Source organism: Notamacropus eugenii, chromosome 5, assembly GCF_028372415.1.
Source record: "Notamacropus eugenii isolate mMacEug1 chromosome 5, mMacEug1.pri_v2, whole genome shotgun sequence".
Lineage (NCBI taxonomy): Eukaryota > Metazoa > Chordata > Mammalia > Diprotodontia > Macropodidae > Notamacropus > Notamacropus eugenii.
In genome coordinates, this window is record NC_092876.1 from 354,933,676 (window position 1) to 355,005,764 (window position 72,089).

The 72,089-nt window shown below is 38.2% G+C and overlaps 2 protein-coding genes across 2 annotated transcripts; both read left to right on the forward strand.

Annotated features, from left to right (window-relative positions):
- The first annotated feature begins 4,849 nt into the window (after positions 1-4,849).
- On the forward strand, positions 4,850-26,269 carry LOC140506639 (cell surface glycoprotein CD200 receptor 2-like). Its single transcript, XM_072614001.1, has 7 exons — positions 4,850-5,271; positions 14,765-14,863; positions 16,141-16,446; positions 17,607-17,858; positions 18,461-18,566; positions 19,896-19,941; positions 20,900-26,269. Exons 1-7 carry the CDS (start codon positions 5,199-5,201, stop codon positions 20,963-20,965), a joined length of 948 nt encoding a protein of 315 aa, XP_072470102.1. The 5' UTR covers positions 4,850-5,198; the 3' UTR covers positions 20,966-26,269.
- Positions 26,270-35,685: 9,416 nt separating this feature from the next.
- LOC140509262 (cell surface glycoprotein CD200 receptor 4-like) lies at positions 35,686-57,929 on the forward strand. Its single transcript, XM_072617032.1, has 6 exons — positions 35,686-35,966; positions 41,957-42,040; positions 42,777-43,094; positions 43,248-43,496; positions 55,733-55,844; positions 57,655-57,929. Exons 1-6 carry the CDS (start codon positions 35,885-35,887, stop codon positions 57,677-57,679), a joined length of 870 nt encoding a protein of 289 aa, XP_072473133.1. The 5' UTR covers positions 35,686-35,884; the 3' UTR covers positions 57,680-57,929.
- Positions 57,930-72,089: the final 14,160 nt, after the last annotated feature.

Here is a 72,089-nt window from a genome sequence, read left to right on the forward strand (position 1 = left end):
TACTCCATTAAGACATCCCTCTGGGCCTTTCCATTCACTCTTTACCTGAATAACTCTCCTTTAAGTGCTGTTTTCCCCAATTAGAGGGGAGGTCCTTGAGAGTAGAAGCTTTCTTCTATTTCTATTTGTATCGTCAGCACCTGGCGTATAGTAAATGCTCAACAATTTTCCCTTAAACTTTAAAGTGTTACAAAAATGCTAACTATAACAAAGACAACAATTAATATAGTAACTTGTTAGTTTTTAACAAATCCTTTTCATTCATTCATTCCTTCTAAACTGATATGAGAAGAAATAAGTATATTTTGAACAGGAGAGTGACGTGGTAAAAAGGGCATTTCAGAAAAATTAATTTTTAGAATTATAGATTCAACTTAAAATATCATGTTCTATATGTCTGTCCTTTTGAGGATCAAAGGAGATAACAATTGTGAGGTGCTTAGCAAATTTGAGCTCCAAATTCTTTCCTTTCCTCCCTCCCCACCTTCCTCATTGAGAAGGCAAGGAATTCTGTATAGGTTATACATGAGTAGTCATGCAAAACATATTTCCATATTAATCATGTTATGAAAGAAAACATATTACAAAGTTTTCCAGCCTTGGCCTTTAGTTCTTCTAGTTGGCTTGCTACAGAGTATTTCCTTACAAAGTACTATATTCCTACCAGGGTAGTTGAAATCTTCTATGTGCCACTTGTTTGCGGCAAATACATTATTGTTTGTTCATAATATTGTCTGGAGAAATAATGAACAGATTAATGGAAATTAATTTGACTGTTCACCTACCTGAAGTTCTGCAGTTCACATAGGAAATACACACACACATACACACACACACACACTCATATATATCACAGGATCAAAGGAAAGTATTTTATGTGAAGTCCTTCATTAGATAGAAATAGAATTAAGAGAATGAAGCAGAATAAAGTTGGGCTTCTGAGCAAGAAACATCTGACATGAATTAAACAGAGAATTGCATAGTGATCTGTGTAATTGAATGTAACTTTTGTTTTTCCACATCAATACTGCCTGAGCAAGTTTGCTCTAAGAAGGAACTGTGTTTCACTCCTAGAAGAAGCCATCTCTACTCATTGGTTTCACTTCCTCAATCCCTATTTACTTTTTACCTCCTTGAAATCTGTCTTGCAACCCTAAGTCTTGCCTAAAACTGTTCTCTCCAAGATTGCCAATGATGTTTTAATTGCTAAAAATGGTGACCTTTCCTTAGTCCTCATTATTCCTGACCTATTTGCAGTTTCCATACTGTGGATGAATATATTTTCCTATATATCCTCTCCGTCTGTGGCTTTTGTTACACTGCTCTTTCTTGATTTCCTTCCTCAGTTTCCATTACTGGACCTTTATCCAAGTCCTGTTCCCAACTGTGTCCCCAAGAACTCTTTCTGGGTACTCTCTATTCTCTCTCTCTTTCTCACCTCCTCTCTCAAATATAATTAGCATTCATGGATTAAATTATCATTCCTATTCAAAGACTTCTAAATCTATAAATCTAGACTTAATCTTTTTCTTGAGCTCTGGTCTCATTTTACCAGACTTCTTCCAGATATTTCCAATGAGAAGTTTTCTAAACTTCCCTCTTTCTGTTGAAGGCTTCATGTCTTTCCATTTAGCCCAGTTGGAAATATCCTTGACTCTTCCCTATTCCTTACTTTCTGTATCTAATTCATTTCCAAGTCTTATTGATTTCACTTTTATTATGTTTTGAGGTATTTCATTCCACTTTTGGATGACTCTAATTGTTTGAAAATTCTTCTTGATATTGAGTCTAAATGTGTCTCTTGCAACTTCTATCTATTGATATCTGAGGGAAAACAAAACAAATCTAATACTTTCTCCCCATAACAACCATTCTAATATTATAATCTAGCTATTTATATCCCTTTTTAAATCTTCTCCAGGCTAAATATGCCTGTATCCTCCAGTGAATCCTCATATGACATGAACTCAAGTCCTTTTACTATCCAATTTGCCTTCTTCTGAATACTCCACAGCTCAGTCATGTCCCTCTTAAATGGTGGCACGTAGAATTGGACACAATACTTCAGATGTGATCAGAACCAGGACAGAGCACAGTAGGACTAACACCTTTCTATTGCAGGCAGCTATGTCTTTTGTTGAAGACAGAGGTTGAATTAGTTTTCTTTGTTTATTTTTTAGCTTTCATGTTATTGATTCAAATGGAGTCTGCAATCCACTAAAACTCTCAGATCTTTTTAGAACAACAATAAAGATCTTACATTTGCAAAGTTGATTTTTTGTAAATCAATCAATCAATCAATCAATTTTTATCCAAGTATAAGATTTTATTTCATTTTAATAGATTCATCCCAGTGCTCTAGCCTGTCATAATCTCATTTGGATCCTGACTCTGTCTCTAGTGTTTAGCTCTCCCTTCCAGCTTTTGTCATCTGGAAATTTGATGAACTTGTCAAAGATATCTTTATCAAACTCGTTGATAAAAAAGTTGAACAGCACAGGGTCAAGTACATATCAATGAGGTATTCCAATGGAAACCACTTGCCTTCTTGACATTGGACCATTCACAACTACTATTTGAGTCCAGCCTTTTAACCTCTTTTGATTTCATCCAAATGTGTCACTGTCTAGTCCACACTTCTTCAATTAGTCTGGTGTGACTTTCTCTTAAGGAAGCCAGACTGACTCTTTGAAATCATCACTTCTTTTTCTAGATGTTGGCCAGCCATCTCTTTGAGGGCCCATTCAATAATTTCCCCAGGAATTGGCATCAAGTTCATTGACCCCTAGGTCCAGAGGGGGATTGCAGAGATCTCTTTGGTGGTGCTGAGGCAAGATTCTCTTGCTTTGCCTGGGCCTGGATCTAGGTTGCAGTCCTGGGGTGAGGAGGAGTGCTGGCAAGGCAGAGCTAGTGGTGGTGATGGAAAGGAAATGCTCCTCACAGTTCCAAGGCAGAAAAGAGTACTTGCAGTCACTCATAAACTAGATCATAGACTGGGAGAGGAGTAAATACCTCTCCTTTGAGCATATCACCTTGGAAGAAGTGGAAGCTTACAGATCCTTTAGAAATATCTCCGAAAACAGCTGCACAAAATCCCTGAAGCTTGGGGCAGTACACCCTTCACACTGGAAGCAGAGTTCTATCTTCACAAAGAACTAAATAGTCAAATAATTGTCTAGGAAAATGAGCAAAGAGTGGGAAAAAAATCAGTCTATACAATCTTATTTTGGTGACAAAGAAGTTACAAGCATACAACCAGAAGAAGACAACATAGTCAAAGCTCCTACATCCAAAACCTCCAAGAAAAATATGAATTGAATGCAGGTCATGGAAGAAGTTCAAAAAGGATTCTGAAAATCAAGTAAGAAAAATAGGGAAAAAATTGGGAAGATAAATGAGAGTGATGCAAGAAAATCATAAAAAATGAGTCAACAGCTTGGTAAAGGGGACAAAAAAATGTGCTGAAGAAAATAATACCTTAAAAATAGACTAACCCAAATGGCAAAATGCCATTTCTTTCTCCAGTTCATTTTACAGATGAGGAAACTGAGGCAAATAGGGTTAAGTGACTTGTCCAGGGTCACACAGCTAGTAAGAGTCTGAGGCCAGATTTGAATTTAGGAAGAGGAGACTTTCTGACTCTTGGCCTGGGGATCTACCCACTGGGCCACCTAGCTGTGTATCTTCTCTGTGCTAGAACCTGCCTTTATAATACTACTAGGACTACTAGTATCACAAACAGGATCTTTTCTTTTTTAACCCTTACTATGCTTCCCAAAGACATCAAAGAGTTACCATGGGTACTAGTGACCACAGATCAATTTCATATATGAACTGGATCAGCTTCCTCCTCTCTTCAACCAGGATGCTGTGAGACATGTGGAATTGCTTATGTAGCCCCACCAATCCCAGCCTAATTCAGAAACCTCTCCGTAGATCTAATAGGAAGAGGAGCTAATAAAAATTTGGGAGCTTGATGGCACCATCACAAGAGAAGCTCTGAATTCTACAAAGGATTCTACTCTAAGTGAAGGAGTTCTTTTCACTTTATTCCCAAGCATTAGGATGTCCCAATGAATTATGTCAATCAGAAATATTTCTGCAGAAATTGAGAAACTCGTTCAAGAAACAACTCAGGATATCTCTGACACCTCCACTGCTTTCTTCTCCCTCCAAATAGAAGTTAGTGCTGGTGTTGGATATTCTCATTGCCCCTCATGGAAGCGTCTGTCCTCTTATTAATCAAATCTGTTGTTCTTACATTAGTAGGTCAGGTGAAATTGTTACAAATATTTTTGAGCTCCAGTGAATCATGAATGAAACCCAGCAAATTGTAACAGAATCTGTAGTTCAGTCAACTCATGGTAGGATCTCTCTTCCTTGTTCTTTCCCCTGTTTTGCTGTTAAGGGGGAAAAGATTTACTAACTATGGTTACATCACAGCTTTCTCTGTGTTAGGCCTCAGTTGTTTTCTGGCTAGAAATTCTGTTTTATTAATTGTTGTACCACTTGCAGCACCAAGATTGTCTCAATTATTGATCATGAGTATTACTAATTAGCTTTGAGAGTATAGAAGAATATAATCACTTTGACAGCAGGGACTAACTATTGCTTAACATGGTGCTTCACATAGAGCAGGCCTTTAATATTATGTTTATTGAATTGAACAAATCAGTGTTATTGGTTGATAATCATAAAATCAATGGAAAGAAAACTGTTCACATAAAAAAGTCACATGAACAGACCAGTCTTACCTACTTAGAATATAAAAAAGTTTTGAAAATTCTGAAACTTTCTTTGTGGCTAAAATAACTCAAAAGTCTATGCTGAAAGCAGGTACATAATATTGCTTTAATGTGATTCTGGGTTAAATATTTTATATTTTTCATGTCTGAAATGGAAAGTGAGTGAATAGATAGAACATACTACCCAGGAAATCTACTCTGTCAACCAACACCCCAGACAAATTACACACAGGATATGTTTCATCTGAGGTTGCCTATAAGCAAAAAACACAAGAAGAGAGAAGACGAACAAAAGAATTCATCAATAATGATGGCTTGGTATGATCCAAGCTAGGGAAGATGGAGCAGAACAGGAAAGACGGTATCTACAATTAGGTACAGCTTGGTCTCAGTTAGGGTTAGGGTTAGGGTTAAAGTGAAAAAGACAGTAAGGGAAGAAGGAAGAGAAAAAATATGAAAGTGAGATCTCTTGGGAAGATGACTTCTACTTTGGGGCTGTGGATCATCGTTCTTCTTCTATTATTTGGTAAGTCTGACTTAAAAAAAAAGCAATTACCATTGGGCAATAAGAAAAGAGCAAGTTGGAATGTTCTGTGGGTTTTGGGTTTGCATTGTTCAGTGTGATCTTATCCTTCTATTTCTGACCCTAAATCTGTTTTACTTTTCCTGTTTATTCTGTTCTTATTATTTCACAGTTCAGTGTCAGTGGCAGATGTCAATAATGTGACTGTTTTCTTTCTTTATATCATAAAGATGAATAAAGTCAGCATTTACCTTCCCCTCATTATGATTTTAAAGCCAGTACTTAAGTCAGTTTGGCTATTTTCTGTCCTCGTCAATTTCAACCAATATGACAAATAAGGAGATATTTTATTATTTGAAACTGCTGATCTGAGTCTCAGGAGATAACTAAACACATTGAGAGGGAAGTCAAGAATTTGTCTAGACATAGGAATAACAATCTAGAAAGATCACTTTAACTTTCATTATCAATATGCTTCTGGAGAAAGTACTTTTTTGGCTCATGTTATATCCACATGTTTCAATTACCCGCTTCATATTATTCATGTAATCAAAGCCTAAATATAATTAAGGGAACAGAAAGTTCTCATGCATTAATGAAGAGTTTTTTGATAATTCAGAGAGGAAATACCTTTGTATTATTGTAGGGAAACATATAAAGGTTGATTAGCAGATTAAAGTGTGCAATGTCTTTACAAGTGACCTTGTTTTCTATTTAACAGGCCTAAGACTAATTGATGAAATTAAATCTCAGCCATATTAACCAATATTATTGTTGAAATGGATTAATGTTTTAAAATGCTTTAGAAGTCCCAATTACTATTAAAAAACCTATTTAGTAACATAGAACACAGACTAGTTTTATATCATTTCTATCTTACTACTTAAACAGGCATCTATTTGGTAGCATATTTCGTTTATGCTTTGTTGTTAGGCACTAACTTGTAAAATTTAATTAGGCTAAGTAAAATTTAATTCTTCAAACAGTATTCAATAATTCAAGTTGTTTAATATCAAAATGGCCTTCTAATTGTTTTGAATTATCAAGGTTATATTGCATTTTAAAATGCTTTTGAATCATTTTTACTAGCCTTTGCACCTGATCTTTCACACATATAGAGTTGTCTCAGGTGTGTATGTGTGTGTGTGTGTGTGTGTGTGTGTGTGTGTGTGTAGTGTTTTTGTTTTTTAAACATAAACAGTAGGGTTGCTCTGGAAGGACTGAGGAAATTTGGAGTATGAATTCTAACTCTATACTACTGACAGATTGGGTGACTCATTTTCTATTTCTCAGTTTCTTTTCCCATAAAATGGATCTGTGGCTTGATTGATCTTTCAGGGACATTTTTTATCTTTTATCTATCCTAAATGATGTTTGACTTATTGTAGGTGGCCTTAGGGAAAAGAATGAGTAGTCAGGGTGCATTTATATCACATCTACCTCACCATTTTACCTTTAATCATTCTTTCACTTGGGCACTGGATCTGACACAGGATCTTTTTGTAAACTCTGGCTTGTGTTACCAACAAGCACAACCCTGGATTCTTCAATATCTGGCTTTGTCCCCACCCAGATGGCATTTGAGAAGATCAGCAAATAACACTCCCTCAAAAAATGTGCCAAAGTTCTCCAGATAACCTTCAGTATAATATGTTATGGGGAGGGTATGCTGTGACCAGCAGTTGGCTCTATTCAGTAGCTGGAATCTTCAGTATTTGACTGTAGGCTTACTCTGTCCCTTCCATCATGTATATCAGTCCAGCATAATAGGAGAACTCTGGTGGAGGAGGAAGGAGGACTTGTCAAGTTCCAAGTGCCTTTCTGAGGTTCCCGTAGAAGTTGTTTCCCACTCCTATCCCTGCCTTGGCTAGACCCCTTTATCTGTGATCTCTATTTTCTCACCTGTTTCAGAAAATGGATTGGTGTTTCCATCTAGAGGATGAATAACTTGACCTCCATAGGAAAACTCTCCTTTATTTCCAATAACTACTTTTTTTCATTCAAAGTCATTTATAAGAGGCTGAGGATCAAAATACAAAGAATGAAACAATTCTTTTGATCCACCTTTCTTTCTTTGTCTTACATGACAAAGGTTGGTGTTTCATGACATAGTAAATCACAAATGTTTCTGGATTGTGTGTCACAGCACACTTACATTTTGCCTTAGAGCAAGGTTCCTAGGGGTTCTTAATTTGGGATCTATAAACCTAAAAAAATTTTATAACTACATTTCAAAATGTAAGATGTTTAAGATTTTTTTAAATTTAAGAAGTTTAAATAGATTACATATGGTCATATGGGTCTGCCTAGAAGTGGCTCACAGGGAAGCATGAATTTTAGAGTTTCCTGTACATATCCTTCTTCAAGGGAGACTTTGATTCTTACCATGAGGGGAAACAAGAGTGGTGCTGGAGGCTGGCAATCTGCTTTCCTCAGAGAAAGGGGGTATTGGGCTAGAATTATATCTCTCTGGCCCATCACATGTTGTTTTATTAACTCAGAGAAATGATTTTAAGTTTCAAGCTATGCTCCTGATCACTATCGTTTACTGGGGAAGGATTGTCCCAAGACTTGACTTCTTTCCTACCAAATGCCAGTAACACAAATACCACAGATAATAGAAAATAAACCCATTTATCCAAGGTGATAGTAAACAGAAAACAGAGAAGGTATACAGATGAGTATACACAAAGTGAATGAACTTTCTGGGAGTGAGTTATCTTAGTTCAAACAAGAGACTCCTAGATCTCGCCTAAGAGGAAATTCCCCACAGCCTCTGGTGTAGTAAGCTCAGGATAGGGACATGATTGAGGTTTTGGCTCCTCTACATGTTATCTTTTTCCCAGAGTCTTTCTCTCCCTTTAGAGTCTTTCCCTAAAGAAAATCTTTTCTCTCAAATCAAGAAGCCAGAAGACCAACCTCAGAACAGAATCTTATGCAAATAGACTCAGAGCCCCTGGTTACAAACAGAATTGTTTTCTTTTGTGATCCTATCTATTTTATGAACTTATAATAATTATTCTTAGGAGTCCATAGGCTTTACTAGACTATCAAGAGGGTCATTGAATTCAAAAAAGGTGAAGAACTTCTGTTTTGAAGCTAGTAGTTATGGAATCACAATTGGTAGGGTCCTCAAATGGCATCTAGCACAACCCATTCTTGAACAAGATTACTCTATAGAATAATGATATCAAATTCAAATAGAAAGGGGAGATGCTAGAAACTACTGCCAGTCTAAGTCGACTTAGAAAAATCACAGTTAATGTTGTCTATATTCTATAGTATTTTCATTTATTTTGTTAAATATTTCTCAATTTCATTTTAATGTGGTTACTGCCTTGCTGAAGCAATGGGTGAGTTGGACACCTTTGCTCTAAATAAAATATATTCAATAAGTTCTCGTATAGCCTTTGCTTGAAGACTTCAGTGAGAGAACCTCCTACCTCTAATTGATATCTGTTTTTGTGTTCTGTTTGAATGGTTACTGTAGGTAGTATGTAGAAAAAGTTTTTATCAGATTGCAACTATTCTAAACTACCTCTCATTGTGCTATAGATTGAATAACATGATTCAGCTACCTCCATCCTGCTGAGGCTAAATATACAACGACTCTTTACCTCTTCCTTCCCTCTCCCTGACCTCCCCACCCCAACCCACCCCCAACACCCTTGAGTTATTTTCAACCCACAAATGTTGCACTCAATATTCAGCATGAAACATTCCAGGCCAGCTTTCCTATATGGACAGACTATATGGCCATTCAAGTGGGACAGAATGCTGCTGATTGGCTATGAAATCTAAGTAGACCTGGAAAAATTGTCTAAGTTGTACCCTTGGAAGCTGAGGCTGCTACCAGCCTGAAAAAATCTTCCTTAGCATGCTAATAAAGATTTCTTTTTTCCATTTGGCCCCTCAAATTGTTTGATCAACAATCAAAAGTGATCCAGCTGGTGGGTGACATTTTCTCTAGGTTCTCCAACAACCCAGACTGAGAAAGTCCTACAAAAGTACCTTTTCCTTCTAGCTTGTATTCATATAGTTTGCAATCTCAAGGAATAGAAGCCCAGCTGTATCTTCCCTTAGTACCCTCCCTCTGTGATTATTCCCAATTTATGCAGTATATATGTATGTATATGTATATGTATATATATATATTATATATATATATATACACACACACACACACATATATGTTGTTTGTACCCTCCTATGGTTTCTCTCTCAATATACTGTGAGCTCCTTGAGATCAAAGACTTTTTATTTTGGGGAGGAGGACTTTCCAAGTGGTTAGCACAATGCCTAGCACCTAGTAGATACTTAATGTATGCTAGAGATACTTGACTGACTCTAAGCTAATAAGGCTTATTAATAGCATCCAAGCCACCAGTGGATATTAACTTGTACAAAAAGAATACAAGGGGACCTTTCATCTACCTGTGGGTCTCAGTGTTGGTCAGATTACAGGAAATGAGGCTTCACACCCAAGCATGACACAAGAAATTGTCAGTCCTTACCATTAACAATAGAGCCTGGCCCTCAACTATTAAAGTATTGTGTAGTTTTTTGCTGAAGTCGATAATAGTTTTTTTTAAAAAATGCTATTTTATCCTCCCCAACAATTACATGTAAAAACATTTTTTAACATCTATTTCTTAAAATTTTTAGTTCCAAATTCTCTCCCTCTTCTTTCCCTCCCTCCCCTTAACCTTCCCTAAGATGGTAAGCAGTCTGATATAGGTCATACATGTGCAATCATGTAAAACACTTCCATAGTGGTCTTTTTGTGGAAGAAAACTCAAACAAAAACAACATAAAGAATGAAAGTAAAAAATAGTATGATTTGGTCTGCATTCAGCGTCCATCAGTTCTTTCTCTGGAAGTGGATAGCATTTTTCATCATGAGTCCTTTAGAAATGTCTTAGATCATTGCATTGCTGAGAAGAGCTAAGTCATTCACAGTTGTTCATCATCCAGTATTACTGTTACTGTGTACCTGGTTCTGTTTTCTTCATTTTGCATCAGTTCATTTAAATTTTTTCAGGTTTTCCTGAAATCATCCTGGTCATAGTTTCTTAAAGCACAATAATATTCCATCACAATCATGTACCACAATTTGTTTAGCCCTTCCCCAACTGATGGATATCCCCTCAATTTCTTTTCCTTCTTCTCCTTCTCCTTCTTTCTCTTCTCCTCCTCCTCCTCCTCCTCCTCCTCCTCCTCCTTCTTCTTCTTCTTCTTCTTCTTCTTCTTCTTCTTCTTCTCCTTCTCCTTCTCCTTCTCCTCCTCCTCCTCCTCCTCCTCCTCCTCCTCCTCCTCCTCCTCCTCCTCCTCCTCCTCCTCCTGCTCTTCCTTCTTCTCTTCTTTCTCCTCCTGCTACTTCAGGGTTAAATGACTTGTCTGGGGTCACACAGCAAGTATCTCAGGCTAAATTTGAACTCAGGTCCTCCTGACTTCAGGGTTAGTACTCTATCCACCAACTGGTCCCTTGTGTCCCCTCAATTTCCAATTCTTTTCCACCACAAAAAGAGCTAATAAAAATATTTTTCTACAAATCAGTCCTTTTGATAAAAGTTTTCAGAGGCTTGTAGCACAATGCTTGGTACACAGAAGATGCTTAATAAATGTTAATGGAATTGAATTAGAGAAGAATACCACAAGTACTTCTGAATGCACTACCCATGGATAGGATAGGTAAGGATAAACATCAGGATGGCAAAGTTCCTTTTTTGTCAGGGTTTACACTCAAGTAGTCATCGATCATTCTAACTGATTCTGTGTAGTGTCCTCCTCCTTTTCCATCTAGGGCAGGAATTCTGAAGGGGTGTGTGTGTGTGTGTGTGTGTGTGTGTGTGTGTGTGTGTGTGTGTGTGTGTATGTATCAAACACCCCTTTGACAGTCTGGTGGAGACTCTGGGCCCCTTCTCACAAGAATATTTATAAATAATTGAAGGAAATATCAGTTAGAATAGTGAAAATAAATTAAATTACAGGTTAAGAACACCTGCTTTAGAGGAAGGGGTCTAGTTTCAACAACCTATATTTGAATTTTTGTTCCTTTCACCCATTTTCCCTTGTTCTTCCCTCTGGAGTGTACTAGAAACATAAATTTTCTTTCATATGAAAGCCTTTCAAATACTTGAAGACAGCTATCGTGCCTCCTTCTAAGTTTTCTCTTCTCTAAGCTAAACATCTTTAGCTCTTTCAAGAAACAACCTAGGAGGTCTAGGATTTGGAGCTGGAAGAGATCTAAGAGAATATCTAATCCCTCTCCAAGTTTTATAGTTAAGGAATCTGAGGTACAATCAGGTTAAATGATTGCTCAAGCTCATATAGCTAAACTAGGTTGCATGCATCCCATCACACTATGAATTTAATGGAGTAAATCCAGTTATTGAAACCCATATTATTTTCATGAGAATGTTTAGTTTCTAAACTGAACTATGTGATGAAAGATAATTTTGGTTTAAAGCCAAGGACAGAAACTGGAAGCTATGATTACCAAGTCTGATCACTAATTCCCTTGTCTATTTCTCTTTCTCCAATGAAAATTTCCTTTTTGGGTTTTGATGTTTTTAGCTTGTATTAGTATTTCCTGCAGGTGGAAGTGATATTCAGGGTTAGCGACTTTCTTTTTTTTTTTTTAGTTAATTTATTTAACTTTTAACATTCATTTTCACAAAATTTTGGGTTCCACATTTTCTCCCCTTTTGTCCCCTCCCTCCACCCCAAAACACCAAGCATTCTAATTGCCCCTATCACCAATCTGCTCTCTCTTCTATCATCCCTCTCTGCCCTTGTCTCCATCTTTTCTTTTGTCCCGTAGGGCCAGATAACTTTCTATACCCCTTTACCTGTATTTCTTATTTCCTAGTAGCAAGAACGGTACTCTACAGTTGTTCCTAAAACCCTGAGTTCCAATTTCTCTTCATCCCTCTCTCCCTACCCATTCCCTTTGGAAGGCAAGCAATTCAATATAGGCCATATCTGTGTAGTTTTGCAAATGACTTCCATAATAGTCATATTGTGTAAGACTAACTATATTTCCCTCCATCCTATCCTGACCCCCATTGCTTCTATTCTCTCTTTTGATCCTGTCCCTCCCCAAGAGTGTTGACTTCAAATTGCTCCCTCCTCCCATTGCCCTCCCTTCCATCCTCCCCCCCCATCCTGCTTATCCCCTTCTCCCCCACTTTCCTGAATTGTAAGACAGGTTTTCATACCAAAATGAGTGTGCATTTTATTCCTTTCTTTAGTGGAATGTGATGAGAGTAAACTTCATGTTTTTCTCTCCCCTCCCCTCTTTTTCCCTCCACTAAAAAGTCTTTTGCTTGCTTCTTTTATGAGAGATAATTTGCCCCATTCTATTTCTCCCTTTCTCCTCCCAATATATTTCTCTCTCACTGCTTAATTTCATTTTTTAAAGATGTGATCCCATCCTATTCAATTCACTCTGTGCTGTGTGTGTGTGTGTGTGTGTGTGTTTAATCCCACCCACTACCCAGGTACTGAAAAGTTTCAAGTTACAAATATTTTCTTTCCATGTAGGAATGTAAACAGTTCAATTTTAGCAAGTCCCTTATGACTTCTCTTTGCTGTTTACCTTCTCATGCTTCTCTTCATTCTTGTGTTTGAAAGTCAAATTTTCTTTTCAGCTCTGGTCTTTTCATCAAGAATTCTTGAAAGTCCCAAATTCATTGAAAGACCATTTTTTCCCCTGAAGTATTATATTCAGTTTTGCTGGGTAGGTGATTCTTGGTTTTAGTCCTAGTTCCTTTGACTTCTGGAATATCCTATTCCATGCCCTTCGATCCCTTAATGTAGAAACTGCTAGATCTTGTGTTATCCTGATTGCATTTCCACAATACTTGAATTGTTTCTTTCTAACTGCTTGCAATATTTTCTCCTTGACCTGAGAACTCTGTAATTTGGCCACAATGTTCCTAGGAGTTTCTCTTTTTGGATCTCTTTCAGGCAGTGATTGGTGGATTCTTTCAATATTTATTTTGCCCTCTGTTTCTAGAATATCAGGGCAGTTTTCCTTGATAATTCCATAGAAGATCATATCTAGGCTCTTTTTTTGATCATGACTTTCAGGTAGTCCCATAATTTTTAAATTGTCTCTCCTGGATCTATTTTCCAGGTCAGTTGTTTTTCCAATGAGATATTTCACATTGTCTTCCATTTTTTCATTCTTTTGGTTTTGTTTTGTGATTTCTTTGCTTCTCCTAAAGTCATTAGCCTCCATCTGTTCTATTCTAATTTTGAAAGAACTATTTTCTTCAGTGAGCTTTTGAACCTTCTTTTCTATTTGGTTAATTCTGCTTTTGAAAGCATTCTTCTCCTCATTGGCTTTTTGAACCTCTTTTGCCAATCGAGTTGAGTTACCCTATTTTTCAAGGTGTTATTTTCTTCAGCATTTTTTTAGGTCTCCTTTAGCAAGGTGTTGACCTGCTTTTCATGCTTTTCTTTCATCTCTTTCATTTCTCTTCCCAGTTTTTCCTCTACCTCTCTTACTTGATTTTCAAAATCCTTTTTGAGCTCTTCCATGGCCTGAGTGCACTGAATATTTATTTTGGATGTGTGGGATTCAGAAGCCTTGACTTCTATGTCTTTCCCTGATGGTAAGCATTGTTCTTCCTCATCAGAAAGGAAGGGAGGAATTATCTGTTCACCAAGAAAGTAACCTTCTATGGTCTTATTTTTCTTCCCTTTTCTGGGCATTTTCTCAGCCAGTTACTTGACTTCTGAGTTTCCTTTCCACACCCACCAGGCCTCCATATCTGCCCAGCCAGAGCTTGGGGTCTGAGATTCAAATGCTGCTTCCCAGCCTCAGGGCTTTGGGCAGGGGCGAGGCTGCTATTCAGTGTGAGATTAAGTTCAGGTGCTCAGGTGGGGGCAGGGCTGCCTCATGGGGCTCAGTTCCCTCAGGGGGTTTATGTGGAGACCTTCAACAATGGATCCAGGCTCCTGCCTGCTTGGGGAGCTCCTGTCTGCCCCCTCCCCCCCCCGCTGCTGCTGCCTCCAGAGGGGGCCTGAGTTATGGGGACACCCCACTCCCCTCTCGACCAGCCAAAGAGGCCCTCTCACCTGTGGGTGGAGGGACCTGCACAGCAGCTGGAGATTCTGTCCCTGAAGTCTGCTCAGATCTGCTCCTTTTGGTGCCTTGCGGCCAAGGAGGGCTGGGCTCTGCTCCAGGTCTCATGCGCAATGGACCTTTTGCCTCAGGTTTTCAGGTCTCTCTGGAACAGAAATCTCATGCGCTCTGTCGTTCTGTGGCTTCTGATGCTGCAGAATTTGTTGGGAGTTCTTCTTTACAGATGTTTTATGGGCTGTGGGTTTGGAGCTAGCGTATGTGTGTCTTTCTACTCTGCCATCTTGGCTCCTTGGTTAGTGACTTTCTTAAGAGAAACACATTTTTTATGTTCCCTGGTGGAAGCAGGTGTCTCCAGGTGCATTGATATATCACTTTTTCCCTCTATGCCTTCTTTACCTCTAGGATACACTGCTGAATCTTCAGCCCATGGACCTAGCAGTTCAGCTCTGGCCCAGGAGCAGGCACATCTGCACTCCCTTAACTTTAATGTTGCCACAAATGGTAAGGTATTTCCTGATATAGCAGCTAACACTGGAAGATGAAAGCATAAGGGTATTGGAACAAAAACTTGGCTGAACTCAATAAGTGAGACAGGTTGTTTAAGGCCTTCCAGAATGGAGTGTCATGTGTGTAACAGATGCAAATATCAAAACATCACTTTGTATGATGTTTTGTCTTACATGGGATCCATTCCCCATGTATTGCTTCACAAGAAAGGGTGAAGTTCACAACAGCAGTGGTTCCTTGTGAGTCAGGTGCATTTAGATGTTGAGGGGAGGGCAAGAGTTATTGGCCCATTAAGACGATTAGATCATGTAGGGTCAGCTTCTCCTCACATCCTTCTTACTCTAATGCTGGGATTTTTCACCTTTTTGGAGGGGTTATTAACCTTTTTGGCAGTCCAGGGAGAACTATGTATGTCTTAAAAATATTTTAAGAAGTGTGTCAAATAAAATACATAGAATTACAAAGGGAACTATTTATTCTGATCAGTCATCAAAATGGAAAAAAAAAATTCACAGACCTCCCAGGTTAAACACCTCATGAGAGTCTAAAGAGAAGGATGCTATAGTTAGACAGATTTTTCAATGGAAATACTCTTGTAGAAATTAAAGATACATCATTTTCTTTTTAAGTGAGGAGATAAGGAAGCCTAAAAACACCCTCCAAGGACCCAAACAAGGGTCCTGATTTAGATAACGTATGCCCTGCCTCTTGGACAGAAACCAACGTCACTTCCTCACGCTAGAGGCACTAGACTAGATAGTTAAGCTGATTTCTGAAGCTGGGTCGAATGATTTTAGTATGATGCATACCTTATACACGATTTTCTTTTATCACCAAATTAGGGATAGGGAACAGAGACTGGGTCTGTAATTTCATCAGTACATTCCAAGTGAGGGACCTCCCTTTACCCAAAGCAAGGTGCCATCTTCTTTGCAACCTACAATCTAAGAGAGATGCCCAGAGCACTGAGAGGTGAAGTGACCAGGATTACACAGACAGTATGTGCCTTGGGAAAAACTTGAACCCACATTTTCCTGGCTTTGAAACTGGTTCTTTCTATGCCAAAGTACACTGAGGTGGAACAGCTAATTCTGGGATTTAGTCCCATATTTATCTACCTCAGAATGTTAATGCTTTTTGTTACAAATGGGAAATATTGGAAATTATGAGTGATAATGATTAGAAATTACCTTAAAATAAGGAAATTGGATAAAATTGGTGCATGAATATTTTAAAAATGATTTCATTTTTATGTTTACTTGGCTCTTCAGTGTCTGTACAGGTAGATACCAAGATTGTTTTCTCCTGCTATACTTACTCAGTGAAGAACCTTTTAATGGCAGTATGGGAAATATTACACAGAGACAAAATTACCTGTGTCATGGCCTACAGATCAGATAAGAATGAAACGAAGGAAACAAACTGCTCTAATGAGAGGATAACCTGGGAATCTAGACCTGATTGGAATTTCACCCTTCAGATACACCATGTGACTATTGAAGATGATGGGTATTACACATGTGTTATTGCAACACCTGAAGGGAATTTCCAATATGTCCATCAGCTCAATGTATTAGGTAAGAAGCAGTTTCTGTTAGTCTGTTACTGATGAATAGATCCAGGACAAAAAGACAAGTAGTCATTTCAACTCTACCACCTCTCATTCTTTATTTTATATTAATTTTATTGGTTTTAAGTATTCTACAATCACTACCATATAACTTAGATTATTTTTTTCCTCCCTCCCCGAGACAACATACAATTTTAGATAGGTCCTATACATGCATTCCTATTAAACACATTTTCACTGTAGTCATGTTGTGTAAAAGAATTAAAATGAATGGGAGAAATCATATAACAAACCAAAATGTAATACAAAAGAAAATCATCTGCTACATTCTGCAATTGAATTCCAAAGTTCTTTCTCTGGGTATGGAGGGCATTTTGCCTTAAAAGATCATTGGGAATTTTTTTAAGTCCTTGCATTGCAATGAAGTTCCAAGTCTACCAGAAAAAACTCTCACATACTGTGGTCGTTGCTGTGCACAAAATTCTCCTGGTTCTGCTCCTTTCCCTCAGCATCAGATCATATAAGTCTTTCCAGATCTCTCTGAGGTCTTCCTGTTCATCATTTCTTATAGCGCAATAGTATTTCATTATATCCATATACCACAGCTTGTTCAGCCATATTCCAACTGATGAGCATCCCCTTGATTTCTAGTTTTTGGCCACCACAAAGAGGGCTGCTATAAATATTTTTATACATGTGGGACCCTTTCACAATTTTATGATCTCTTGGGGATACAGTCCTAGAAGTGATATTGCTGGGTCAAAGGATATGCATATTTTTGTAGCCCTTTGGGCATAATTCCAAATTGCTCTCCAGAATGGTTGGATCAGCTCACAGCTCCACTAACAATGAGTTAGTATTCCAGCTCTCCCACATCTTTTCCAACATCTATCATCTAACTGTTTTGTCATGTTAGTCAATTTGATAGGTGTGATGTGGCATCTCAGAGTTGTTTTGATTTGCATCTCTCTAATCATTAGTGATTTAGAGCATTTTTTCATATGGCTATAGATATCTTTAATTTCTTCCTCTGAAAACTGCCTGTTCATATCTTTTGACCATTTATCAATTCGGGAATGACTTGTATTCTTGTACATTTGACTCCGTTCTTTATATACCTACCTCTCATTCTAAGAAAAAAAATATATTCCATCTCATCTTCTGCAGTGCCTCCTGAGATAGCCTTGTTTACAGATGGCAATGGGACTGCTGTGTGTGAAGCATCTGTTGGGAAGCCAGCTGCCCAGATATCTTGGGTCCCAGAGGGATATTGCTTCAGTGTGAATGAAACTCATGGCAACAGGACAGTGACTGTGAAAAGTATATGTCACTGGAATGGACTCAATGAAACTAAGGTGACCTGCTTCATTTCCCATTTGACTGGGAACAAGAGCCTGTCCATAGAACTTCTACCCAGTTGTAAGTAGTTCTCTTTTATAGTTATTGCTTTGATCCTCAACAGTTTATCACAGAGAGAAGATAATAAGGAAAAGCCTCAGGCAGAACAGAGAATTCAAAAACTTCTCATTCCATGATTATCTTAAAACATATATAGGAAACTCTAATACATTTTGGCTATTTCTGAAATGATTCTTTTCCCTCTCTCCACCCCAGTCTGTTTTAAGAGTATGTATTGACTCCTCCACCCCACCACCAACCCTCATGGGGCACTGGTTAAATGTTATACATTTTCTGTCTTATTTTCACATTTTTTTCTTCATGGAAATATTTGTAATTGTGTTTTAGGAAAAAATTTACCATAAGAGCCTAAAAATTATAAATAATAATAATAACAGCACTCACTATAGGCCAGAAACTATGTGAAGCACTTTACAAATATTATCTCATTTGATTCTTACAACACCCCTGGAAGGTAGGTGTTTTCATCCTCTGATCTCCTGATATGCTTCTTAGAGTTCTTATATGAATGACATTAGTCTAAAAATAAGAAACATTCTTTATACTAGACTTATAAGTGCATCAGGAGACATCCTTAAAAACATTGTTGTGTTCGTTTCAAGGTCCCAACCATTCCACGTCATTGTCACTCAACATCGGCCTCTGTGTTGTTTTGAGTTTAATAACCGTCATGGGACTCATCCTGATTGGGAAGTCTATTTGCTACAGGTTGGTTGTTTAGTATGAATTGTGGGCCCCTAAATGATCTATTACTCTGAAAAACTAATAATTGTCAAGTCAGTCATGTAGAGGAGTTTAGCCCTGGTGACGTAGATCAACCAGAGAAACCCACCTGCCTGCTTTTCCAGACTGACCATATTGTTCCTGTTCGTTGTGAACTATGAATCAACTGGAATATAAATAGCTGAGTTTCTCAATTATCCCCTAATTTTGAGATTCCAATTCCAAAAAAATTCTTATTTCCTTTAGTTATAAAAAGGACACTTGGAGTTTTACAATAATTTTTGTTGTTCAGTCATTCAGTTTTTTCTGTATGATCCCACGGACTTGGGTGTTCCTGGTAAAGTTGCTGGACTGGTTTGTGCTTTGTTCTCCAGTGTTGTCCCCATTTTCCAGATGAGGAACTGAAGCAAATAGAGGTTAAGTAACTCACTCAGGGTCACACAGTTAGTAAGAGTCTGAGGCCAGATTTGAACTCAGAATTTCCTGACTCAAAGCCCTGTACTTTCTCCACTATTCCACCTAGCTGCCCTTTACAATAATATATCCTAACAAAATGAAGAATTTAATGTCATATGAACTGGTCCTGGACCTTACCAAAAAGAATTTCAGGACAATAGTGATCAGAAGGATCTTCTCTTAAAGATGATCTCATTAATAACAGAGTTCCATACCACTGGACCATGACATAAAGATTTTTTTCTAGCCTGACACTAATATACTTGTAGGAAATATCACAAAAAGATACTAGAGAATAAAGGAAAAAGAATAAGTATTTTCAAAGAAGTCATCAAATATCATTTTTATTGAGTAGAATATACCTTCAAGGATAGAAACACGTGATGAAATTAACTCTGAAGAAAAGTTGGCTTCCTGAGGGCTAATTTTTTCTTTCCAAGGTGTATGCTCTACTTTCTCTGAATGTATTAAATTCCTGTTAGAGTAGAAGATGGTTCACTAGATAGAGTTCAATTTGGAGTCAGGATCATCTGAGTTCAAATCCTGATTCAGGTACTTACTAGTTGTGGGGGCCTGGGCAAGTCACTTAACCTCTGTCTGCCTCAGTTTTCTCATCTACAAAGTGGGTATAACAATAGCACCTACCTCCCAGGGATGTTATAAGGATTAAATGAGACAGCATAAGCAAAGTGTTTTACAGACCTTGAAGCACCACATAAGCACCATTATCATTACTGAGTAGTACCTTAAAGTACTGCCCAATATGTGTAGTACTTTACATTAGTAGTACTAATGGAGAAAGGGGTTTTGTATTCTCCCCTCTTTCATTCACATTTTGGTGTTTTTCTTTTTTGGCAGGATCTGTAAGTCCCAAAAGCCAAGGTCTACTCCAAATATTAATATGGTAAGAAACAGAGAGGGATGACGATAGTCAAAATCAGAGTGTGCCTGCTAGGTTTTGTTACTTGGGACTGTGATTAAGTGTTTGTACAAATTGTTGCCCTGGCTGGCACTGCCTGAAGGCCAGTCTCTTCTACAGAGTTCTCCAGTACTTCCTTAAAGAGATTCAGGGATACTAGTCTTTGTTATTGGTTTCAGCAGATAGCATTCCCTCAATTTTAGAGGGTTCCTTTCTCCCCAGTTCAATTTATCTTTTCAACTAGGTGAAACAATGGATACAGTACTGGACCTGGGATCAGAAAGATCTGAATTTAAATCCAGTCTTACTTAACAGCTGTATGACATGGGGCAAGTCGTTAAAATTATTTGCCTTAATTTCCTCAACTGTTAAATGAAGATAATAAGTAAATGCTATATAAAAGCAAGATATTATTTAACCACTTAATATAAGTCTGATTAGTTCTTAAAGTAGAATATTTACTTCAATGGTATAATAAAAACAAATATACAACCATCCCTCACACACATGGGAGGCATAATTCCCTCCCTATACTACCTCAGTCTCTAGGGAGGGCAGGGGGTTAGGCTAATGTTCCTATGAACCTAATTTAGTTCCTATGTAGCATTGTCTCACCTAATTCCAAATGCAAAACCCTCCTTGGGTTTGAGTACTAGGATCTTTGGTTTCTCAGTGCTTTCTAGTGGGGCCGATAGCATCTAACTTCGAATCCTATTTCCAAGGTTGTCATGACTTGGATCCTAGATCTCCATATCCTAGCCCAGAAAAGGAGAAATACAAAAGACCGTACCAAAACCCCAAGCCCATTTCTCAAGGTCATAGGACTTTAAAGGGTAGAGGGAAAGGTGGGGGAAGTAGTCCTTCCTCTCACTCATTGGAAAGAGAGGCTTTCAACACTAGATATAATTTCTTGTTTTTCATGATTGTGTTTTTATCTAAACAGAAGGAAGAGGAACTCTATGTAAATTATATGAAGAGTGTACACTGTGAAAATGAAAGTAAAAATTGACGTTGAAGATACCACATGATGACCTGTATCCTCACCACTCTTTAATCCTATTAGCTAACAGGATTTGGGGGGAAAGAGTAGAATTGACAGTAACATTTCCAGCCTGTCCAGAATTCATCAGTTGGTGATGATTAACTGGCTTCTTCCTTGATTATCTGAAGTGCAATCCTTTAGTAGTGTTAATCAGTGTTTGTTGTGCATTTATGCATGTAACATTCTGCTTTTGCTCTGTCTAACCAATCTGTACAATGACTAACTTTTAATAACTCATATCTTGGAGTTGGAGAGTTATATTTTTTCTCTTCCCTATTTATTTATTCTACATATTTTTTAAGCTGAGACAATTAACTTTTTTATCCCATGTAGTTTCATTTATGATTTCTTGAAATATAACTCTGGAAAACCAGGCTTTGATAAAATCCATTGGCATTCAAATGGAATGACTTGGCCAAGCCTTGAACCCAAATCATTCTGACTCTCAGTGACTGGCCAATAATAGGTCCCAGTTCAAGTTTCATTTGACCATTGTTTGGGTTCTGATGGCTCAGAGTGAGTGTAAATAACAATTGTTTCTGTTCTGGCCAGAGACCTTGAGAATCTTCCCCTTCCAGTTTGATTTTTTTTCTTTGAGTAGGCAAACTAGACCATCTTTTGTCTCATTTTTTACCTAGCCTTAAGTCGCTGAATGGGTGTTACCTCAGACAAACTGAGGTGTGGGAAAAATCTTAGCTTAAAAATGTCAAGGGGGGCAAAACCAAGAGGGCAGAGTAGAAGGACAGACCTACTCAAGCTCTCCCCCTATGACCCATAAAATACCTGTAAAAAATGACTCTAAACAAATTCTAGAGCAGAAGAGGCCACAAATTGACAGAGTGAAACATATTTCCAGCCAAAGACAGCCTGGAAAGTTGACAAGAAAGGTCTATCTCACCTGGCTTGGAGCAGAGCACAGCCCAGCTTGAGCCACATAGCAGGGACAGGACTGTAGCAGATTTTAGGGCACAGAATCACAGGTAGCAGCTGTGGTTCCCAGATTTTTTTAACCCACAAATGCCAAAGACAGCTTCAAAGGTCAGTAAGAAAGCCTTTTCACCTGAGTGAGAGGGGAGTGAGGCCCCAGGGCAGTGGCAGTCACTGCGACAACAATGTCCACTTTTGGAGCCCTCAGCCTAAAGACCCTGGGGGAAATCAAGCAGCTGATCTGAGTCTCAGTCCTGAATGATGGTCCTGTGGTGAGGAGGAGCACTGGCATGGTGGACCTAGAAGTAGCTGTGGAGAGGGAACCCTACTTGAAATTCCAGGGCAGAAAAGAGTGCTTGTAGTTGCTCTCAGACTAGAGCACAGGCTAGTTTATTCCTCTCCCTTGATTGTGACACCTTGGAGGAACTGAGAATTTACAGGTCTCTAGACACACTTGACAAAGGACTAAAAAATCAAGTAACTGGCTGGGAAAATGCCCCCAAAAGGAAAAAAAAAATAAAACTATAGAAGGTTACTTTCTTGGCGAACAAGTATTTTCTTCCATCTTTTTAGATGAGGGAAAACAAAACATACCATCAAGGAAGATGTCAAAGTCAAGGCTTTTATATCCAAAACCTCCCAAAAAATATGCAATAGTCTCAGGTCATGGAAGAGCTCAAAAATCAAGTAAGAAAGGAAAAATTGGGAAGAGAAATGAGAGTGATGCAAGAAAATCATGAAAAGTGAGTCAACAGCTTGCTAAACGAGACCCCAAAAAGTGGTGAAGAAAATAGCACCTTTAAAAATAGACTAACCCAAATGGCAAAAGAGGTTCAAAAAAACCAATGAGGAGAATAATGCTTTAAAAAGCAGAACTGACCAAATGGAAAACGAGGTTCAAAAGTTCATTGAAGAAAGTAATTCTTTAAAAATTAGAATGGATCAGATGGAAGCTAATGACTTTCTGAAAAACTAAGAAATTATAAAACAAAACCAAAAGAAAGAAAAAATAGAAGACAATGTGAAATATCTCATCGGAAAAACAACTGACCTGGAAAATAGTTCCAGGAGAGATAATTTAAAAATTATTGGTCTACTTTAAAACCATGATAAAAAGAAGAACCTAGACATCATCTTTCATGAAATTATCAAGGAAAACTGCTCTGATATTCTAGACCCAGAGGGAAAATAGAAATAATTCACTGATCACCTCCTAAAAGAGATCTCAAAAGGAAAATTCCTAGGAATATTGTAGGCAAATTCCAGAGTTTCCATCCAGGTCACTGAGAAAATGCTACAAGCAGTCAGAAAGAAGCAATTCAATTATTGTGGAAATACAATCAGGATAACACAGGATTTAGCAGCTTCTACATTAAGGGATTGAAGGGTTTGGAATATGATATTCCAGATGTTAAAGGAGACAGGATTAAAATCAAGAATCACCTACCCAGCAAAACTGAGCATAATACTTCAGGGAAAAAATGGAATTTCAATGAAATAGAGGACTTCCAAGCATTCTTGTTGAAAATACCAGAGCTGAATAGAAAATTAGACTTTCAAATATAAGAATCAAGAGAAAAATGAAAAGGTAAACAGGAAAAAGCAGCCTTAAGGATCTAATTAAAGATGAACTGTTTACATTCTTACATGGAAAGATGTTATTTGTAGCTCATGAGACCTTTTTTTCAGTATTAGCGTAGTTGTGTGTGTTCATCCTTCATTCCTGAAGAAGACCATGCCATCAGAGAAATAATGACATGACTTGCACTTGACTTTGTTTTGAGTGAGGGAGGGCTGTGCAGATTACCAGCCTCACTTCTCCTCCAGAGCCATCTGAATCCAGTGACCAGACATTCATCAGGATGACTGGAGATGATACAGGATGAGGCAATTGGAATTAAGTGGCTTGCCCAAGGTCACACAGCTAGTGAGTGTCAAGTGTCTGAGGTGAGATTTGAACTCAGGTCCTCCTGCACTTGTGCTCTATCTACTGTACCACCTAGCTGCCCCAAGTATTCCAAGATAGACATGTCCTGAAGACTTTGTGAGTTCAGAAGATCTGGAGGTCCCCTTGTAGGCTGGAGCTGAATGGTGGTAGTAGCTGAAGTAGGGGAAGAATTAGGAGCAGAAACACACTAAGGATAGCTGAATGCAGAAAGAGGATCACCTGAGGAAATGAGCACCTTCAAGGAGTGGAACTTGCCATGGATTCAAGAAAGAAGGTATCTGGAAAGTCCCCATCCAGCAGAGGGCTACATCTAAGGGAGGCTGCCTGATTAGGGTGGTTAGAGGGAATATAAATATGTAGGTGTGTATGAGTATGCATGTATGTGTATATTATATATGTGTAGGTATGTATATGTACATGGGTGTATGTCTATATACATGTATGTATATATGTGTACATATATACATATACATACATATATACATAGAGGGTACAGGGTGAGTTGAATATTAAAGGAGAATACCTAAAACAATAACATTTACTATTGAATGGAATGTGCTGGGAGTAAGAGAAAAGGAGAGGTACAATGTAGCAAATCATCTCACATAAAAGAGGGAAGAAAGAGTTTTTACAATGGAGGGGAAGAGGGAGGAGAGGAAAGGAAATAATTGAGCCTTACTCTCATGGGATTTGACTTAAGGAGAGAATAACACATTCCATTGGATATATAAATCTATTTTATCCTGCAGGAAGGTAAGGGAGAAGGGGATAGGAGAGGAAAGATAATAGAAGGGACAGCAAATTGGGGAAAGGGATAATCAGAAGCAAACACTATTGTGGAAGGACAAGTCAAGGGAGAGAATAGAATAAATGAAGCACAAGATAGGACAGAGGGAAATGTGGTTATTTTTTTTACAACATAACTATTATTTTTTTTTTTTTTGCGTTGTGACACATGTGTGTTGCTTGTTTTCTCAATAAGGGTGGGTGGTGAGGGAGGGAGAGAATATGGAACTCAAACTTTAGGAATGAGTGCTAAAAATTGTTTCAGCATGCAACTGGAAATTAAGATATACAGGCAATAGAGTATAGAAATCTATTTTCCCCTACAGGAAAATGGAGGGGAAGGGGGATGAAGAAGGGTGGTATAATGGAAAGGGATTACATATACTGCCCCATACTTTCACTTTAAGTTCAGATCTTAAGATACAACGACAGGCACTAAAACAAGCTTAATAGGTAATTAAGTTTTATTGCTACAAATAGTGTTAAGTTAGCAAATGTATACATATAAACAATAGATAATAGTTAAGACAGAATAGAAAAAGAAAAATTATTAGTCACCAGGCAAGTCTGAGTTCCAACACTTTGGCACAACTGAGGAGGCTGAAAGGGGAGAGAAGTCAACAAAGGTCTTGGCTGGGAGAGCAGAAGCGGGCATTCCCACTTCTGCTGCAAAATACCTCCAAAGATTCCTCTCTCACTCAGTCCCTTTATACATGTAACTTCAGGGAAAAGAGAACAAAGAAGGAACTCCGACTAAAAGTTCCAGCTGTTGACTTTGATATATGTGCCCAAGGACTAACCAGGTCCTTGAACACAGACACCTCCTCCCTTAAGGAATTTTATGATTCTTAAGATAAGGGTCCCTTTGCCCTGTGTTCCAGCCTAATTGCCGTGGGCTGCCTGGGTCCTCTTACTGCTCTACAGATCTTAGGTGATCAGCCGAATAAACAAATGAAAGAAGAGACCTCCAGAGTCAAACAGGGGTATAGGCTTTATTCTGGATACAAGCTACATGTCAGCATGCAGGGCTAGTGCTCCCAGCGGGAGCCCCCTTCTCCCTTCCGAGGAGCAAGGAAGTACAACCAACCCCCTCAGGCTTTCCTGTCCCCATATAAGCTCTCCCAGCTGCATAGTTCACTCATGGCCTGCATGCTCTCAGTTCCTTCGACAATTAACAAAAGGTGTGCTCAGACCACGGATCAATCTCAAGGGTGGGATGCTCTCCCCAGCAAGTTTCCACTGAGAAGAGGTGGAAAACGAGATAACTCATGTCTCACTCCTCAATTCCCAGCTGTTCTCTGGGGGGCCTCGTGAGAGCTCGGCAGTTTCAAGAGCCCTCACCTTTACCTGACCTGAGGCTGTTCATGTGAGAACTGAGCTTACCTTAACAGCCCTGGCTGCATGCTTCATTAATTTTGCTGCTTCCCTTGTCACTCCCAGTTAAGTGTATCAACTTTAAGTTACATTCCTTATGTTAGGTCACATGACAGCCATGCAAGGGGCTAGGGAGAATCTTCCTCAGTTTCCCCACAGGTGGGTAATAGAAGGGAGGACAGACTGTGGGAAGAGGTGGATGGGGTGCATGCTGGAGTTGGGGAGTGGGGAGAGATGGGGAGAAAATTTTGAGTTCAGATTCTTGTGAAAGTGAATGTTGAGAACTGAAAAATAAATAAATTATATATATTAAAAAAAAATGTCAAGGTCTGCAACTGCATCTGGCATCATCTCCAGTTGTCCTTACCTATGTCTTGCAACTGAATCATGGAGGAGAAAGTGAGGCTGGTGACTTTGCATAGCTATGCCTCACTTAAATCCAATTCACTTGCAAATCATGACCTTATCTTCCTGATGTCATAACCCTCTTCAAGAAAGAAAGACAAATGACACCAACAATGACATTTATAATTATCTTTCCTTGTCTTGATACCTCTGGGCAGAAATACCTCAGAAAGCAATTTTATCAGTTTTTGAGGGTGGCCAAAACATTTTGTACTTTGAGATATATCAGAATACAAAAGTCACCTGGGACCATTCCCAAGTCTGCCTAAGGTACAAACAGCCATGAGGAATTTTTTGAGCATCTTTGTGGAGTGACATCAGAGAAATCTAGAACTATAGTCATGGGTCATGTGTGTTGTACATATTTCCCCCTTTTAGATTAAATTTATGTTTGAACTCTTCTACTGAAGAGTTCAAGGATTGTTGACCTTTTCTTTCTACGTCTAGTCCTATGTATATATATATATATATATATATATATGTATATTGTTCATTCTTTCTAGGGTTTTCATTACCTGCTATTCTTAGGAGTGTTTTTATTTTTCTCTTCAAAATGATCTTCCTGAGGATTCTGTAAAGTTTGGGTACAATATTATAGGTTTCTCCTGTGGGGATACCTTTTTACCTACATTTGGTTTTTTAGCTCTGAGCTATAACTATGCTGGAGTATCTGGGCACCAAATTTTAGAAGGTGCTGACATTTGTCCCTGTCAGTATATAGAAATGGCTTAGCTTAACATGTAGTAAATAAGCAAAATCATTTTAAAAAGGAAAGGAAGTAGATGGTAAGAGAATTTAAGGTTATGTAATTAATTATTAATTTGTAATCCACCCTTTTTCACCTATTTCTGTTAAGACCAACTCCTGAAAAGGTCAGTCAGTCTCTCTGAAAGGCATGGCTGAGTGATGAGATTACTTTTGTCTCATTCACCACCTACCCTGACCAAGGTACATACCAGTTAACTAGGTTGGGTAGGACTCCACCCGACTGGGAAACCTAATTTCTATCAACAGAATCCAGTCTGGCTGAACCTTTGCCTGGGAGAGAAACACACTGTCCTTGATCCCTTCCATTAGAGTTAAGGGCAACCCAGCTTGTGAAGGAGAGGTTTGGATGGAAATGGCTTCTCCTGCCCAGATGCCTTGAAGCTGCTGAGTCTCATGATCAAATCATGTTCTTAGCAGAAGGAGCTGAAGACTTTTAATCCATCTCCTCATTAAATGTTTACCAATCAAGGTTGAGTTTCACTTGTCAAGGGAGTTCCCCGTCAGAAGGTACAGACATGATTCAAGGTGATTGAGCTCCTCCCTTTGCACCTATGGTTACTGAGAAAAACCACTGACCATCAATTTATTGATTATTAGTTAGTCTAATTGATGTATTGATTATTAATTGCTCAGAAATTCTATTTCTTGGGGGTTTTCATTTATCAAAATGGCATACTGCTACATCCTTCTTAGCCTTGATGGGGTGATGGGACCTGGACCCCTAAAAGGAAAAAGACTGTGTCTTTGAATGCAATCCAGTACCTGAATTTTCCCATACATTTCAGCAGCCCAGACCACTGGGCCTCTCTCCAAGGCAGCTAGTCTGCCCCAGCCTATCTAGATCACCTAATTAGCCTACTTGATATTCCTTTCACTGTGGCACCTGGCCCTCCCCAGACTCCTTACTACTCCTTAATTACATCCAGATCTTTTTCACAGTTCTTTTTTTATATAAGCATCAGCCTCACTCCCATTAAGTTGCAGGTTCACTAGGAGCCCTGCCCACTTCTATTGGCACTGACGATAAACTTAGCCACTTGATTGAGAGAGGGCTTGAGTGTGTGAATTCATTCCAGACAACTCTGTCTCATACCCTGACATTTTGGGGTTCCCAGCAACTCCAGACTGAGCCAGCCTGTTCTACACTGCACCCTCCATCAGCAACAACCTCTCTAACAGCAGCCTTTAGCTTATCTCTGGGGTACCAGAGTCTTTTCTCCAATGGGATCTGTGTCCAAGGTGTCTCCTTTGATAGAATGTAAGCTTCCTGAGAGAAGGTATGGTGATTATTATTGCCCAATCTGCAAGAAAAACCACTGGGACAGAGGTAGGGGAATCCCCTTTTTTGCAAGTAAATACACATTCACTATAGTTACATAGTAAAAGTTTCCCCACTCCCACGCTATTTGAAAACAAGTTGCTTCCCCAAAATATCACCTCTAGGTTCCCCACATCCTTTCTGGGAAGAAGTTGTTCAAACTATTCTAGAAGAAATGAAGCCTGATAACTGAGGAGGAGTTCAATTAATCTCCTTTTCCAAGAGAAGGTACATCTCTGAAGGGGTAAGGATGTTGGGGTCAAGGCAAAACTGCATTGGGGAAAAAATAAGGAATGGCTGGAGAGAGTCCCCTGGGACTGTATTCAAAAGTAGTCCATTTTTGTCAAGTAATATTTGCTAGAGTTTGAACCCCAGAAGCCACTGGACTGAAAAACCTTCATTTTTCTAGAATGGTATTTCCTAGTGTAAATAAGGTGAATTTTCATGTGCATAAGGTGGATTTTTGTTATTCTCTTAGAATTTAGTTTCCCAGGATCCATGGCCATAACAATCTCTGTTTCTGAGGTTCATGACTTGTAAATATCTCTACTGCACTTGCACAGTGTTATATAATAAGCAATATAAACATTTTTGCTTAATATTGTATGTATTCACCATAACTGCTCAGTGAGATATAATGGTGATATCGTGTAAACTTCTGAGGCTGTGGTTGGTAAGATGCCTTCTTTGTTTTTTGCCCTATAAAGCAAGTGGACACTGGTCAGTAAGTGGGGAATTCTTAGGGTTGATTGCACAAGCTCAAATCTTGTGTATGTTTTGATTGGTCCCCATCAAGGCTTGGGGGGCATCTGTGTTTGTCTCAACCAACCCCCATTGAGGCTTGGGGGATTTAGGAGAGTACACAAGCTGTGCTTGTCTCAGTTGACCCAGTCGAAACACAGGAGTAGTTGCCCCCTCTTCACACTGGCCTCTATGAGAAGGGTGATTAGAGAATGCTGTAGGAGTTGCTGCTCCCATTATTATCAATCCTGTGTGAGAAGACTAGACTAGAATAAAACTTATTATTAACCCCTCCAAAGCTGTCTTCCTGTCCTTTCTGTCTAACCATATCAAAAGTAAGCCTGTGCTAGCAGCCCTCCTCTGTGTTTATCTGTCTTTTACTTAGAATGTTACAGACTTGACTTCTAGGAGGTTGACAATCTGAGTGGGTAGTCAGATGCATAATGATATTTCTGTTGACTAGTAGGAGGCAAACTTCTTGCTCTGAGAGGGGAAAATACCATTTTGCCTGTTGGGGCCAAATTTGAAGTCATTTGGGTTTGAAGGATACTTTGTAAAACACAAATGGTTCACTGGGGCAGGAATAGCTGCCTTAGCCTTATTTGGAGGAATTATACGATGTGAGACCTAGCACAAAATGTCATCACTGCCTCAATATTAGCACTGAACCCACTGCCCAACTTCTACCCTCTAATAATGACACAAACCTTGTGTAGTATATGGTGTATATAATAGGTGCTGACATTTCCTACAAACAAATATATGCAGTAGGAGGCATTGGCAAAATTTCTCCACTGGTCTTGACCCTGAAGAGGAAAGAAACTTTCATTATCCAGTCATGTGATCTCCAGAGATCAGTTGACCAGACCCATAGGAACTGCCCAAGAATTAGTATGGATGAACATCTTCTTTGATTTCAAGGATCATTTACTATAGTGTTCAGCTCACTGGAAGGGCTTGCCAGGACCCCCATTCTGTAGGGTTTTCTCTATTACCAGATTGGTGGCTACTAAAATCCAGTTGTGTATTCCTCTCTGAAAGGGAATAGAGCCATTGGTAAATCAGGCAAACTGGTGTTCATTAGGAGGCAGGTTGGTACAGGTGTGGGTTTCTTGGACCATCAGAAGAGGCAAAGTTCCAACGTCTGGACTAGAAGCCTCAGTTTCTGGCATGATTATCATCTGTTTAAGTAATTCAATTTTATTTTGTTTTTCAGGACCATATTCTCTACCTACTACCTCTTCCTCCCTCTCCCCCAAATGGAGAGAGCAAGAAAAACAAAACCCCTGTTACAAACATGTATAGTCAAGCAAAATAAATATTCATTTGACTACCTATCTGTATGAGGCACAGGAAAGACCTAAGAAAGTGTGATTTTGATGTACCATATCCATTTAGCAAAAAAGACCTCCTGTGTTCTACCTATCTTGCTAGAAGGACCAGCTTGTACCACCCAATTCAGACTAGATGGTTCTGGAGAAAAGGCAAATTTTTGACCCTGCATCATCTGTTCAGTAACTACTATGGTTCAATTACAGGCAGGCAACTGATTTTCAAAAGTTCCATAAGTAGCAGCTTTGGGGAACTTGTAGTTCCAGAAACTTGGTGGTTATTTATTCTGGTTACTTCATGGTACCCCCTAAAGGCTCCACTCAGCCTTGTCTTTATGGACACAGATTTTCAGAAATGTGGGTCTTTCAGGGTCGTAAAGGCTGTTGGACAGTCTGCTTTACATCTCCAGGTTTGTAGTCTGTTCTGGGTCTCATTTTAAAAGAGGCAGACAAAAGTGTGACTCAGAAAATGTGGCCCATCAGGACACCCAGACGGGGAATGTGGACTCTGTAAAATCTGCAACTCTACTTGATCTCAACTCCACGTATCAAGATGGCCCTCTCAGGATCAGCTTATTTCCAAAACAGCACCTTTCCAACTCTCTCAACCTCCTCTCCATTCTGATAGGAGGACTGGAGGGAAGAGAACTCAACTTCATCAAAAGCCTTCTTTAAAAGAGGGCAGAACTTGGACTTTGCAGCCCACTCCATTTCCCAACTCAACTGCTCTCAAATCCATGGAATGAGATGTCCTCGTGTTGGGTACTCCCTTCTATCTTTTTCCCTTTCTCTCCCTTTCCAGTTTCCTTTTGTGTATTGTTTTCTCTTAATGGAATGTAAACTCCTTGAGGATAGAGATTGTCTTTCTTTTTCTTATTTGCTTCCCCAGCATTTTGCTCAGTGCCTGGCATATAGTAGGCATTTAATAAATGTTAATAGTATTGTGTTGTATCATATTCTCTTGGGATCCTTCTTAGATTGTGAAGAAATTGATACTTATTGTATCTTATTCTGGACTATTCCTGAAATCTTCTAGCTCCAAATTTGACTGAGTCAGCTGGACACTGGATTTTCCTACAGCTAATTTCCAATCCCTTGTGTTTCACATAGGCATTCCTGTAGGCTTTGAGAGAAATGGTTATTTTTCCCTCTGATTAATAATCAATTACTTGATTAGGACAAGGATTTTTTTTCAGAATCCTGTAGGTTGTTTGGTCTCTGAATGACATTGCTGATATTGGGGCTGAATTAATTTTCTTAATACTCTGGGTCACCCCATCCAGGTGGGGGTAGTCCTTTGTGTTCTACTCAGGTGCAGGCCAAGGTAAATTCTTTGGTTAAATTGCCCAAGGCTGGGGGTGATTTGGAAGTAAATAACTAGTCCCTAGCCCCTCATTAGCATAGGCACACATCTCATCATAATATTCATTTTCTCATTAGTTGTTAACCAATCAGAGTTGATTGCAATCCTCAGGAACACCCACCCTTCCAAGGGCATAAAAGTGTTGAGTGGATTCCATGAAGGGTCTTTGGCATTTGAGACTGTCAATTACCCCTTTTTTAAATAATATGCTATGTGTGTGTGTGTGTAAAATATTATGCATAAATTATATGTATTATATATAAATATATAACATAAAATATATTAATAAAATGATTAATTACTCAGAAACTATACCTCTCAAACTTTTAAAATGTCACAGCTTCTACTGCTTTGACCTCATCTGGCCCAGTCAATATTATTTCATCAAAGTAGTGTACACTCAGTGTAGTGGTGAACATCAAAGTGCTCAGGAAGGAAGGCCTCTTTCAGGTCTTTGATCATTATGATGTGGCAGTTTGAGGGAGACCTTGTAGATCTGGGAGGAAGGACAGTAAGAAGTATAATGAACTCCTTCCCAGGTGAAAGCAAGCTACTTCTGACTAGTCTCATCCAATGCTCTTATCATTATATTAAACTTAGTGATTTGCCCAGGTTTAGACACATCTTCTCAGAAGCAAGATTCAAGCTCAGGTATTTCCTGACTCAAAGATGGGAACTTTTGGGGTCAAACTCATATAGAAATGGATCCCCTGTAGGCTGCATATTAACTTAGAAAACCACAAATTAAACATTACCTATGTTATATGTTTATTTATTTTTAAAAAAGCTTTTCCCAATCACATTTTAATTTGGTTACAAGCTGTGTGTTTGATACCTCTGCTCAACTGATTGGGATCCAAGATGGTAGAGTAAAGGCAGGGACTCACCTGAGCTCTTCCAAATTCCCCTTCAAACAACTTTAAAATGATGTCTCTAAACAAATTCTGGAGTGTCAGAATTGACAAAAGGATTGGATGAAACAATTTTCCAGCCCAAGACAACTTAGAATGTCAGAGGGAAAGTTGTGTCTCACTGAGGTAAGTGTGGAGCACAGTCTAGTATAGATTGCTTCAGTGTAGGTCATGCCCAAGCAAACAAGCAGCAGGTCTTGGGGAAAACCAAATTAGCTTCTGGAGCTTTCAGCCCACAGATGGCAAGGGGGTCACACAACTGAAGTGAAGGAGATTATAGGAGACCCTTTGCTGGGTTCAGAACTCTGTTGCATTGCCCATACATGGTTCCAGGTTGCAGTTGCAGGGTGAGGAGAAGCACTACTAGGAGCAGGGATCTTGGTCCTAGCTCCAGTGAACAGTGTAGAGGTTCCTCTAGATGACATCCATCATGAGATCACGTTAGCTTGAAAGAAATGAAAATTTACAGACTCCCCAGAACTAGCTCTGAAAAAAGTAGCTTGAAAAACCTAAAGATTGGTAGTGTACCCTCTATCAGGGGAACAGAACTCATTTTTAACATAAAGTTAATAGTCAAGAAATAGGCTGGGAAAATGAGCAAACAACAAAAAAAATAATCTAACCATAAGAAGTTATTATAGTGATAGGGAAGATCAAAACACAAACTCAGGAGAAGACAATGAAATCAAAGTACCTACATGCAAAGCCTCAAAGAAAAATATGAATTGGTCTTAGGTTGCAAAAATAATTCCTGGAAGAGCTTGAAAAGGATTTTAAAAACCAAACAAGAAAGGTAGACAAAAAATTAGGAAAGTAAATGAGAATGATTCAAGAAAATCATGAAAAAGGGAGTAAAGTCAAGATGGTGGAGTAAAAACAGGGACTTGTTTGAACTCTCCCCAAAACCCCACCAAATACCTGTAAAAAATAACTCTAAACAAATTCTGGAGGTGCAGAACCTACAAAATGATGGTGTGAAGCAAATCTCCAACCCAAGATAGCCTGGAAGATTCATGGGAAGTGTCTATCCTTCTGGGCTGGAAGTTGAGTGCAGTCCAGTGTGGGCCATGCTGGCACAGACCAGGCCTGAGCAGGCCTCCAGGGGACTGAATCACTGGCAAGTGTGGAGGTTTGGAGACTTCTTGACCCCAAAACTGCAAGCACAGCTTGGAAGGTCAGGGGAAAAAACCTGTCACACCTATGTGAGAGTAGTGCAGTCTGGCCCCAGTCTCAGCCCCAGGGTGGCAGAGGGGGCAGAGGAGCCCACAGCAGCAGCAGCAGCAGCAGTGCTAGTAGCTGTTTCTGGAGCTCTAGGCCCACAGATTGTGGGGAAATTGAGCAGCTGACAGTATATCCCCCACACCTCCACTCAAAGCAAAGAACTACCTTGACAAAGAACTCAAAAATCAAGTAATTGGCTGTTGAAATGAGCAAACAATGGGGGAAAAATCAGACTGTAGAATCTTACTTTGGTAACAAGGATGATCAAAACATGCAACTAGAAGACAAAAAAGTCAAAACTCCTACATCCAAAGCCTCCAAGAAAAATATGAATTGTTCTCAAGCCAGGGAAGAGCTCAGAAAGGATTTTGAAAATCAAGTAAGAGAAGTAGAGGGAAAATTGGGAAGAGAAATGACAGTGATGCAAGAAAATCATGAAAAATGAGTCAACTGCCTGCTAAAGGAGACCTAAAAAAGTGCTGAAGAATACAACACCTTAAAAATATACCAACCCAAATGGCAAAAGAGATCCATGAAAAATATGAAAAAAAATATACCTCTGCTGTACACAATACTGCCTCTCAGTACAGAGCATTTATTTTTGAGTTTCTAATTTATTTAGTTTGTGAGGCTATATAAGAAAGATAGTATGTTCTATCTAGTTTTCCTTCCCATCTGAATGAATGCATCTTTCCTGTACATTGTGAGATGAAGATATTAGGAGTCAGTTTGGTCCAATTAGTAGGAAACAACATCATTATCTGTATTTGATTATGTCAAACAACAACATGTGAAATAAAAATGTTCAAGTTATGACCAATTAAATTTTCTAAATGAATGATATAGTATAGTCAAATCAATTCATTAAATACTTATTAACATCTACTAATAGCAAGGTACTATACTAGGATAGAAAGACAAAAATGAAACATTTCTTGCTGACAAGAAGTTTATATTATATTGGTTGGATACAACGTATGAACAGAGAAATAAATACAAAGTAATTTTAGGAGAGTGAGAGAACATGAAAGATACTGTTTCAAAGTTACATTTGTTGCTATCCACATCCAGAGAAAGAATTACAGAGTCTGAATGCAGATTGAAACATTATTTTCACATTTTTTTTGTTTTTTCTTTCTCGTGGTTTTTTCCTTTTGTTCTGATTCTTCCTTCACAACATGATTAATGTGGAAATATGTTTAATATGATTGTACATTTATAGCCTATATTGGATTGCTTACTGTCTTAGGGAGGGAATTGGGGTGGGGAAGAGAGTGGGGAGTGAGTAAGAAAGGAAAAAATTTTGGAACTCAAAAATTTTATAAAAGTGCATGTTGAAAACTATATTTACATGCAATTGGAAAAATGAAATACTATTAAAGGGGGGAAAAGTTGCATCTGAAAACCTATCCAGACATCAGTTCATATCTTTATTACACAATTTAACTTGTCACAGCAGAACAGATGAAACAGGAAGTCAACAGGAAGCCTAAGCCAAACTCCTTTTATTTTCAGCACATGACAATCTACGACACCTAATGAGTCACTAAATGAAATCTCTATCCAACGTTGCACATCAGCCAGAAAACAAAGAGAGGGGAATCAAGAAGGATATATTGATCCAGAGGAAGAAAGTCTATAGAAATACAGAACTAAAATACAGAATTCTGAGAAGACTGGTCCTCTTTGTGAATAAAGGGTGAACAACGATCTGGGAAGATGAGATGATTGAGAAACTCATTTGACATGTAACTAACTAAACTTAGAGAGAAATATAGGTGTGGATAGCTTGGATGAGAAAGACAATCCAAATGACTTCTTTTGGAAAGGCTTCTATTTTTAGGCTACTGACCATCATCATCATCATAGAAGCTGGTAAGTTCAATGTAAGGGAGAAAGTCCTGATATTCATTATAATATCAATTTTTCTTTGTATATGAAATTGATACCACTTAACCCTCTCCAAATATACTTGGAATTGTAATCCTAATACTAGTGATGGACCTGAGCCAATGTTTTCACTGGTTTCAATCTCTCTTGGTCTACCTTTTGACAAATGGCACTCCTTAATAAAACTTGTCAAGATGAAGGGTACAGTCTGCAGAAAAGAGCAAAATGATGTAGCCCTCTATTGTTCCCATTATTAAGATGTGTAAACTTTGATGCACTAATACTGAAGTGGCAAAAGAGATAAAAATGCTCCACCCACCCCAAAAATTCTTAGTTTATGTTTTTCAGCATTGTTTTATGCTTGGGTACATTTGAGCTGGGTACACCATGACCCCGCGTAGAACAGAGAGGCCTCAGGGACTTTGTTATTTACCAGAATGGCCTTTGGTTTTCCTTCATCCACTTCTCTCTCCTCCTCTCCCTTCCTTTCCCCTCCCCTCCCCTCCCCACCCCTTCTCCTTGTCCTTGCCCTTGTCCTTGTCCTTCTCCTTTGTAGTATCCATAAAATTCTCAGGGAAGGCTTAAACAACTGTCAACAGTCATTGCATTTTCACTATGAGAAATGATGACACCTGCTTCCTTCATGCCCATGCAATCCAGGTGTGTTGCATTTTCCAAATGATTTTCTCATTTGTTTCAGCCTTTGGCTTTTGATGTTTTACAGACCCTGAGGATGGAACCTGGCCTCATTTTTTAATTTACGCTTGCTCTTCCTCCAACTTGGACCCCACCTTCTCTGACCTACAGAATTAATTGATCATGTGGTGGTTCTGTCTCAGTTGGGATGCAATAGTGTGCAAAAGTAGAGTGGAGTTTGGGGAGTATAAGGTGCAATAGGTAGAGATGTTGACTTTTCCTTCTCCCTCAATCTTTTTTTCTCTTTGCTTTCATTATCTTCTCCCCTCTTTTACTTCAACTATTTGAAAGTAAGAGATAGCCATAAATAAGGCATTCATCTCTCAAGAAGAGCTTGTCATCTGTCTCTAATCTGTCTACTTAATTCTAGTTCCACATTTTTAACTATTTCCTACATATTTTCACTCAGTTGTACCACCCTTAACTTCAAAGTCAGCATGCCTAGAAATGGACTCATCACTTTCCACCCCAAACACACTTTCCTTCCTCACTTTTCTGTTTTTGTAAATAATTCTATTAGTCACTCAGGCTTAAAACTTTTAGTAATCTCTCTAGCCCTCTATATCCAGTCTGTTATCAGTTAATTTTTTAAAAAATAAGGTTTTTAAAATAAATTTTAGTTGATACCTTCTGTGTTTTATATCATAATAGTTATCCCTAGTATCCTTTCTCCTGCCCCACTCAAAGAGTCGTTCCAAGCAACAAATATTATTTTTAAGAGCAAATAAATCAGCACCAGCACAATTGATCAATACATTGAAAAAGTCCAAAAACATGTGTAATATGTAAGACTTTTGAATTTTTTATCTTTAGGAAGGAGTGGATTGGGGTGTCCTTTCATATTGTTTCATTTAAGTCTTACTTGATCTTTATAATTTTATAATTTTGTTACATTTATTTTTGATTTTTTGAAGTGTAGGTATTCTTTTCATCAACATTAGTAATTGTGTATATTGTTTCCTTGATTCTACTTACTTCATTCTATATTACTTATAGATCTTTCCACATTTTCTGAATTTTTACATAAATAATTTTTTTTTTTACAGCACAGGGACATTTCAATTATGTTCATATACCACAATTTGTTTAGCCATTCCCCAATTGATGGGTATCTGTTTTGTTTCTAATTCTAAGTTATCACAGAAAGTGCTGCTATAAATATTTTGGAGCATATAGAGACTTTTTCTTATGAATAATTTACTTGAGTGCTAAGCCCAACAAATGAGTCTTTGGTCCAAAGGGTATGTACATTTTGGTCACTTTATTTACATAATTCCAAATTGTTCTCCAAAATGGTTCTACCATTTCACAGCTCCACTACCACAGCCCCTCTAGCAATTACTATTCATGATTTTTTTTGCCCAATTTGCAGGATGCCAGGCAAAACTTCAGGGTCGTTTTGATTTGCATTTCTTTTATTATTTATAATCTGGAACATTCTTTCATATGTCTATGAATATTTTGCAATGCATTTCCTTTGAAAACTTGTCTATTGGAGAATGACTAATGGTTATTGGTATGTATACATATATATATGTATACACACAGATATAGAAATTGTTTATATATCTTGAATATATAAACTTTATCAGAGAAATTTGATGCAAAATATTTTTCCATTTTGACCTCTTCCCTTCTGATTCTAAGTTCATTAATTTTATCTCTGCAAAAGCTTTCAGTTTCATGTAATCGAAGTTATCTATTTTATCTTTTGTAATTGTCTCTAAAAGTCTATTAAAACTCTTATCTCCTGCATTTCTTGCTCAAAGATCAAGCCTCAAATCCAGTTCGCTCTGAAGTTCATAGACTGGACAACAAGTTACCACCCACTTAGCACAGAGTGGATTTAAATACTAAATTGTAATTGTTTCTCTTTTACCCAGGAACCCTGAGCATCCTCTCTTCCCAATGTGATTTTTTTTTTATTAAAAGGGCTATCCCTTGAGCAACTACTTAAAGAAGCCTGTTCTCGAAGTGAGAATACTATCAGACCTTAGCCTGAAAGGGCCAGGGTCTCCCAGTGCATCCTGGGCCATCTCCAGCTGTCCTGATGAATATCTGGTCACTGGATCCACATGGCTCAGGAGGAGAAAGTGAGGTTGGTGACTTTGCACAGCCCTCCCTCACTCAAATCAAAGTCAACAGCAAGTCATGTCATCTTCTTGATGTCATGGTCCTCTTTGAGAATGAAGGACAAACACAACAACAACAATGACTCTATCTCCTACCCTATGAGAATTACATAATCTCATGGGTGCAGAATAGTCCTATGTTGTTTTTTGTTTGTTTAACAGTCTTTTAAAATTATTTGTTTTATTTTTAATTTATGGAATAAAACAAGCATTTCCATAACATAGTATAATAAAAAACATTTCACATGAAACTGCAAAATCTATTATGTATGATTTGCTAATGCTTTTAAATATATAATAAAGTTATTGTGTAAATTTCTTTTTTTTTCTTCCCTCCTCCTTGAGGGAATGGGGGGGCTTACCATTAGACACAAATACATATATATGTATGTATTTATGTATGCATGTGTGTATATATAATGTATGTGTGTGTATATGTGTGTGTGTTTACTTGTTGGTCAGCTGTTGTCCTTTGTTCTCAAGGAGGACCAAAATGGCATCACTAGGATAAAGTCAAGTTTCAGTGTGACTGACTGTGACTGATCAGACTAATATGAGCTCATAATACTTTACCACAGGTTGGGCCCAGATAGTCCACGTGAACATTTGGAGTGGATACTCTAAATCTGCACATCCTACATTTCCTTTGAACTGTTTCAATATTGCTTTGCGCATAGAACACAGCACCTTTTCTGATGTGGCATGCCATGCTTAGCGGTCCTGTGCCAGTGTCTCCCATGTCCCACAACCAATTCCAAAGTTCTTAAGAGAGACCTTGAGAGTGTCCTTGTATTGCTTCTTTTGACCACCATGTGAACACGTGCCCTGTGTGAATTCTCCATAAAATAGTCTTTTTGGCAAACGTACATTTACCATGGCCAGTCAATTGAAGTTACACTCTCTGAAGCATAATTTGAATACTTGGCAGTTTAGTGTGAGTAAGGACCTCAGTGTCTGGGACCTTATCCTGCCAGGTGATCTTCAGAATCTTCCTAAGACAGTTCAAATGAAAGTGTTTCCTGGCATGGTGCTGGTAGACTGTCCATATTTCACAGGCATACAGCAATGAGGTCAGCACATTAGCTCTGTAGACCTTCAGTCTGGTAGTCAGTCTAATACCTTTTTTCTCCCAAGCTTTTCTTCGGAGCATTCCAAATGCTGAGCTAGCTCTGGCAATGCATGCATCAACCTCATTGTCAATGTGTACATCCCTGGAAAGTACACTACCAAGGTAAGTGAACTTATCCACAGCATTCAAAACTTCTTCAATTGTTGTAACCGATGATTCCACATGTGGATGGTGTTGTGGTGGCTGATGGAGCATCTGTGTTTTCTTGGTGTTAATTATTAGGCCAAAATTAGCACAGGCAGCAGAAAATTGATCCATACTTTGTTGCATCTCAGCTTCAGAGGCTGCATTGAGTGCACAATCATCTGCAAACAGAAAATCATGCACCAACAGTCCCTTCACTTTGGTGTGGGCTTGTGGCCTTTTCAAATTGAAGAATTTACCATCAGAACAGTAGCTACAGTTGACAACATGGCTGAAAACCTCATGCTAAAAAACATGGGAGCAAGCATACAACCCTGTTTCACTTCATTGGTGACTGGGAAGGCACTAAAGCATTGTTAACTATCCAAAACCTAGGCAAACATGCCATCTTGAAGATGGCCCAGGATGGAATGTGGGAGCTTGGCCATTTTAGGCTAAGTTCTTATCAGATTCTCACTTTGAGTGAGATACACTTATTCAATGAATAGGCCTCTTTAAATAGTTCTTCAAGGGATGACCCCTTTTAATAAAAGAAAAAAATAACAAAAAATAATCAAACTGGAAGGGAAAGACCCTCAGACTTCCTGGGTAAAAGAGAAATAGTTACTATTTAGTAATTATATTCATTCTGTGCTAGGGGTCTATGAGCTCCAGAGTGAATTGGGATTAAGGCTTGTTCTTTGATGAAGAAATGTGGCCAGTAAACCCAAAAGATAAAAGGCAGCTTTTGACCATGGAAGTGTACCTTTCTCTGCGTAGAGAACCCCAGGCAAGAGAAGGGAGCAGAGGAGCTGCTACTCACTCACAGGTTGTGTTTGTCTATTATTCTGGAAGAAGACCATGACATCAAGATGATGACACGACTTGCAGTTGACTTTGATTTGAGTGAGGGAGGGCTGTGTAAGGTCACCAGCCTCACTTTCTCCTCCAGAGTCATCTGGGTCCAGTGGCCTGATATTCATCAGGATGACTGGTGATGACCCAAGCCATTTTAGGCTAAGGTCTTATCAGATTCTCACTTTGAATGATATATATCCATTCAATGAATAGGCCTCTTTAAGTAGTTACTCAAGGGATGGCCCCTTTTAATAAAAGAAAAAATAACAAGAAAATTATCAAACTGTGAAGGGAAGACCCTCAGGGTTCCTGGGTAAAAGAGAAACAATTATTATTTAGCAATTACAGAATGATTAAGGCATAGAGGTGTCTGTTTGTACTTTGTTTGTACGTTTGTACTTCAACACATAATAGCTTTTCTGTTACGGGAAAATCATTTGATAGGGTATCAACTTCCCCTCCCCCACATCTCATTTCGAGATTTACATTAAGTGATCATTTCATGAATATTTAAGTTCACAGAGCTGGGAGGTATATGGAAACAAAGTATTGTTGTCTTGGCTCAGCCTTGAACTGACAGAAGCCTTGTTTTTCTCACTAGATTTTTTTTTTTTAAGTTTATATAAATGAATTGAATTTCATAGTAAAGACAGAGAGATGATGACAGGACAGGGTACATTTTGTAGACTTTGAGATATTTCTTAAGTAAATTTTTCTTGTTTTCATGAGAGTATTTGAAGTTATATTTCAAAAATACTCTAAACATTATGAAACTGTTATTTATTTTTACTCAAGGATGATGTGTATTTTCTGCCATTCTTTTGGTCACTGTAGTTTTAAAATACATTTGTTGGAATGAATTGAATTTAAAAGCAAAAGGGTACATTTAGTGGGTTCTGAGATGTTTCTTAGGGTTGTATCTCTTGTTTCCATTACCTCGTTGGCAACTACATTCCAAAAATAGTCTGAAGATAATGAAATAAAAGTGTTTTTTAAATTGTATAAGATGTGTCAATATGTATTTCCCCACCTTTCAGAATATAAAAAAACACAAGCAGTGACTCAAGTTCCACCAAGCAACATGTCAATGGGACAGGTGTCACACCAAAGCCTCATCAATGGTAATGTTCTTCCCTCAGTAGTTATGGTTGTGAGGTGTACACATGGGGAGTGCAGGCCTCCAACACTGCAGGGCCCTGTGTCCTTTCTCTTTTCAAGGAGTCTGCATGCTGCTGCTCTCCTGGGCCCAGTGTCTCTGTTGGAGGACGGGGCACTCACTTTGTCTTCCTGAGTCTATTCATCTTCACAGCTCAACTCTCAGCTACCCGGGCCACTTTTCCTTGAAGGTGCTTCCTGCCCTTCTTTTCCTTGCCTGTGTCTACTAGATATGGTGTCTCCTATTGGACAGTTAGCTCTGATGTAAGACTCCATGGCCTGGGAGGTTGGATTGGGAGGGGAAATTTCTCTCTGCTCCAATTCCTTCCTCCTTCTTCTACCCTCTTCTTTCCCCTGGCATGGCCAATCTTCATCTAGCTAATGGACAACTGCCTTTCTCACTCTATCAGGGAGAACTTCTAAAGGAAGGTTAATAGTACCTGGACATGTCTTTGCACTTCCTTTAATGCCTGCACACCTCATCACCTGATTCATCAACTATGCTGGGGGGAAAATCATTTTGTAGGGTCCCAACTCCTCCCTCTCCACAGCTCACTGTGGGAATTTTAAGTGTTCATTCTATGAATTGTATAAGTTCACAGAGCTGGGAGTCAGGTCAGGAGCAAGCACCTCCTCAAATGGGATGCTGTGGGAGGAGCTGCTCCAGAAAAGTCTTTATGAATCTCTTGTTTTTATGTTCAGCTTCCAACTCAGTGTCTGTTCAGGTGAATACCGAGATTACCCTCTCCTGCTTTCCTCACCCAATAAAGGATCTTTTAATGACAACATGGAAAATACTCCTCAGAGACAAAGCTCCCTGTATCATAGCTTACAGAGAAGACAAGAAGGAAACCAAGGAAGCAAACTGCTCTGGTGAAGGAGTAAACTGGGAATCTAGACCTGGATGGAATCACATGCTTCAGATAAGCCCAGTGACTATTGATAACGATGGATACTATACGTGTACTTTTGTAAGACATTCTGGGAATTTCCAAACTGTCCATCACCTCACTGTGTTAGGTAAGGAACAGCTTTTGTCAGGTTATTATGGGTAACCAGATCCAGTACTGGATAATAACTCTCTCTCTCTCTCTCTCTCTCTCTCTCTCTCTCTCTCTCTCTCTCTCTCTCTCTCTCTCTCTCTCTCTCTCTCTCTCTCTCCATCTTCTGTAGTGCCTCCTGTAGTAACCCTGTCTGAGGAGGGACTTGGGACTGTTATATGCAAAGCTGTTGCTGGGAAGCCAGCTGCCCAGATCTCCTGGGTCCCAAAGGGAGACTGCTTCACTGTGAATGACACTCATGATAATGGGACAGTGACTGTGGAAAGCACTTGTAAATGGAATGTTTCCAATGAGTCTGTCACCTGCTTCATTTCCCATTTGACTGGGAACAAGAGTCTGTCCATAGAACATCAATCCCAGAGTAAGTAGCATTTCTCTCTTATACTGTGTTTGATTCACTATTCACTCTTCCAGAGAAGTCATATTATGAGAGAAAAGTGGTATTCTAAGAGGCATAAGAATTTTACATTTATAACTGTTTCAAAATCAAAGAAGAAATGACTGAATATAGAACAAAGATAGTGTTGTACATATTTTGGAATGGATCTTTTCTTCTTTTTTTCATTCCTCTGCCAATGATGGTTGGTTTTATCCTGTATTCATCCTCCTTTGACAGGTAATTTGAAAGAAACTCATTTAACCAGGGTGAGAGAAAAATATCTGTTTGATTTGACTAAGGGAGTATTAAACTGAAAATTGAAGGTGACATGTAGAACTGCCCACTTAAAACTACTAGGCTAGAGAACAAGATGTGACAAGGAGAACAGCAGATGGGATGATGAATAACTCACAGGAAACAATAACCAGGGAAATGGACAAAATTTTTGTAATTGTATAGAAGATGGATAGGAGCGATGGACTCCTAATAAAGCTGCCTCCACCCCCAAAATTCTTACTTCCTTATGGGCCCTATTGAACAGCAGACATGTCCTGATTTAACCACACAATCTGGCTTTAACTACACCACAGGCCCTCAGACTCAAGATAGCCACTGCTCCCTCACCCCCTTTCCCTGCCTCAATATCGTAATTTCTTTATATATGCCTCATTGCTCACTGGAACAACAGGTGTATCCAGGAACTCATATTTCTCACAGAGCAGCCAGCATATCCATGTGATGGGATCCCAGCCACTTACTTTAGTTAGCCCTTGCCCCCAGACCCATTCCTCATATTTCCCACAGAAATAGCAGTTGTGTCCATTCACTTAATGACAATCACATCCATCTAGTCTCAGTCAGGAGCCACAATAGCCAGCCAATCAGAAAGCAGCACCACCAAGATGCCTGAGCAGGATGTGGACCCCAAAACAAAAGAAGGGACTTTCCCTAAGTAAGCACCTGTACAGTAATAGCAAAAACTGTTCTTTAGGTGAACTTGTGACATAGAAAGGCTTATTATAATATCACTGTCATACATACACCCCCCCCCATGGATTTTTCTGTATGTATTGTGGGTAATCACATGTGAAACTGTGACTGAGACCCCTTCCCTATTACCTAATCGCTTAATAACTCCTCCTGCCTTTTTAGTATTCATATTTTCTAGTATGTAATTGCATCCTTCCCCTATAAAAATCCATCTTGCTTTCTCTGAAGTTGCTTGTTTGTCTTGGAACTTAGCCCTGTTCTTGAGAGGTGTCAATCTCAACAAATGCCTATATTTGGATTAGAGGTGGTCTGACTCTGAATTCTGTGAGATGGTTCTACCAGAGCACTTTTATGAAACTGCAACAGGAGTAGGGAGAGGCTTGAGTCAGTGAGACCAACAAAGAGACTATTTCAATATACCAAGTAAGAGGTTACAATGGTCTGAACTAGGGTGCTGGCTATGTGAGTGGAGAGAAGCATGCCACAGAAGTTATGTAGATAGGAACAAGATTTTACAGTGGACTGCCTATGTGGAGTGAATAAGAGTGAGCATTTGAAGATGACAGATTAGATGGAAGACACAGAAGTATTGCATTCTCAATTAAGAAAATATCCATCTCTGTGGAAAACAGTATTTGGGTGAAGATCCACAGGGAGGAATAAACAAAATTAGTATCATAGAAGGAATGTACTACAGGCCACCTAGTCAGATATAGGAAATGACTGATCATTTCCTTTTGTAGGTCACTGTCACAGAGACAATATAGCCAGAGTCTTCCATATATGTAGACATTTTATGGAATTCCTTTCTTGTTTAAAACAAAGCATCCAGTAGATGCTTAAATTGTTCTGCTAACAGTTTTATCTTTCAAAAGTTAGAGAGATCAACAAAGGAAACAATTATCTAGTTCAGACCAATGTGGAAGAAGTGTTTGATATGGTAGAAATGCCAGAAACTAAGGGTCATTCAGTTTGTCTCCTGGAGTCTCCTCTCCGAAGTTCACCATTCAATTACTTAGGTTACTTGTCCTTGAAAGTGCTTCCTGTCTCTCTTCTTTCTGTCTACTGGGCGTGGTACCGTCTAGTGATAGCTTTGTAGCAAAACTCCATAGCTTTGAATGTAGGGATGAGAGAAGGAATTTCTCCTTCCTCCTTCTTCCACCCCTTCTTCCTCTCTCCCTCTCCTGACATACCTAATTTTCATCTAGCAAATGACCACCTGCCCTTCTAATTCTACCAGGAAAAACCTTTACAGGAAAGTTAATAGTATATGCACATGTCTTTGCACTTCCTTTAATGCCTTAATACCTCATTACCTGGCTTATCAGCTGCTGGGGGAAGAATCATTTGGTAGGGTACCCACTCCTCCTTCTCTCACTGATACACTTTGGGATTTTTTTAAGAAATGAATGTGTAAGTTCACAAAGCTGGGAGTGTTTCTCATTTGGTTTTATATCTAATTATCAACAGTGTGTGTACAGGTAGATACCAAGACTGTCCTCTCCTGCCTTATTCACCCAATAAAGGATCTTGTAATGGCAACATGAAGCACACTCCTCAGAGACAAAACTCTCAACATCTTTTCTCAGAAAGGAATTATTGATGAAAGCCAAAAAGTAAAATAAGCAATGTAGAAATCATAATTTGAAGATATTCTAAAGGATGAGAAGTGGGAATAGAAATTGCAATATTTTGTAGATTTTCTCCAAATCCATCCAGAATACCTAGCTAATCATATTATTTCATCCTATGATATTATTATCTCTTTTAAAAAAATCATATTGAAGGAAAAAATAAAGCCACGATAGTAGAGTAGAGGCAGCAAACCAGTCAAACTCTCCCAATATTCCCCTCCAAACAACTCTGAAAGAATGTATCAAATACAATTCTAGAGCAGTAAACTCAACAAAATGTCAAGGTGAGACATTATTTTCAGCTCAAGACAACTTCGGATGTCTGAAGGAGAGGTCTATGACACCATGGTAGGGGCTGACCTTAAGGCACACACAACAGCAACACTACTGATATTTCTTTTTTTAAAAAAATTTATTTATTTAACTTTTAACATTCATTTTCACAAAATTTTGGGTTCCAAATTTTTTTCCCCATTTTTCCCTCCGCCCACCCCAAAATGCCGAACATTCTAATTGCCTCTGTCACAGATCTGCCCTCTCTTCTAACATCCCTCCCTTCCCTTCTCCCTATCTTCTCTTTTGACCTGTAGGGCCAGATAACTTTCTATACTCCATTACCTGTTATTTTTTATTTACTAGTAGTGAGAACAATACTCAACAGTTGTTCCTAAAACTTTGACTTCCAACTTCTCTTCATCCCTTGCTCCGCACCCATTCCCTTTGGGAAGCAAACAATTCAATATAGGTCATATCTGTGTAGTCAAGTGGAAAAAAGAGGTACAAAAACACACTGAAAAAACTAATTCCTAAACAAAATTAGAATTGGGCAAGTGAAAGTCTTCATGAAACATCAAGAAACAATAAAAGTGGATAGTTATTCCTAACTTGAGTCTAAAGAATTAAAAAAAATATAGAACATGTGGAATATCTCATCAGAAAAATAAGTGATTTGGAAAAAAGATTGAGGAGAGATAATTTTAACAATTATTGAACTACCTGAAAGCTTCATTAAAAAGAGCCTAGATATCATATATCTTTTAAAAATGTTTATTTAATTTTTAATTTATGTCACAAAGCAAGTATTTGTACAACAAAATACAATTAAAAAAATGACCACACATGAAACTGCAAATCTATTATGGTCAACTTGCTCTTCCTTTTAAATACATAATAAAATTATCATGTAATTTTTCCCCTTTTTTTCTCTCCCCCCTCTGAGATGGCAACAATTAGAAGCAAATGTGTTTGTGTGTCCTTCATATGTTCTTTGTAGTTAATTTGGGTATTTGTAAATAGTAAAAATAACTTATTTGTCCAAAGCTGTTTTTAAAACAATATTGCTGTTACTGTATACAACCTTCCCTTGGTTCTGCTTATTTTGCTCTCCATCATTTCATGCAAGTCTATCCATGTTTTTCTAAGATCATTGAGCTCATAATTTCTTAGAGCAAAGTAGTATTCCATCACAATCGTATACTACAACTTGTTTAGCCAATCCCCGATTGATGGGCATCCCCTCAATTTCCAATTCTTTGCCACAACTAAAAGAGTTGCTACAAATATTTTAGAATATGTAGGTTCTTTTGCTTTTACACTAATCATCTTTAGAAATAGACCTACCATTTGCTGGGTCAAAGGATATAGGCCAGGAATGGGGAATCTATGGCCTTGAGGCCACATGTGACCTTCTAGGTCCTTAAGTGGTGTCCTTTGCCTGAATTCAAGCTACACAGAACAAATCTCCTTAATAAAAAGATTTGTACTATAAAACTTGAACTCAGTTAAAAGGCTACACCCACGGACCTAGAAGGCCACATGTGGTTCCCCACCACTGGTATAGGGAGTTTAATAACTCTTTGGGCACCAGATTGCTCTCCAGAATGGTTGGATGATTTCACAATTCCACCAACAATGAATTAGTGTCCCAATTTTTCCCACATTCCCTCCTAAATTTGTTGTTTTTCCTTTCAAACATTTTAGCCAATCTGATAGGTATAAAATGGTATCTCAAGTTTGTTTTAATTTACATTTCTCTAATCAATAATTATTTACAGCATTTTTTCATGTGACTATATATTTTTAAAATTTCCTCATTGGAAAACTGCCTGTTCACATCCTTTGTCCATTAATTAACTGGGGGAATGACATATTCTTAGCAATTTTACAAAGTTCTTTATATATTTGAGACATGAAACTTTTATGTGAGAAACTGTCTATAAAATTTCTCCCTCCCGATTTTCTTTTTGTCTTCTGATTTCAGCTACATTTGTTTTATTTGTACAAAACTCTTTTAATTTAATGTAATTGAAATTGTCCATTTTATCCCTAAGTTTGCTCTCTACCTCTTGTTTATTCATAAATTTTTTACTTATCCATAAATCTGATAAGTAACATGTTCCATGCTCTTCAAATTTTCTTGTAATATCTCTCTCTTTGTGTCTAGGTTACATATCCCTTTTGTCCTTATCTTGATTAATGGTGTAAGATACTGATCTAGACATCACATTTTTTAAAAAATTCAAGGAGAACTACCCCAATATCTTAGAACCAGAGAGTAAAATAGACATTGAGAGAATCCACTGATCACCCTCTGAAAGAGATCACCAAATGAAAACTCCCAGTAACATTATAGCCAATTCCAGAATTTGTGGGTCAAAGAGAAAATATGTCAGGCAACTGGAAAGAAATCATTTAAATATAGAGACAGAGTCAAGATTACACAAGATTTAGCAGCTTCCACATTAAAAAAGATGAGGGCTTAGAATAAGATACTTTGGAAGGCAAAGGAGCTATGGTTACAACCAAGAATAAACTACTCAGCAAAATTGAATTTAGTCCTTCAGAAGAAAAAAAATTCATGTTTAATGAAATAGATGAAGCAACTAGTTAGGTGCAGTAGATAGAGTGTCAGACCTGGAGTCAGAAAGATGTGAATTCAAATCCAGCCTCAGACACTGACTAGTTGTGTGACCCTGAGTAAGTCACTTAGCCCTGTTTGCCTCAGTTTCCTCATCTGTAAAATGACCTGGAGAAGGAAATGACACACTGTTCCAGTGTCTTTGCCAAGAAAGTCCCAAATGGGTTCATGATGAGTCAGACACAACTAAAAAATGACTGAACCAATGAACTAGAGGGATTTTTAGCATTGCCAATGAAAAGACCAGAGAAGAATAGAAAATCTGACATTCAAATACAAAACTCAAGAGAAGCATAAAAAGGTATTCATGAAAAAGAAATCATAAAAGACTTAATAAATTAAATGGTTTACATTCCTATATGGGAACATAATACATATAACACCTAAAAACTTTATCATTATTGGGCACCTAGAGGGAGTCTACACAGATAGAAGGTAAAGGTGTGAGTTAATTATGTTGGGATGATGTCAAAAAATAAATAAAGAAATGAGAAAGAGGGATGCACTGAAAAAAGGGGGGAGGGAGAAAAGAATAAGGAAAATTACCTTACATAAAAGAGGTGCCCAAGGAACAGCATTTGCAGTGGAAGGGAAAATGAGAGTGGTGTTAGTCAGTGCTTGAAGCTCACTGTCATTTGAATTGATTCAGAGAGGGAAGAATACACACACACACACACACACACACACACTCACATATTCAATTGGGTATCAAAAAATCTCTCTTTCCTGACAGGCAAGTAGGAGAGTAAGGGGATATGAGTAAGAAGAGAGGTGATTAGAGGGAGGGTGAATTAAAAGAGGAAGTGGTCAGAAGCACCATAGACTTCTGTGGAGGGACAGGATTCTATCTATTGCACATAGTAACAACAATATTGTAATAAAGATCAACTGCAGAATTTAGCTACTCTGATCAGTGCAACGATCCAATGCTATTTTGAAGGACTCATGATAGAAAATGTTATCCATTTCCAGAGAAACTCTGCAACTCTGAGCACAAATTGAAGTGTAATTTTTTCACCTTCCCAATTTTTTGAATTTTTTTAACATGGCAAATTTGGAAATATGTTTTGCACAATTTCACAAGTATAATTAATATCATATTGTTTGCCTTCTTGAGGGGTTGGAAAGGGACTGGAGGCATAGAGAGAATTTAGAATTCAACAATTTTTAAAAAATGAATGTTAAAATAAATATTTTTTCTCTTTTTAAAAAATGTTTATTTAGTTATTTTTAGTTTTCAACATTTATTTTCCACAAAATTTTAAGTTCCAAATTTTTGCTCCATCTCTCCCCTTGACACCCCCAAATGCCATGCATTCTGATTATCCTTTTCCCTAATCTGCCCTCCCATCTATCACACCGCTCCCTTCCCTTATCCCCATCTTCTCTCTTGTCTTGTAGGGCAAGATAAATTTCTATACTCCATTACTTGTATTTCTTATTTCCAAAGTGTATGCAAAAGCAATTCTCAAAGTTAGTTCTTAAAACTTTGATTTCAAACTTCTCTCTCTTCCTGCCTCCCCATTCATCCCCACTGAGAAGGCAAGCATTTCAATATAGGCCATATCTGTGTAGTTTTGCAAAAGACTTCCATAATAGTCATGTTGTGTAAGACCAACTATATTTCCCTCCATCGTATCCTGCCCCTCATTTATTCTATTCTCTCTTTTGACCTTGTCCCTCCCCAAAACTGTTTACTTCTAATTGCTCCCTCCTCCCATTTACCCTCCTTTCCATCATCCATTCCACCCCTCCTATCACTTTCTCCCCTACTTCCCTGTAGTGTAAGATAGATTTTCATACCAAATTGAATGTGCATGTTATTCCTTCCTTAAGTCAAATGTGATGAGAGTAAGCTTCACTTTTTCTTTCCTCCCTCCCCCCTTTTCCCCTCCATTGAAAAAGCTTTTCCTTGCCTCTTTTATGAGAGATAATTTGCCCCATTTCATTTCTCCCTTTCTTCTCTCAATATATTCCTCTCTCACCCCTTAATTTCATTTTTTTAGATACCATCCCTTCCTATTCAATACACCCTGTACTCTCTGCATATATATACATATATGTGTGTGTGTGTATGTGTGTTCATGTGTGTATAAAATCCCTCCAACTACTCAAACACTGAAAAAAGTCTCAAGAGTTACAAATATTATCTTTCCATATAGGAATGTAAACAGTTCAACTTTAGAAAGCCCTTTATGATTTCTCTTCCCTGTTTACCTTTTCATGCTTCTCTTGATTCTTGTGTTTGAAAGTCAAATTTTCTATTCAGCTCCAGTCTTTTCATCAAGAATGCTTGAAAGTCCTCTGTTTCATTGAATGACTATTTGTTTCCCCTGAAGTATTATACTCAGTTTTGCTGGGTAGGTGATTCTTGGTTTTAATCCTAGTTCCTTTGACTTCTGGAATATCATATTCCAGATCCCTTAAGGTAGAAGGTGATAAATATTGTTTGTCCTGATTGCATTTCCACAGTCTTCAAATTGTTTCTTTCTGACTGATTGAAATATTTTCTCCTTGACCTGGAAACTCTGGAATTTGGCTACAATATTCCAAGGAGTTTCTCTTTTAGGATGTCTTTCATGAGGTGACTGGTGGATTCTTTCAATATTTGTTTTACCTTCTGGTTCTAGAATATCAGAGCAGTTTTCCTTGATAGTTTCATGAAAGATGATATCTAGGCTCTTTTTTTTGATCATGGCTTTCAGGTAGTCCCATAATTTTTAAATTGTCTCTCCTGGATTTGTTTTCCAGGTCCGTTGTTTTTCCAATGAGACATTTCACATTGTCTTCCATTTTTTCATTCTTTTGGTTTTGTTTTATAATTTCTTGGTTTCTCATAAAGTCATTAGCTTCCATCTGCTGCATTCTAGTTTTTAAGGAACTATTTTCTTCAGTTAGCTTTTGAACTTCCTTTTCCATTTTATGAATTCTGCTTTTTAAAGCATTCTTCTCCTTGTTGGCTTTTTGGACCTCTTTTGTCAATTGAGTTAGCCTATTTTTAAAGATGTTATTTTCTTCAGCATTTTTTTGGGTCTCCTTTAGCAAGCTGTTGACTTGCTTTTCCTGATTTTCTTGGATGGCTCTCATTTCTCTTCCCAATTTTTCCTCCACGTCTCTTACTTGATTTTCAAAATCCTTTTGGAGCTCTTCCATGACCTGAGACCATTGCATATTTATTTTAGAGGTTTTGGATGCAGAATTCTTGACTTTTTTGTCTTTCTATGATGGTAAGCATTGTTCTTCCTCATCTGAAAGGATGGAAGAAAATACCTGTTAACTAAGAAAGTAACCTTCTATAGTCTTATTTTTTCCCCTTTTTTGGGCACTTTCCCAGTCAGTTACTTGTCTTTTGAGTCCTTTGTCAAGAGAGGGAGGGAGTATACTCTGGGGACCTGTAATTCCTCAGTTCCTCCAAGGTGGCACAATCAAGGGAAAGGAATTTACTCTTCTCCTGATCTGTGCTCTGGTCTGGGAGCTATGAAAGCTTTTCTGCCCAGTACCTGCAAATAAAATTCCCTTTCCAGAGCCTCCACCAGCTCCATGATGCCAGCCAGCTGTCTTCCTCACCCCAGGACCACCACTCAGGGTTGAGACTCAGATCAGCTACTCAGTTCCCCCAGGGGCTTTAGGCTGAGGGCTCCAACAATGGACAATGCTGCTGCCACTGTTGCCTAGGGCTGGGGCTAGGGGAGGACCCTGCTCCCTTCTCACCCAGGTGACAAACTTTTCTCATGGACCTTTGAAGTTTTCTTTGGCGGTTGTGGGTTGAGAGATCTGAGAACCACAACTGCTGTGAGGAAATCCGCCCCTGAGACCTGTTCTGGTTCTTTTTCTGCCAGTGCTGCATGACAAAGACTGGGGTGCACTCTGTGTGCTGTGCTCTGTGCCCCATGCAATAAACCTTTCTTGTTGGCCTTCCAGGCTACCTTGGACTGGAAATCTCTTTCACTCTGTGGTTTTGTGGCTTCTACTGCTCTAGAATTTTAGAGTCATTTTTTTTTACAGATATTTTATGGGCTGTGGGGTGCTAGAGTAAGTGCATCTTTTTACTCCACCATCTTGGCTCCATAACTCATAAATAATGATCTTGAAAAAGAAAAATCACATTTTTAGAGCTGGGTGGTACCTTGTAACCTCATCTGTAGGAGACTAAAAACATCTTTTTTTAAAATTTTATTTTGAACTTGACAAATACCAAATAAAATGAATACTTCCTTATACACAGAACAGAAAAAGAATATACATGAAACTGTGGATCCCTATTTTAAATAGGTCACTTTTCATTTAAAGTATATGATAATTTCAACCTGTAGCTTTCAAAACTTTCCTGTTTGTCTGTGATTCTTTTGAGCCTTCCTTTTGTTCTCTTCTCAGCATTAAAACAAATAAACAAAAATGATATCTCTGATCTTTTATTTTTTTCTCCTTACTTTATCCTTTTATTCTTTTGTGCTCCCACCCTCCTCCACTGAGAAAAAAAAGAAAAGGAAAAACCTTTTACTGCATACACATAGTCAAACAATTAGATTCTTACCCTATCTAAAAATGTACATTTTATTCTGTATCTTTAGTCTGTCATCTTTCAGAAAGTTATGCAGCATGCTTTATTATCAGTCTAGAGTCATAGTTGATCATTGAATTAATCAGAGTCCTCAGGTCTTTCAGAAATATTTTTTTTTAAAACATTATTATTGTATACATTGTTCTACTGGTTCTGTTCATTGCTGTGTATCAGTTCAAACAGATCTTCCCAGATTTCTCAGAAATTATTCATTTCCTCATTTCTTATGCAGTAATAATATTCCATTATAGTAGCATGAAGTAATTTTTTTCAGCCATTTCCCAAGAAACAAGTGGTCCCTTAGTTTCTTTTTGTACTACAAAAATAATATGCATATTTTTGTAAATATGGGTCCTTTTCCTCTTTGCTCTTTTTGGTGTATAATTTTAGTAATAGTAATAAATATAAAATCATCTGGCATTTGAATCACTTCATAACCTTCCCCTGCCAATACCTTTCTAGTCTCTTTATACCTTGTATTGCCACCCTTCTCTCATCAAGTACTCTGCAGTCTGGTCCCACTCTTATCTTATCTGTGTTCCTTGTATAACACACTCCCTATCTCAGTTCTGGGCATTTTTTACTTTGTCCCCTTGCCTGGAATTCTCTCCCTCCTCAACTTTTCCATCTAGATTCCCTGATTTCCTTCAATTTCCAGATTAAGCCTCACCTTCCACAAGAAGCTTTTTCTAATCCCATTTAATTCTAGTGCCTTCCCTCTAGGAATATGTCCAATTAATTCTGTCAGTGAATTGTTTGTATGTAGTAATCTGCATTCTGTCTCTCCCATTAAATTATATGCTCTTTGAGAGCAAGGATTGCCTTACCTTTCTTTGTATCTCCAGCACTTGATGTGGTAACTTACTTAAAGATATATACAAAGATTTATCTTTGCATAAGCTCAGCTCAGACACCAGGTTTTCCATAAAACTTCCCATTCCTCTTGACTAGAGCTAATCTCTCCTCTCCTTACTGATCTCTTCTGTGCATTTAATGTGGGTGGCTAGGTGGCACAGTGGATAGAGCACTGGACTTGCAATCAGGAAGATTGTCTTCATGAGTTCAAATCTTGCTTCAGACACTGGTAAAGTCATTTAACCCTGTTTGCCTCAGTTTCCTCATCTGTGAAGTGCTCTAGAGAAGGAAATGGCAAACTGCTCCAGTATTTTTGCCCAGAAAACCCCAAATGGGTGTCATAAAGAGTTGGACATGACTCAAAAGAGGGAACAACAATACATTTAATCATAGCTTAATTTGTGTTATGCTTCTTAAAAAAGTTTTCTGTGGCTGTATCATTTTACATATTAGACTGTAAGCTCATTGAGTTCAAGAAATTTGTTCTTTTCCCCTTTTTGCTCCTCCAGCAACTATCTCAATGCATTTCATTTGTCAGGTGCTTAATAAATGTTTATTTTATTGAATTGAAATTAGAAAAGTCACAGGATAATGGAGTCAAGAATAACAGACTTGTAGCTAGAAGAAATCTTAAAGGCCAATGAGTCCAACCTTCTATTTTTACAGAAAAGGAAACTGAAGTAGAGAGAAGTTAAGTGATTTGTCTAGGGTCACAGAACTATTAAATCTGAGGCAGAATTTGAACCCGGCCTTCATGATTCCAAGCTTACTGCATTATCCATTCTACTACACTACCTCTGTAGTTGTTAATAGCTTCATTTCATCTTTATGCCACAAGAATCTTTCAAACTTCTCACTCCCACATTTACAACTATATTGGAGAAAAGTTATGCCTTCATATGCATTCATATAGAAACCAAGACATAAAGAAATCAAACAATATGCCCAAGGTAGTGACAGAACTAAATTATTTACTTTTCAGGGAATGAAAAGAGATGCTATTCTTTTTATTAAGGGTAATAAATATCCCTCAACAAGCTGTGATAGATGACATTGTTCACCTTTTCTGGATGCAAATGGGAGGGCCTGGAGGCTTCCCAATGTTATTGCAGGAAAATAGCAGCAACACCAGTGAGACAGAAAAGTCATTTAGATTTTAATAATTCTTTTATAAATCGGTGAAAATTATCAAAAAGTTACATGCTGAAATTTGTTAACTTGGTGATGATACACTTAAATATGCCCTTTTCTGTGTTCAAAGGTGTGAGGCAGCCACTATTTTCATTGTTCCTTGGGATTGTGAAATTTTCCATTTTGGGTGGCATTCTGAGCTTTGGAGCATGTCTTGTCTTTAGGAAGACCAATGGTGGCAGGTAATAATTCATTGATTAAAATTTATGGGGTTCTCATAAAGCTCAAGGCACTTTTATAACACACACAAAATCCTCTTAAAATATTTAAACTTATTACATAGTAGAAGAGATTGTCAAAATATTCTTCATCTTTATTCAGCTTTATTGAAAACTAAAGGAGAGACCCTGAGGTGGGCAGGTTGTAGATGGTATCTGTCACTCAGAGTCTGTTTCCTAAAGCAGATGTATTATAATAGAACTCTGAATAAAGGAATAGGGATAGAAAAGCAGGTATGAAGTAGAACGTTTTATTATTATTATGGTTAATGATAGCTAACATTTATATAGTGTTTACTCTGTTCCTAGCACTATGCTAAGCACTTTACAATTATTATCTCATTTTATCCTCCCAGTTACCCTGTTATAATCATCCCCATTTTACAGATGAGGAAACAGAGGCAAGCAGAGATTAAGTGATTTGCTCAGGGTCACGTAGTAAGAGTTTGAGGCTGTATTTGAACTTGTCTTCCTGACCTGGGGGCAGGTAGGTGGCACAGTGGATAGAGTGCCAGGCCTGGAATCAGACAGACTCATCTTTCTGAGTACAAATCTGGCCTCAGACGCTTCCTAACTGTGTGACCCTGGGCAAGTTATTTGACTCTGTTTGTTTCAGTTCCTCATCTGTAAAATGAGCTGGAGAAGGAAAGAGCAGACTATTCTAGTATCTTTGTCAAGAAAACGCTAAATGGGGTCATGAAGAGTTACACATGGCTGAAACAACTTCCTGACTCCAGCCACCAACTAATTGGTGACATAATAATAAAGAATGAAGGGTGATCTGGTAAACTATAAAATTAGGACCAAGAGAATAGAATAAAGGGATGTGAGAATTGCTCTTATATCTTGTAAAGATAAGAAAAACAGAGTGAGAACTGAGTGAAAACAGGGAATTATGGTAGACATCTTCCTCTTTTATTCCATAAAGCCTACTTACCTTACCTCAACACAAATATATACTAATTCTATTCAAACCTAAGAGTATCTTAAGAAAAGGTTCATGATATGCTGAACTTAAGCCAGAGCCAGAACCACAGTGGCCCATTTGGGAGTGTTGATCTGTCTGAGAATGGCCAAGCCCTAGCCTTCTTTCATTTACTTATGAAGTGGGCAGTGAGACACCAAATGACATCCTGAGCTCTAACATGTCTGGAATAGCAGCACACACTTCCCATTTTCAGACTTCTACAAGAAACTTCTGAGTACTAAATGAACAAGGGAAATCAGAAGTAAAGCAATGCATCCGATGTTCTCCAGTTTTCCTAGGTAGTGAGGTATAACAACCATTTTAAACCGTCATCAGTTGGCTTGATGCTGAAAGACAGTTCAACCTTCTAACATTACTGGTGAAAACCGAAAAAAGGAACAGGCAGCATCTTCAGCCTATAGCAAGGTGTGTTGGAGTCAGGATTCCAATCCTGTCTTCTACACTTACTAGACCAGGGGCAAAGCCTTAAAATAAGCCTTATTTTTCCCATCTACAAAATGTCAAGAATAACACTTTTTGTACTTGCCCCTGTTACTTTTAAGAGCATCAAGAAAGAATGATTATACAATGTTTTGCAAACCTCAATGGACCACAGAAATGCCTGCAATTTTTATGTGTTCCTTAATGTGTTTCTTTTTTTGGGGGAGGAGGGACTGGCAGTATAAAATTCCTCTACTTTGGAGATAAGGTTGAATTTCTCCTCTTCATCTGTATGGAAAACTCAATTCCATCAGGGCTAAATATTAGTCTCACCTTACCTGAGTGAATGTTTTTCTTTCTTTGCAGGTGCTCAAAGCCTGCTGACATCTGAGTCAAGGTCATGCATCTAGGAGCACTTTTCTCTTCTTTTCTTTTTTTCCCCCTCTGGCTCCACTTCCACCTGAGGAATGGGAACGTCTCAGTCCAAATAACTATGGTTTTGCCTGGATCGGTGTTCTTAAACATTTTCATAGTGATAGAATCCTTTAGTTTAAACAAAACTTTGGCAGAATCCTTGTAGTAAAGTCCTCTAAAATCATTATTTGTAATGCCTATTAACAAATGGCATAAAATTCATTAAAAACAACAGAAGATAAAATCTAAGGTGTTTTGGGGTTTCTTTCTGCACCTGTTGTGAAATACCAGTCTGGATGATGTCTAGATTGGCTGGTTTATAGACACAGGAAGGAAAAAGGAATTAGGATTCTTGTTTATTTCAGGAGGGTTTAGACTTTTCAATCCTTTTGATTTACAGTTTATTTTTTCACAGACTTTGTGATACCACAAAACTGGAAGTCAAATGAGGTGTTGATAGGGCATTATAAAGAAACTGGTTAAAATTCAGATGTTGGTTTCAAGATAGCAAGAGTCCCATAGCATCTAGCACTTGGACAAATGTGGTTTCTATGTAAAGATGTAGAAACAGCTTTTTCTGTTCATATCTGGTTTTGTGGGAAATAAACTTTAGCCAGACTAGTCTGAGTCTGATGGAGTCCCACACTGACACTTACCCACACTCAGTCCCTAAGCCTTGTATTTTACAGCCTGTGGTCTGCTGTTATTCACATTCTAGCACAGAAGTGAGGATGTTGATGGTTCAAAGGCAGGAGCTGCAGACTGAATGCTTTTCATCCCTCCAAACAGAGTTTCATGATTTTGACTTACACAATTTCCATCACAAAGTCAACTTTAGCATATACACAAGTATCTTTAGCTCATGACTCTGGTATTTCTCCTTTTAAGTTTATTTGTGCAGCCAGGGGCTCACCAATTTTTGTCTGGAGAACACTAGGGTGGAGACTTAATGCACAGCCTCTTTGCTTCCTAAGAGAAGGGGGAAGAGCAGACATCTCAGCCTCTGGAAGGGGCTATTGACAGAGGGAGAGAGAAAGGAGCTTCTGAAGTCTGCTATTGCTCAATAGATATACAACGTGGCCTCCATCACAAACTCTGTGCCCAGCCTCTTCAACTACAGGATATAGTAAAGAGGTTCTGGGGACCATCTCTAACTATTGCCACTGCTGCTGGCAAAATTGTCATAGCCATGTTGAGGGGGCAAGCTAAAGCATTCGGAAGTTACTCTGGTCTTACAGAGACTGTAGCTATCAGCGTTTGCTGACCAAGAGGGTGATAATAGTACTCCTTTTCTTCTCACTCATCCCTCTTCTCTGTTTCCTGAGGGAGAGTGTGAATTCATTTCAAAGCTTATTTTTATTTCTGTTTTTTCATCAAAGTCAGTATTAAGATAAAATTGTGGTTAACCTGACAGCATTTTTGTTTGTATGTATTTCATTTGTTCAAAGGCAACTGAGAGGAAAGTTATGCTTGGCTAGAGGGAGGAGAGAGAAAAACAGAAAAAGACAGTGAGACACATATACAGAGAGACAGAGATAGACAGAGAGATAGAGCCAGAGAGAGATGTGCATAAAGAAAAAGAAAAAAGAGACAGAGACATACACAGACAGACACATGGACACACACACAATTCTCTTTCCAGTTTGCTAGGCTGTCTGGCTGGAGATTTCAACAAACCAAAAAGATCTTTTTTGAAAGCACATTATAGAACTCTCTAAAGGTATACATTAAAAATGAATCAGGACTGTTTATGGATTCTCCTGGGCAAAGAATGAGCTAATGGTAGTATTGAGGGAAAGAAGCTTGGTAAGAAAGGAGCTGGAGACTTTCTCTTAGAGGAAGTTACCTCAATGAACTTAGCTGTAGCTCCTTCCTCTTGTCCCATTTCTAGAGGCAATTTCAAAGAAATCCTTCCTGCTTTGGATGGAGGCCAGAGTATCAATGGGAGGAAGAGAGATTGAAATAAATATATAGAGAGAGGGGGGGAGGGGAAGAGAGGGGGAGAGAGAGAGAAAATTCTAACTTCTGCCAAGAAAACATGTGAGAATATTTTCCCCTTATTTGGGGCCAGAGTTAATTATTATATGTGGGGAGGGAGGAAAGGAACAAGCATTTACATAGTACCTACTTTGTCTCAGGCACTGTGTTCAGCACGTTTATAAATACCATCTCATCTTATTCACAACAATGTATAAAGTAGATGCATTTTACAGTTTAGGAAACTGAGTCAAGAGGTTAAGTGACTTGCCCAGGGTCACAAAACTAGTCTGAAGCCAAATTTGAACTCAAGTCTTCTAAATCTAGTACTCTATCCATTGTGTTACGTAGTTACCTCTATTGTGGCATTTATTCTGAATAAATACCTTTATATGCATAGGTTTTTCTTATTCCATTAGACTCTAAGTGTCTCAAGATCAGGATCAATGTATTCTATTTATGTATCCCCTAAAGTGTCTAGTGTCTGAGAAGCCATTATGCAGTTTGTCAAACCCTAGAGAGTAAGCCACAGAAATTTTTAGTTAAAAGATAGGTGGCACAGAGACTAGAGTGCTATACTTGGAATCAAGAAGACCTGAGTTCAAATCCTGTCTCAGATTTGTACTAGCTATATGAACCTGCGCAAGTCATTTAATGTCTCTCAACCTCAGTGTTCTCATAGGTGAAACAGGGATAGTAATAACACCTACCTCATAGGGTTGTTGTGAAGGCCAAATTCAGATAAAAAAAGCAAAATACTTTGTAAGTATTAAAGCACTAGGTGCGTGTTAACTTTTATTATAATTATCATTGTTAATTTACATTGTAAGGACCTCATTAGTCTCCTTTCAACATGGAGGAAACTGAGAGTCAGGATCCTCTTCTCAATCACTTCTAGAAAATATCAAAGCCACGACGACTTAGAACCTGCATCTCTGACTCCAGGTCTAGTGTTTTTTTCATATGTAGCAAATTCAACCCCCACATATAACATGAGAGGTGCCATGTGGTGCAAAAGGAGGCAAAATATACATCTCTAGCCTCTTCTCTCCTCAGCCTTCTTCTAGTGATGCTTTAATTCCTGTAAGACAGGGAAGCAGGAGGCTGGGGCCAGATGATTGGCTACTCTCCTCTCCTCAGAAAGATAGGGTACCAGGCTAGTAGTAAATTGATCAGCAATCTTAAATACTGTTAGTCTAGGGGAGAACATTTTCAGGGTCAGGCTAAACTTCCACTAGCTGTTTCATTAATGGGGGAAGTAAGATCCCAAGGTTTATATCCAAGACTTGACTCACTTCCCATCAAACAGTATTTCCACAATGAATACACAGAACGAATAGCAGAAAAACCCATTTAACTAAGTCTAAGCAAACCAGAAATCACAGAAAGTATGCATAGAAGAATGTATGCCAGACAATAAAGAAGGAAGGGGCTCTCCCACGGAAAATAAGGTAACATATAGCTCAACTGAGAGAGTCCCAGACATCACCAAAGAGGAAACTCTCCAAAGTCTTTAGTGTAGCGAACTGGGATAAGGATGTGATAGAATTGCCAGCTTCTATCAAGTCAGCTTTTCCTCAAAGTCTTATTCTCTTTTTTAGCAGCCTCAAGTGGGTTTTGAAATAATCCATCTGGTCTTTAGAAGCTGCAAACCAGAAACATTGCAAACGACTCCAGATCCCAAAGAGACTGAAGAGGCTTGAAAAGACTGAGGCTACTAGAAGAACCTGGAATTCCTCTCTCCTCCACTCACCAACTCTGCCTTGCCCCTCACACAGATGCAGGGCATTGCTTTACACCAATGGGAGAGAGTCCCATACCAATGGGCTCAGAGACTCAAGTTACATGCCTGTCCTGGGCCAAATTTTTTTGCAGTTCCTTGCAAAGATCACCTAGGGCAAGTCCAAAACCTGTGATTATACAGTATAAACATAAGCATCAGTGCTTTGAACTTCTCATAGCTACTACCTATTGTAGTAAACATAACTAGTGGGCTAGTAGGGTCTAGCCTTCTGATATTCTGGATATGCAAATTCTTTTTGTTGTTGGTCAGTCATTTTCAGTCATGTCTGACTTTTCATGACCCTATTTGAGGTTTTCTTGGCAAAGATACTGGAGTGATTTACCACTTTCTTATCCAGCTCATTTTACAGGTGAGGAAACTGAGGCAAATAGGGTTTAATGACTTTCTCAGGGACACTAGACAATGTTTAAAGCCATTTGATGAGTCACATGAGCAACAAAATGGAGGACTAGATATTTTCTCTGATCCCCTCTCAGACCTCTCCAAAACAGAAATTATGTGCCAAAGATAAAGCAACTTTAGCTGTCTCCACAGACTAGGACACCTAGAATCCAAAATAAAGTTAAAAAATTAACTGTCATTTACTGATTTTAAGCTCACTTAGCACCCCTCATCTCCCATACTATTGGCAGAGAGGCTACAATAGCAGACCCACCAGGATTACAAACCACCCTCCTCTGCTTCAAATGCTGTGGAAATCCAGCTCCAAGCTTTTTACTTGGGTGTTGACAGTCTGCTTGGCCATAGAACTTCAAGACCAAGAGCCTGTTGAGGAGCTGCAGTCTGGAAGCACCAGCACTACAAACCCTGAATTGCTGGGGGCAGTTCAGAGCATTGAAGAGCAGAGAGAGTGGGATAAGTCACCAGTTCAGGACACTTTGTGTGTGCATGAGTGTGTGGTGTGTGTGCAGCACTCTACCAAGTCTGAGGGAAAGAACACAGCATCTCTCCGGGGTCAATTCTGACTATGCAGAAGTCAGTTGGGGGCAGAATCCTAGACTAGTGTGAATTGCCTAGTGGTCAAGGAGGATGGGAGTTTGGGATACGATCCCCAAGGAAACCATAAGTAGAGGAGTGGGAGTCAGAAAGTGAGTGATAGGGAAAATAAGGTGAAAAAAAAAACGACTGAAATAACCAAAGACTGCAAGGAAGAAAACTAAAAGATTTTGAACATAAACAGATGAACTCACAAGAAAAATAGTAACAAAAGAAGGAAATATGGCCTCCAGTTCTAGTAAATGGATTTAGACATCTATGAATAAATAAATAAATAAGATAAAATAAAATAAAAATATAAAACAAAGGAAAAGTGATAAAACACTTGATGAGAGAGATGACCCTGTGGAATTTGAGGAGGACATGGAAGCACAAAATGCTTTTCCTGAGTGGTGTAAAAGAGAATATTAATTATGAGGGTAGAATGTATATCCTACACAGGGAAATTAATAAGTAGAAAAGAAAAACTGGAATCTTAACTAGTAAGCCTCACCAGAGAAGGAAAAGAGAGAATAATAGAATTGGGGAGGCAAATAGATAAAAGGAAAGAAAGACTCTGAAGAAAAACATAGCATTAAAAGGAAATATGTTCACTATGCAAGTAAAATATACAACTTCTAAAGATAGGATGTGCAAGTACAACCCAAGGATCATAGGTGTTCCAGAAGAACACAGCAAGAAAAAGCTAACAAAAACACCATAATGAAGGAAATAATAGAAAAGAAACTGTCCAGAACTTCTGACATAGAAAATGAAACACCAGTTGAAAGAATGCGCTGGTTGCATTCAGAAGACAAAAATAAAACTCAAGGCTGTAAAGTGGTTAAACTCAATGATTCAATTCAGAAACAAGTTCAGCAAGCTATCAGGAGAAAGACATTCAAATACAAAGGAAATACATACAAATAATCCAAGACTTTTCAGTTCCCACTGAAAAAAGGAAGAGGGATGCTTAATGTTTTCCTAAGAACACTGGAACACAAGAAAGAACCCAAGGTAATCTATCCTGTAAGTCTGAACTTAATTGTAGAGGGAAAAAAATTGGGTGTTTAATGATAAAGAAGAGTTTGGAACATTTTTAGAAGGAAAATCCAGAACTGAAGAGATCAGGGCCAAGAAAATAATAGACATAATGACTACAACAGTATAAATGGAAAGAATGACATGCCCCCAAATCAAAATAAATGTAACAAAATTATAAAAATGAAATAGGACTTGAATGAAGAGGTATGAGAAGACACCCCCACCCCACCGCTTTATGGAGTTGGGAGATTCACAAGGGTTACACATTGTACATGTTTTCTGAGTTTTTCAATGTATTAGATCAGTTTGCTGACTTATTTTTCCTCTCTAAAAAAGTATTGTTATATAGAATGACTCTCTGGGAGTGGGAAGAGAAAGGATACATGGAATACTACATTAATGTAAGAAACAGAAAGTATCAATAAAAACTTCTTTTCAAAAAAGCCACTTGACTTTCAGAAAGTACATGTCATTTCTTGAAACTATGGAAAAAAGTAGTTAGAACTGAGATAAAACCCAGCTAAATAATACCGAGTAGTTCTTTCTTTTTTCTTTCCATCACTCAACAAGCATTTCTTAAGAGCTTACCTCAATAACCACAAAGGCATTCTTTTAGAAGGTTATTAATAGGGGACAGAGTCAAGATGGCAGAGTAGAAAGATGTACATACTCCAACTCTTTCCCCACAGCCCATAAAACACCTGCAAAAAATGACTCTAAACAAATTCTAGAACAGCAGAAGCCACAGAACAACAGAGTGAAAGAAATTTCCAGCCCAAGGCAGCATGGAAGACTAACAGGAAAGGTCTATCACATGGGGCATAGAGTGGAGTGCAGCACATGGGGCCCAGCCCAGCCTAGCCCAGGCTTGGCCATGCAGCATGAGCAGGAATAGGACCAGAGCAAGGCTTGGGGGCAGAATCTCTGCAGCAGTTCCAATTCCCAGATCCCTCAATCCACAAACACCAAAGGTCAGTGAGAAAGCTTTTTTCACCTTGATGAGAAGAGAGCAGGGTCCTTCCCTAGCCCCATCCTCAGGAGGTGGCAGCATTAGCAGCATCCATTTTTGGAGCCCTCAGCTTAAAGACCCTGGGGGAATTGAGTGGCTGATTTGGGTCTCAGCCCTGAGTGGCGGCCTTGGGGTGAGGAAGAGTGCTGACATGGTGGAGTTGGTGGAGGCTCTGAAAAGAGAATTCTACGTCCAGATCCTGGACATAAAACTTTTGGTAGCTCTCAGACCAGAGTGCAGGCCAGGAGAGGAATAAATTCTTCTCCTTTGATTATGCCACCTTGGAGGAACTGAGAACTTACAGGTCCCCAGAATGTTCTCTCCTCTGACAAAGGACTCAAAAGTCAAGTAACTAGCTGGGAAAATGCCCAGAAAAGGGGGAAAAAAGAGACTACAGAAGGTTACTTTCTTGGTGAACAGGTATTTTCTTCCAACCTTTCAGGTGAGGAAGAACAATGCTTACCCTCAGAGGAAGACATAAAATCAAGGCTTCTGCATCCAAAACCTCCAAAATAAATATGCAATTGTCTCAGACCATGGAAGACCTCAAAAAGGATTTTGAAAATCAAGTAAGAGAGGTGGAGGAAAAATTGGGAAAAGCAATGTGAGCAATGCAAGAAAATCACAAAAAGCAAGTCAACAGTTTGCCAAAGGAGATCCAAAAAAATGCTGAAGAAAATAGCACCTTTAAAAACAGACTAACTCAAATGGCAAAAGAGACCCAAAAAAGACAATGAGGAGAAGAATGCTTTAAAAAGCAGAATTAGCCAAATGGAAAAGGAGGTTCAAAAGCTCACTGAAGAAAACAGTTCTTTAAAAATTAGAATGGAACAGATGGAAGCTAATGACTTTATGAGAAACTAAGAAATTACAAAACAAAATCAAAAGAATGAAAAAATAGAAGACAATGTGAAATATCTCATTGGAAAAAACAACTGATCTGGAAAATAGATCTAGGAAAGACAATTTAAAAATTATGGGACTACCTGAAAGCCATGATCAAAAAAAGAGCATAGACATTATCTTTCATGAAATTATCAAGGAAAACTGCTCTGATATTCTAGAACCAGATTGAAAGAATCCACCAGTCATCTCCTGAAAGAGATCCCAAAAGAAAAACTCCTATGAACATTGTAGCCAAATTTAAGAGTTCCCAGCTCAAGGAGAAATTATTTCAAGCAGCCAGAAAGAAACAATTCAAGTATCATGGAAATACAATCAGGATAATACAAGATCTCATAGGTTTTACATTAAGGGATCAAAGGGCTTGGAATATGATTTTCTAGAAGTCAAAGGAACTAAGGTTAAGTTAAAAAATCACCTACCCAGCAAAACTGAGTATAATATTTCAGAGGAAAAAAATGGTCATTCAGTGAAATAGAGGACTTCCAAGCATTCTTGATGAAAAGAACAGAGCTGAATAGAAAATCTGACTTTCCAAAGCAAGAATCAACAGAAACATGTAAAGGTAAAAAGGAAAGAGAAATCCTAAGGGACTTACTAAAGTTGAACTGTTTACATTCCTACATGGAAAGATAATATTTGTAACTCTTGAAACTTTTCTCTGTATTTGGGTAGTTGGAGGGATTATATATATGTACATACACACACATACACACACATATATAAATATATATATCTATCTATATTTATGGGGGGCACAGGGTGAGTTGAATAGGAAGGGATGATATCTAAAAATATAAAATTAAGGTGTGAGAGAGGAATATATTGGGAAGAGAAAGGGAGAAATGAAATGGGGAAAATTATCTCTCATAAAAGAGGCAAGAAAAAGCTTTTTTCAACAGAGCGGAAAAGTGAAGCTTACTCTCATCACATTTGGCTTAAGAAGGGAATAACATGAACTCTCAATTTTGTATATAAATCTATCTACAGGAAAGTAGAGGAGAAGGGGATAAGTGGGGTGGGGGGATGATAGAAGAGAGGGGAAATGGGAGGAAGGAGTAATAAGAAATAATCACTTTAGGGGAGGGACAAGGTCCAAAGAGAGAATAGAATAAATAGGGGACAGGATAGGATGGAGGTAAATACAATTAGTCTTTCACAACATGACTATTATGGAAGTCTTTAACAAAACTACACATATCTAGTCCATATTGAATTGCTTGCCTTGTCAGTGGGGATGGGTGGGGAGGGAGGAAGGGAGGGAAGTTGGAACTAAAAGTTTAAGGAACGAATGTTGAGAATTGTTTTTGCATGCAACTGGGAAATAAAAAATACAGGTAATGGGGTGTAGAAATCTATCTTGCCCTACAAGAAAAGAGAAAAGATTGGAGAAAAGATGGGGATAAGGGAAGAGAAGGGTGTGAAAAAAGGGAGAGCAGGTTGGGGGAAGGGGATGATCAGAATGCATGGTGTTTCAGCGTGGAGGAGGGGAGAGATCGGGAGAAAATTTGGAACTCAAAATCTTGTGGAAATGAATGTTGAAAACTAAAAATAAATAAGTTTTTAAAAAGAAGGTTATTGATATGCATATATGTTGGTATTTGAAATGTCTGTGATGGTTAATATAGAAGTTGCTACAACTGATGTCCACAGTGTTCTTGATATCACTTCATTTTGTAAGGGAATAAATGTGGCCATGGTTCCTGGAGCTGATATCCTGAGAAAGGAAGGTATATATCTTATTACCTAATCCCCTCTGCTCCTGGCTGCAGACTCTTCTTGGTGCCTGCTGTGCAGGGCCTCCATGGTCTTGGTTCCATCAGTGCTAGCTCTGGTCCAGATGCAGTGCAAACAGTTCTTTGAGTAGCTAATTTGGAGGTACTGGGATTCCAGGCACCCGACTCCTACTCTAGTCCTTTTATTACTCTGTTGCTATCCCTGCTTAACCAGCCATATGTTTCTACATCAGCAAGATCCTGCTTCCCTTGACTGATACAGATGACTGTTCAGGATGTATCCTAAAACTGTGCACTTTTGTGTGAATAAAGGTCATTAAATAAAGAACTGCCTTGGTATTACTATTAAAATCAATATTTTAAATAGCTAATAGGGTACTTTATTATTATTATTATCAATAAAATATTCATGGAGTCCTCTCACATATGAGTTTTTGATCATGTACCCATTTTCTACTATTATTATTAACCTCCCCCCAAAACATGACTGCCTTTGATTATTAAAATATTCTGTTCAAAGTAGATGCTTGATAAAAGCTTTTTGATTGACTGATTGAATACCTACAGGGCTCTGCAGAAAACAGAGTGGTTTCTTTGTCTGCTCGTGCTCACCTGAGGACGTTACTAGTTTTATGTCATGACTGGGGACTCAGAGAAGCTAAAGAATTTCATCTTCTAATGCTACCTGTCTTTTTGGAATGACTATCCTAGTGGTATTTAGTTCACATTCATAGCCAATTGGCAGACTTTGATTAAGTACCTTCTCTTTTTTAGGCACTATGCTAGAAGTTGGGGATACAAAGACAAAAAGCCAATATTCTCTATGATGCATAGTGGTTTGTAAAGGACTTTCAGGCATAGTAGATAGAGAGTGGTTCTCAAATCCAAGAAGATCTGTTTCTCAAATATAATGAATGCATGACAAGTCACTTAACACTCCTGAGTATACCCAAATCAGATTAAAATGTAATTGAGAAAAGTTTACCAAAATAAATAAAAGCATAATAAAACACAGACAATGTTAATTTGTGGTTTTCTAACTCAATATGCTGCCTACCAGGATGCATTTGTATCTGGTTTGACACCACTGCTCTAGGCAACTCTACCAGTTGCTAAGAAGTTGCCTTCTTACATTGTTTGAGGAAGGTTCTTTATCTGAGAGATCCCAATATCAATGAAATTACAAGTTTATTCCCTATCCCATATTTCCCCCTAATATCCTTGGGAGACCAGATAGTAGTACTATTAACTTCTTTTTAAGTATAAGAACATGGAGACTCAATAAATGGATTTCCTAAAGTCACTTAACTACTATCAGAGACTATCAGAGGTCTAGAAACCTAGGGTCCTGACTCAGCACCTAGTGCTCTTTCCATTATCCCATGCTTCCTCTCAATGTCCTTTGTTCATTAAGGATCCCAGGGACTAGGTTCTGGCCATCTCATAAGGACACTATACACCTCTGCAAAGGAAAAGTCTGTATTAAATACAGTTGTTACTTTGGGGACTGTTACTATTGTTTCCCATCACAAGAACACTGGATTTGGTGTCAGAGGACTTAGGTTCTAGATTTGATTCTGTTGCTTAAAATCTATGTGATCATAGGAAAGTCCCTTTGCTTTTGGGGACCCAAGTTTCCTCATCTCTGAAATGAGAGAATTAGATTCTAAAAGCTTTAAAACTCATTATCATGTGATGAAATTGAGTTCACTTCAGTAAGCATTGGGGCTCTTGAACTTTGAACTAGATCACAGTTATATAACTCTGAGTAAATTATTTGAGTTCTTTCGGTGTTGGTGTTGGTTTCCCATATTGGCTAGGGGGCAGAGATTGCTTGAGAGTCTTTGAAAGTGTCTAGGAGGGATCTTGATACTTGCAAAATTATTGAAGGGATAAAACTTATTGCTACTGGTATTTGGAGGTGAAAAGAATATTAAAGATAAATAGAGGAATTGGAACTTGTGTAAGAGTCTGTTCTTCGCTTCCTTTCCCTGAAAATGGGTTCATTTTCCTGAAAATGATTCCTCTCCTTTGTACCCACTCCTTCCTCCTCCTGGCTGAGGCACATGATTTGACCTGAAAGTTTTAGCATAGGATTACAAAAATTATCTCTCAGTGGTAAGAAAAGGTTCATTGTCTTTCTCTTTGTAAAAAAAGTCAAGAGTTATAAACGATCCACATTTCTGGTGAAAATGATTATGATTTTAAGGAAAGAAAAATTGAAAGCCACTAGGTGGTGCTTCAACCCAATCCTGTCTATTACATTATGTAAAGTGGCAAAAACTGGGAAGAAGAGAAATTCAGCATTATTTTAGTCTTCTGCATAGCTTTTCCCTTGCAAGTCTCTGTATTGATAATGCATTTTTTTTTGTTTTAGTATAATTAAGCACCTCTGATTGAAAAATGTGATTGAAGATGTTCTTCCTCACTCGTTAATGGGCCTGGGAAGATTTGCAGGAAGGAAGGCCTACACCTTTTGTTAATGCAGCACTAGTTCTCAAGGGTTGTTATGCCTGCTGGCTCTGAAAATGTATAAATACTCTTGAGGGTGAGGTTTTACTTTGGAGTTTAGTTTTTAGAAGTTTGTGTGCCAAATGAGATTCTGGGAAGTCGCTAAGCAGCCCCTCCAGCTTTGAAAACCCAGATATTGATGCTTCCCTCTCTGGTAACTATGTATGTATGTATGGTCAGGCAATTGCATCTGTCTGTTGCTCTGTGATGTATGTATTGCTTACTGTCAGTTTGGAAGTGCTATCTGCTGATTTTGATTTCTCTGTATTTTCTCTGAAGTTCAACGATACAAGTACTTGATTAAAGTGATTGCTGACCCTTCAAAAGTTGCTTTCCTTTTAGAAAAGCAAATCATAAAATAATAAACTATCAATTTATGATAATACATACTATATGATTAATAGTAAAATATAAGTAATAAATAAATATTTGCTATATCACAATAAATTAAAAAAATAAAACAAAAATATTTAAAATTCTTTCTATGGAGGCAAAAAACTAGAAACTAAAGAGATGTTCATCAGTTGAGGACTGGCTGAACAAATTATTGTACATGACTGTGATGGAATACTATTGTGCTATAGGAAGTAGATGATTTCCATGAGGTGTGAAAAAACTTGTATGAATATATGCAGAGTAAAGTGAGAAAAGTTAGAAGAATAATTTGTAAAATTAGTAAGATAAAAACTATTTTGAGGGCTTTTATAAACTGATAAAGAATGAAATGAGCAGAACCTAGAGGACAATTTAAGCAATAACAATGCTATAAAGACAAGCACCTTTTAAAGCTGGACGAGCTATGATTAATGCAATGACGGTCCATGATTCCAGAGGACCAATGATGAAACATGCTGCTCACCTCCTGACAAGGGAGTGATGGATTTAGGATGCAGAGTCAGATAGTTTTGAGCATAGCTAATAAGGAAATTGATTTTGCTTGACCATACATATTTGTTGCAGCTAATTTGTTCTACTTCTTCTTCTTCTCCAATGCCATCTTCTTCTTCTTTCTCTTCTTCTCCTTTCCTTCTTCTTCCTCTTCTTCTTCTTCTCTTCCTCCTCCTCTTTCTTCTTCTTTCTCACAGGATCATGGATTAAAAACTCAAAGGGTCTTAAGAGTCCATTACTGGCCTCTCATTTTATAGAAGAAGAAACTGAGAGACAGAGAAATTAAGTGACCCAGTGTGACCCAGGGTCACACAACTTTTAAGTATCTGAGGCAGGCCTTCCTGACTCCATTCCCTAACACCGTATAGCTGCCCTGTTATTTTCCATGTATAAACCACTGAGACTATTCCAAGGATATCAGGTAGATGAGCAACTGTCCCTTCCAATAATATCAATCATGTATGTTAAGTCTACTCTCACTAAGAGAGTGAGAGAGAATCCAGTACAGGAGGTACCTTAGTGTCCCATGAATAGGGCCTACCAGGTCTAGGTCAGATAGTGAAATAAAGAGTTTGTCTTTATCATCCTCCTTATTGTACCTCTGAGTATATCCTTCCTTTTTAAGTCCTGGAGCCCTTCATGCATCTCATGTTGCCTATTAGAGTCTTAATTACTGTCCCCCTACCTGGAGAAGTGTTTCATGGTGTCAGACTTACCCCTTGCTTCTCATGATGGTATGGAAAACATATGGGACTAGGTTAGGTGGAGTAATGGCTGGAGTCCTGGACTTGGAATCAGGAAAACTTGAGTTTGAATCCTACCTCAGACACTTACAAGCTGGGTAACTGACCCAGGGCAAGTCACTTACTCTCTCTTAGTCTGTTTCCTCATCTGTAAAATGGGGATAATAATAGCACCTATCTCACAGGGTGGTGAGAATCAAATGAAATATATGAAAAGCACTTTGCAAATTCTAAAGTATTGTACAAATATTAATAATAATAATTTGTGCTTTCTACCTAACTGGATTTGAGATAATGGGAAAATCACTTAATCTTTTTTGGGCCTTATTTATCTGTGAAAAAGATAAATGTTTTTTTTTTCTCGATCTTACAGAGTTGTTGTGAGAGCATTATGCAAGATAATGGGTATCTTGAAAAAGAAATTATTACGTAAATGTGAGACATACCAATCAGCCAGCAAGAATTTAAGTTTATTATTAAGTACAGGCATTGTATTAGGAGATAGAAATATGAAGATTAAAAAAAGATCGTCTCTGCTTTTAATAAGAATGAATTTATGTATATATAATGCATTTGATATATAATTCCCATTCACTATGAGTATATGTATACATTTAGAATATGTATTCTCTACATGAAAAGCCTCTGCCTTTAATGAGAATGCATCATATATAATGTATGTGTATATGATGCATTTTCATGTTCTCATGTATTTTTCCTAGTTCCACATGTTTTCCATACCATCACCATGAGGAAGAAGAGATGGATAGATAGATAGACAGATGATAGATAGATAG

What these genes read in the sequence shown, in the direction of transcription:
- LOC140506639 (XM_072614001.1), top strand. Translation starts at nt 5,199, where the DNA reads ATGAAAGTGAGATCTCTTGGGAAGATGACTTCTACTTTGGGGCTGTGG. An exon ending in CGTTCTTCTTCTATTATTTG is followed by an intron (nt 5,272 to 14,764) that starts GTAAGTCTGACT and finishes CTTTACCTCTAG; the next exon opens with GATACACTGCTGAATCTTCA. An exon ending in CCATCAGCTCAATGTATTAG is followed by an intron (nt 16,447 to 17,606) that starts GTAAGAAGCAGT and finishes CATCTTCTGCAG; the next exon opens with TGCCTCCTGAGATAGCCTTG.
- LOC140509262 (XM_072617032.1), top strand. Translation starts at nt 35,885, where the DNA reads ATGAGAAAGACAATCCAAATGACTTCTTTTGGAAAGGCTTCTATTTTT. An exon ending in CATCATCATCATAGAAGCTG is followed by an intron (nt 35,967 to 41,956) that starts GTAAGTTCAATG and finishes CCCACCTTTCAG; the next exon opens with AATATAAAAAAACACAAGCA. An exon ending in CCATCACCTCACTGTGTTAG is followed by an intron (nt 43,095 to 43,247) that starts GTAAGGAACAGC and finishes CATCTTCTGTAG; the next exon opens with TGCCTCCTGTAGTAACCCTG.